Raw genomic sequence first — 72,089 nt, forward strand, 5'->3', positions numbered from 1 at the left:
AAATGCATAAGTGACCAGGACGGACGGTCCAGCGGAGGGCTATTTCTAAGTGTCATATGAAATATTATGACATAATTTTTGCCACAGACAGGTATATTGCCTTTTTATTGGAGTACTCGTGTTTTGGGGACATGTTTCTATGAATCATGACCTTGTGCTATCACACGGGCTGATCAACATGTGATAGTACGTCCGTCGGAGAATCATCCCAATCTAAATTATCATATCATTTTTGATATTCATAGAATAAATGATTTATCAACTGTTTCTGTTTTGGACTAAAGGTGAAATGCAGTTTTGATTCAGTTTGTGATTTATGCTGATACTTACTTTATTGTTAAATATCAAATGTGGTATTAGTATAGATGATTGATGTTGACTTCAGTGTGGGATGTTGTGAGCATCAAAGTTCGTATTGATATGTAATTTGATATGACAAAAAAAATAAGTATTAATATCAAGAGTTCGGTTTTGAATAAAGTTTATAATTCAGTTCATAATCATTGCTTCTTGTTATTATTGTTTACGATATTTCCATACACACGGTTTTACGAGTTTTAATCTCGTCAAGATTCAAATTATTGTTGAAGCATTTCGCTCAAAAATATCAAAATGGTTTTGAATACAATTAAGGAATCAATTCTGGGGTTCCGTAACTAAAATTTTATGATTCATCAATTATGATTTTAAATGTTCAGCTCTAATGCAGATGTCGGTTTTATATCAAAACGACCCTATATTCACTATAATGATCTTGATGAGCATTTCTTTCGCTCATACTTGCCTGTTTTCAAATTTGACCTCCAGTGAGGATTAGCTTGTGCTATTTAGCCGCGTAATTCGAGGAAACAAAGAAGAAGCTTTTGAAAGGTGGTTGGTCCAGGGTTTGCGAACTAGTGTAAGTTTTATTGTGTAAAGTTATTTATATTATATTATTTATAGTTTTATATTTTATTTGGGCCTAGTATACTTCATTTCGAAGTTATACTAGTGGGTTTAGTTTTGAGTTGGAATTTATTGAAAAGAGTTTTTAAAAGAAAGTGAAAAATTATTTATGGAATTTAGAATGAGGACCCACACACCTTTAATCTATGAATTAAATAAGCATAAACACCGATTAACTACTAACAGGATCAAACAGGATAAAGTTTGAGAGCAGATTACAACTACCAAACATAAAATAAAATTTACAACCCAAAATAAAACCAAATTTACATAGTCGATCCCGACTTGGAATCGACAGATAACCCATTGTATCTTAACAACCTTTCGGCTAATCGCTTGCTCACTTAAAACCTGTACTACCTACTCTGGCAACCGGAAGCCCTCAACACGGTAGGGACCACCAGGTACGCTCTTACGAGCAGTGCGCCTAAGGCTGGCCATCTTCTTGCTTAATTGCCATGGTTAGATTAAACAAAACATATGAGTATAAAACTCAGCAAGTAACTATAAAACAATTATACGATACAAAATCCATAATATACCATTTATGTTTTTAGGGCATTCTACTTTAACATTTCTAGGTTGCAGATTTCTATCTTTTGGGCTATGAAAGGGTTACAAAGAAAAGCTTTGGGCTTTCAAGGAACAATGCTCAAGATAGGGTGAAAGCCGACATTCATCACAAATCATTAACAGGATCACAAATGATCTTTCAAATGGAAAGCGATAATCTTTTCATCATTGGGAATCAGTTATATGATCAATAGAATCAAAATCAGGGTTCACAACCTGTAAGCTTCATCATATCACAATCAACTCTTTTCAAAACAACATAAGCCTTTTTTTCATTTTCAAAGAATCAATTACTGAATAGGAAATTCAATTCCTTTTTAAATAGTTATGGAACCCTTGATTGGACTTCTTTAACTTTCAATTCATAATAATACGGGTGATCAGCTCGTACTGACCTCCATCCGGTATTGAAGGTACCTATGGCATAATTTCAACCTTAAACTGGACTAGCCCCGCTAGCCTCTTAACATGACTGGACTAGTCCCACTAGTCTCTTACGTCTCAATCCAATCCATCAGGAATTCGTTTGGAAAACCTTGTGTTGGAAAAGAAAGGTTTTACTAAATTAATTTTATCATTACCAAGAATATGAAATCTTTCAGACTCTTTCAAGTCTAAACTCATTCTTAAGTTCAAATTTCAAGAATTCAAAGATAAGGAGATGAATCAAGGATAAGCAAAGTTCAATTCTAGGGATCTTGATCAAATGATAACAAGGTACTCAAGTTAGGGAATCAAAACCGTTTCAAGGATCAATAGGGTATAAGGTAAAAAAAGGTATGAAGGATCATTACACAAGGGGGTTCATAAAGGTTCTTATAGGGTTTACAATAGTTCATGGTATCAACAAGTAATAAGGATAAGAAAAGGTTACCAAAGGATTTGAACAATAATCTTATCAATAACAAGTTCACAAGAACAATGATAGGGTATCTCAAGATTCAATAATAGGGGAACATTACTATAAAAGTTCAATACTCTACATAGCACGAACAATATCCTCTTTATAACCATTTATACAATTAAATAGAGTTACTTTCCTGAATTCACTTTCCTGTTTCACAAAGGTTGAACTACTGCCACCTAGTATACTTTTCCCTTTCCTAGCCTGATGTCCTCACGCTCCGAATCTACAATCCAAAAACCAAAACCTTAATTAGATTCTCACTTGACGTTCCCAGAACGCTTTAACATTTCCCTTAATCGCAATATCCTAAGAGTATTTGTATACTCAATTATAATCACACAACATGTCTATACCATAACTCGTATACTTTAACCATATAGACTTTGATTCACGCATTACGATGCAACTACGACACACAGCATTTAATCCTTACATTTCCAACTCTATACTTGAGTTATCATATCAATTATATACCCTTATAACTAGATGACTTAATCCTTCCTTTTTAATACTTATTCGAACCCAAAACAATCAAACAAATCACATATTTCTTAGAAATTATACATGCATTCACTTAACATCAAATCGATTATACTCAAATCTTACATTCAATCATCAATTCACTTATTTTAAACCAATAACCATTCTAAATTCCCACTATTATTCTAAAACAATAATCCACAATCATTTTGTTCAACAAAAATCAATTTAATAACTTTAAAAATCAAAAACCCATTCAGTTTTAAGGCAATCACCACATGCAAATACCGAAATTAAGTTTTATGAATATTAGAGCTCAGTAATAACATCATCACTCACCACCGGTTCACCGGAGTTCATCACCGGTGGCGGTGGCTTCACGGTGGTGCCCTCATTCGAGGGTGTCCAACCACAAAACCCCCGATTTTCTATCAATTCCTCAAAATAACTAACATGCACAACTTAGATATCATTCATTTACAAGGAATCATGCTTAAACAAAGTAACAACAACAAGAACAACAAGAATCGAGAGGTTCTCGGTGAACACACATACATCGAACACACATAACACACATACACCTACATGCAAGTGTGTTCTTGCATCTTTAGAGTATAAGAAGCATAAATCTTGATTCAAGATTGAATTTTAATGGAGGTTATAGAGGGAACAAGAAGAGAGAGAGAGAGATTATACCGAGAGAGAGAGAGAGAGAGAGAGAGAGAGAGAGAGAGAAGAGAAGAGAAAGCTGAGAGAGAGATGAGAGAAAAAGAGAGTGAACCGGGTGAGAAAAAGAAAAAGGGGAGGGGAGTGAGGTTATATATAGTGAGTAGCCAAGGGTATAAAGGTCTTTTACCCACTAGTTTCTAGGATTTTCCCTTTATTCTTTAATTCCAATTTCTAAAAATAATTTTGATAAATGAATAACCCTCTCAGAAAAGATGGGGAAAGAAAAGAATAAAAATTTTAAAACGTAGATCTCGAAATTAGCTTTCCATCCATATTTTCAGAATAATTTTTGAGCGAACGGTTGATTAAATACGAATTTTACAAGATTGCGCTGAAAATAGCATTTTAACTCCATAAAATCATTTTAAAATGCGACGATCACGAAATAAATCCATCTATCAATTTTAAAAAGTCTCTAGGACTATTTTGAAGAGAACAAAACAAATTTCACGCCTTGACCATTCTCGAATAATTTTATAGATATATATAAAGGTTCAATAAACCTTATTTTAATTCAAATAAATCCCTTATATCCATTTAAAATAAATAGATCACGTAATCATGCATACAGGCAACCAAGCACATATATATCCATACACCACAACTCATATTTGACCATACAATTTCCCCTTTTTATTATTATTCTCCTTTTTCGCGTATCGGGTCACGTTCTGCCTGACGACCCAACGCTCAGCGTTTCATTTACGCTTCACAATCGGTTATCTTACCAATCGACACATTACTAGAACATAATCCTTACTTAAACATTCCATTTCACATATCAACACATATTTCGCTTTTAAATACTTTAATCCCTTTTTAAAACGGGTTTTGTTCTACCTGACGGCCCGACAACACAGCTTAACCCCTTAGCTGACTCTTTAAATTGGAACGCATCTATCTACGCTCCCAGATACTATTATACCATAAAGACAATTAAACATCACTTAGTCACATAATTTATAATCACACCACAGAAGTCATACTATATTCACTTAATTACGTCGTGAAATTCTCAGTCGTTACAGCCTTTGCATCGGCTAGCATAGTTGGCCAATAGAATCCCAACCTAGTTATCTTCTGAGCGAGGGCCCTGCCCCCCCAAGTGTTGTCCAAAAATTCCTTCATGGGCTTCTTTAAGTGCCTCCTCTGCTTCAAGAGGTCTTAAGCACTTCAAGTACGGAATAACAAAGGACCTTTTGTAAAGAAGGCCTTCAATCAATAAATATCTCAATCCTTTAACCGGAAGCTTGCGTGCCTCCTGGGCATGATCGGGGAGCCACCCAGTTTCTAAGTGGGTCTTGATCGGGTCTATCCGAAAGCTTGCCACACCAACCGATGCTATCATATTTATGACATGAACAATAGGGGTCTTCAAGACCTGGAAGTAAATAGTTCTCGGATAATTCTCGAATTGAGATGAGGCAAACTGAGACAAGGCATCCGCCGTAGTGTTCTCCTCTCTCGGAACATGTTCTGCGTACCATTCATCGAACTGAGTCAGTATTCCCTTTACGACTCTCAGTTACTTGGCCATAGTATCATCCTTGGCCTCAAACTCCCCATTAATTTGAGCAACTACAAGTCTTGAGTCTCCACAGACCTTCAGGTTTTTGGCCCTCACGGCTCTAGCCAAGCCTAAGCCAGCTATCAATGCTTCATATTCTGCTTCGTTGTTCGTAGTCGAGAAGTCCAACTTCAAAGCATATTCAATTATAAACCCATCAGGGCTTTGCAAGACTAGGCCTGCACCACTAGATTTTGTTTTGGATGCTCCGTCAAAATGGAGAACCTAATACTCTTTCAAGGTTATTTCTTCATCCTTCTCTTTCTCTCCTCCTTCCGGGGTTACTATCTCTTGCCCCCGACTGCTTGGTCATTAATGGTGCATTCGACCACGAAGTCTGCTAAGGCCGGAGCTTTGATGGCCGTTCGAGGCTTGTATTTGATATCAAATTCTCCTAACTCAATCGCCCACTTGATGAGCCTTCCACCGTCATTCGGGCTCCGAAGAATGTTCCTCAAAGGTTGGTCTGTCAGGACTTCGATCTTGTGAGCTTAGAAGTATGGTCTCAACTTCCTCGAGGCTGTGATGAGAGAAAGCGCGAACTTCTCCATGGTGGAGTAATTCAATTCTGCTCTATGGAACACCTTTCTTATATAATATACATGCTTTTGGAGCTTCTGCTCTTCCTTCACGAGGACTGCACTCATGGCTTGTTCAGATACCGCGAGGTACAAATAAAGAGTGTCCTCCGGACTTGGTTTAACCAAAAACGGGGCTTTAGTCATGTACTTCTTCAGCTGTTCAAAGGCCTCTTGGCTCTCAGCTGTCAATTTAAAGTTCTTCACCTTCTTAAGGGTTTTGAAAAAGAGCAGGCATTTGTCTCCTGACTTGGAGATGAACCTCCCTAGAGCTACAATTCTTCCGGTCAGCTTCTGAACGTCCTTGATGGAGCGTGGTGGCTCTATATCTAGGATGGCTTTGATCTTATTGGGGTTGGCCTCTATTCCTGTTAGGTCCAAAGGTATCTTAGAAGGGGGTTTTGAATACGATACCACCAATTAATTCTGATTCAAAACAAGTTCTTAGTTTATGCTGGGAAGTAAAATCACAACACAATTCAAGGAATATATTTCGATTGATATAAACCTTAATGTTGCTACAATCTAATCAATTGATTAGCTTCTACAGAAATTTCAACAGCATAACAGTACAGTTACAAAGCAATTAATATGAACTTGAATGCTCCGTAATGCTCTCCATAAAAGCTTTTCAGTTTTCTGGTGAAAAATCTTTTTGAATGAATGCTGAGATTTCTATTTTATTGTAGACTTAAAACCAAATTGAATACGTGGCTTCTTCTGGTCCAAGCATTCTAATTTGCTGCACTTCAAAATAACCCCAAGTCCCTAGTAGTCGATTCATATTTCCTTGGATATTCAACTAGAAGTCGACCAAACTCAAGAGTATAAGGATTTGCCTTAGAGAATTCAATCACTTAGCTTGAAAAGAACCTAAGTCGACTTGTATAATCATGAAATCGACTAGTAAGAAGCAAAGTCGATTTCTTAGAAGTCGATTTGCATTTAAAGGCCAATTCCTTGACTTAGTTTCTACACTAACTACATACTAGCATTTCATTCGACTAGTTGACCCTTCCATTCGACTAGTAGGTTTATAAAGCCCCTAAAAGTCGATTTAGGCAATGTTTTGATTCTACTAGTCGATTTTTATCTTAAGAATGTTTTCTTGCCTTAGACATTTTTCTTGCTTGCATAAAATCGACTAGTAAGACCTTGGATTCAACTAGTGGATACTAGAAGTAGATTTCTTATGATTTTGCCTTAGACAAATTACCAACATTCCATCCAATGCTTTTTGCTTGACTAATCATTTCTGGATTGTTGACTTGAATCCCTTTTTAACCTGATCTTGAAATCACTTAACAGTTCTTTTGTAGACTTGAATGATCAATCCTGGAATGCTGACGCTTAGTGCACTGGTCTGGTTCACAAACGACTAGCCCTGAATTGAATATCCTTATCCTTTATGATTGTTCCTTGTTAATGAATTTTGACTTGAGTTCTATAGATTATTTTCTACTGGAATCACTTGATTTCTATACTTGAATCCTCAACTGTATTAAAACAACAAGTCCTCTGATTGTTTATTCTTCACAGAGGCCTGATCACTGAATGATCTTCTTTCTATGACTTCAAATAGACTTGCACTTGTAATACTGTGTTCTGATTCTTGTATGTGTTTGATCATTCTTCTTATGTATTCCTTGTGTAGACGTATTATTATTAACCTGTCATGTTCTAGTGTTGTTATTGTGTTGAGTTATCTCGTAACTGTTCATACAGCTACGCAGTCTCACCAACAATCTCCCCTTATTTGATTGTTAAACTTAACAAACAAATTAAATAGAGAGGATAACTCAACTAACAACTAGAAAATGTAATGTACCAGGACTTGTAAATAATGCTACTAGTTTTCTGGATCAAATACCGCATTTCCAGATTTCTTAAGTAACTGAAATGAAATATGCTTGTTCCTCTAGCACGGAAGTGATCTTCAAGTAGTTTCATCTTCATTTCCTTGGTTCTTCAAATCTCTGCCAGATAATACTTCTCAGTCTTGAAGTAATCATCAGCAGTTTCTTTTGTACAACCACATTTTCTGTTGAGAAGCGCATATCTCTCTTGCTTCTCCCCCTATGAGAATCAACTGCTTAAAGGAGATCACCTTCGTCTACCACCTCTCCCGTACAATAGGATCCGCAGATAAAAACTAATGGTACTCCCCTTTTTGGAAAACAACTTCTCCCCTTATGAAGAATAGTGATGAACCAAACCACTTCTTCTGATCACTAGGAAATCACCTTGTGTTTACCAACTCTCCCGTATAATAGGATCCATAGTTACAAACAACAATGGTGTGGTGTAGTGTACATGTGCTTTACCTTTTTCCTCCTTCCTGCTATTTCTCCCCCTTAGTTGAGGAATCCTCCAAACTATTATATAAGCTTTTATCTCCCCCTTAGAGAAGGAATGTATGTTGTTGTCTGAAGGAGTTCTCATATGTTACTTGGTTGGAAAAGAAATAACAAGTAATAGTCTGATCAACCATGTCCCTTTAAATGCTGCAAGAATGACTTCACTGTTGATCATCATGTTCACCAATCTTCCCAACTCCTTATACCTCCCAAATGTGAGATCACCAAGTGTTACCAATTGTGAGCTCCCAAAGGTCCCGAAGTATTCTAATCTAATTTGTAAATATTAGGTCCCTAAGAGTTAGGTTCCAATCATAAACAGATTCGAGACCTGAGGTATCAAGAACCATGTTTAGGGATAGGGAATGGGATATGGTTTTTGTCTTTCTTACTCACCGTGAGTGTGTGATTCTGTTTCGTGTACCTCACAAGTGTTTCACTCTTCTCTCCACTCATGTTTACACTCATTCTCACAAGTGTATCACTCCTCTCATAGCTCCAAAATCCAGCTGTACCTGCAAGGAAAATCACCTTAGCCATCCTTAAGGAGGTCACAAGTGGTGCAATGGGAGTTCGCAAATCCTCATCCTTGTTAGACTCGTCAGATGAATCTGAGTCATAATCTACAAGTTGCTAGTTTCCCTTTTAGGGTTCCAGATTTGAACTTTGGGAAGGTAAACACTGATCCAAAGAATTTAGCATAAAGATCAAAGTTCCCTTCTAATGTCTGTGAAGACATTTCCTTGTGACTCATCAGGTAACATCTGAATCATTGTCAATAAGTTGCGGATCTGCACCTATGTCAGATCCACTATCCGCAGATGCATCCAGGTTTATTAGTCCTGGGCAGGTAGACACTGACCACTGACATATGGCCATTGGATCAGTATCCCCTCCTAACACCTGTAAAGGCAATTGGTCCGTTAAAGAAACTTGAACAATCGAATCTAACCGTAAAATGGTCGAAACTCTCATTTCCGTTAACTCATCCTTTGTGTGTGTAGCCTTTCCTTGTGCATCAAGAATTGTTTATGTTTGAGGTGGTGACACTACATTGGATACCCTGGCCGACAGGCGAATTTCAATAGACGCACCCTGTTGAGAGGATGAATCTAGTAACTGTTTTATGCCTTTTCAGCCATTACATCTTTTTGAGAAGATGTATGGGAGCTAGCAGTTGTCTCAGTTTTGATCTATTTCAACTTTGTAGGAGACAAAGTGTAATAACCCCAATTTTTGGAATTTTTAAAACCCTTATGAATAGTGTTTTTTCTGATTATGCTGAATAAGAAAACTTTTCATGCCACACTTTGTAGAGGTTCTTTTATTGTCATTCTGAGATCTTATTAGTACTCTATATGGTATATAAGTGCATGTAAGGATCGTCAGAATCCGAATTCGAACACTTTGATTTTTCCCGAAAATGCACCAGATACCGAAAGAATTGGGTATAAGGTAACAGGATAAAAAAGATTTAAATTCAAGGAGTATAAGAGAGGATCATAAAAGGAATATAATGTATTGAGAAAGGTTAAGGGAACCCAAGTAATAAGATCCCGGGTATGATCCCTCAAACGATAAAAGAGAACAAAAATTAAGCGAACCGTATAACAGATCAGCGATCATTAGCCAAGTGATTAGGAGTTAATCAAAGAGTTAGTGGAGGATGATTTCATCTCACCAACAAGAAGAGGACAAGTGTGGGAGGATGACATAAGCATGACCAAAAGGGAAGGAATTGTTGGATGATTGTGAGCCACACAATTTTTACCATGGTAACAACCTAATTAAAGAACAAATCATCACAAAAATACCTAGGCAACCAAACAAGAAGCATTTCTTCTCCCCCTCATTCTTGCTCTCGGCTTTTCCATGAAAAGCAAAGGAAAATTTTCAAAACTCAAGCTACACACCTTCAAAAATCAAGAGGTTTGTTTCTTTAGCTTCCATAATTCATAAACTTAGATGAGCCATAAGTTTAAGCTCAAGATTCCATGTTTAATATAGCTAATCAATTCATCAAAGTTCTTGGTGAATAGTGTTTTCAAGAAACTAACTTTGTGTTTTCTTATGTTTTCTTCAAGATCCAAGCTTAGTAGAGATAGTTAGTGGTTATTTAAGGCTTCCTAAGTGATTCTCCACTCTCCAAGGAAGGTATAACCCCTCCAAACCCTAACTTTACTTTGAGTATTAGGTTTGGTTTTGTTTGTTTTAGTTGATAAGAGCATGATTCTTGTATGTTTAGAGTTTGGTTGCAATTATAATGATTTTGGGTTATAAATCTTGGTTGTTGGTTGATGAACCTTAAGTATAGTTAGTAGCTCTTGTTTGAGATTGAATAAGTTGGAAAAATCATGAGGTTATGGACTGAGTTAGTAAGGTTTAGATGAAGTTTTGTGGTATTGGTGGTTATGGGTTGATTTGTGGTTAATTTATGGTTGATTGGAGTAGTTTAAACTTTGGTAATCGCGTAAATATAGCCGTCGTAAGGCCCGATTTACTTTAGACTATTTTTATTCTTAACATCAGGACCCGTGAACTCACCTTTAGGTTTTCACCATTGCCATTATTAGATAGTTCATGTTACGAGCTTCGTTTTGATATGTGGTTCGCTTGAATCCGATGTACGGTTTAGGAGAAATGACCGTTTTAAGTAACGACATTTCGCGAACGAACCATTACCCCTCGCCTTACTTTGAAACCTTGGTTAAGGCCCTTTTGGAGTATGAAACAATTATGTAAAGTGGATTAGGCAGTTGGTAGAGTACTCGCGAAAGAATCGCCTTAAAATTCTTAATGGTTAATTTATTAAAAATGGTTATATACTCGCGAAAGTATATCTTTGGTTATATATTATTCATTTCAAGTATAAGTTTTAAAACTTCTACTTTAATTATTTTTATAAGGATTATTCTTCATGGGAATATTATTTAAATAATAATATTCAGATATTTTCTAATATATCGGGACTGATGTATTTCATTAAATCAGCATTACTCCAAACATTCTTAAAAATGTTTTCGAGTCTTCAAAATGATTTTTAAAAGTTAGGGCGGATCCCAAAACTCATTTTTTATATTTAAGATCTTCCTTTCGAAGGGGATTTATATACTCGCTCAAAAACCTAAGGCATCCGGCTCTGTGGTGTATTTTACATTCCCAACGAGGTTGCTATTTTGAGAAAACAATTTGATTACTTGCCTAATGTTCGGGAAGTAACCCCATCTAATTGAGTCGGCATAAGCGACATGCCGGGGTACGGTCTATCAAAGTGTAAGTGGCTGGGTGGCAGTCAATCAATGCGTAAGAGGCCGGGTGGCGGTCCAGCACAAGGTCCTAATGCGGCCAGGGTGATGACCGGTGGAGGATTCATCCATCTACTAGTAGAAAAGGTTACTTATTGGTATCTTTTCCTGATCAGCAAGATATCGGGTTTATGCCAAAATTTCTTTTCATTCCAAATTCATTGGATATTGCAACTTTGTTCATACTTTACATGACAGAGGTTTTCAGGAAATGTATGAGACATATATATGGATATATATATATATCGGGACTTAATGAAGTATCTCTTAACTTCATTACATTCAATAATATTTCAAAGATTGAATCTATTCAAGTCTTATCTTGTAGTCTCATCTGTGTGATGAACTTTTGAAACTAATTATAACTTGAATAGTGGTAGTTCAAGTAGTATTCAGAAACGATATAAGTATATAGGAGTATCTTATAACTTCATCTTTTCAACTTATATCTAGTAAATGATTATCTTATGCATGACAAAGATTTTCAGAAAAACGTTGAGACAAGGTTAGATATATGAGATCACCTTGCAACGATATTTTATACATTTATAAACTGGAACTCTTTGTATATTATGTTTGGCAGAGTATTTCAAAGATTTTGAAAAGTATATATATATATACTGAATATTTTGCGACTTGGTCGCGTTAAGATATCAACTTGGTTCATTTCTTCTTGACCAAGACTTTCATGAGTACTATGAGAATGCTCATATATTGTTAATTATAATATATATTATTTCGGTGGGCTTGTTGCTCACCCTTACTTTCTTCTTTCATCATACAACAACAGATAGATAAGATGAACAGGATCAAGCTCCCAATTCGCGAGCGGATAGGAAATGTTCCGCAGTTTCCTGTAGGCGTTGATGTCGCTGTAGCTGAGGTAGAAATTACCAACAGGCTAGGCTTTCAACTTCTGATGTACCAGACTTATGTATCTATATGAATTGTAATAATGGCAAAGAAATGTAAATTTATTCAGAAACCCTTTTAAGGTGTAACGGTTTATAATTGTGGAATAAAATGACTTGTGTTATTTTTGGTATTCATCTCTGAGACTATAACTTGTGGTGTGTGTGTATATATTGTGGGGTCACAGTACGCAGTAGTTGGTTGTTTATTAAGGTTAAGTGTTATTAAGGGAAATGGAACTCGTGACAACCCGGATCCCCGACCCCGGATTTGGGGGTGTTACAGAAATGGTATCAGAGCCAAGCGTTATAAACCTTAGAGATGATGTGGCGTTAAGATAATAAGTTCACTAAGATAATAAGAACTCTTGCCAAGTTCATAGTCGGGCTACCTAACGTAGTACTGACAGTTAAAACCCTTATGGGAACCCTTATAAATATCGTGATAGTAACATAGTTCGTTATCATATGGGGCAGCGGGGCACCGAACCCTGAGGTTCAGGGGTATCAGCATGATGATGTTTTATTACATGTTGGAGATCAAATTGTGAATCCGATAGAGTACCCTAGCGAGGGACCGGATGAGAGTCATGTTGGGAATGTTGCAGTTGAGGATGTTATCCCAGAAGGGATTGTTATTGAGGAGGATCTCGTGGAGGGTCCTGACGAGAATAAAGAGAGGACTGCTGCGGAATTGATGAGCATAGTCAGGGCGACTACCAGAGCTAGAATGGCCGCGAGGGTGGCACTCGAGGATAAAGAGTTACCAAGGGCACAGAGGATAATGAGGGCAGAAGAAGTGAGGCCTTCCACGACACCAGTTATACCAGTAACAGACCCTCTTCCAAAGGTTCCTGTAGACATCCATGAGGTTCCACCAATTCATGTTCCCTCCCCTGTACAGAGCCCAGCACCTACTGAGGAAATGCCACATTTATCTCCTGCACCATTGTCACCTGATACCATGCTTGGTTATCAATTTGGATCTCCTGGGTCTGCACCACCTGCACCCCATGGACTGCTAGACGCTACCACTCAGGCTTCTCTTATTGTTGATTATCAGATGACCCTGGGTATTCTGTCTGAGGCCCGTAATGTTAGGAGTGATCTATTAGATCAACTCACTGCACCAAGGATTGAGGGCGGGGTACTTCCGGCAGGATTAGCGTATAGCATGGACAGGATTGAGGTTACCACCTGAATTACAGCTAGAGGCCATCTTGAGGGTCAGGTTGATCCAGCTTGACTTGCGACTATCTTAGACCTCATCACCTCTGTGATGGAGCAGGTTAGGGATGTCGTGCGTGCCCGTATTTCTTGATCTGTGGTAGTGTGCAGAGCCAGAGCGATCAAATAAGGGTTTCGTGTAGAACCGCTTTTGGAGGATTAGCCTAAGTTATGAATGATTAGTTTTAATGACTAGATGATTATCTATGGTAGTACATTTGGGATAGAATCGATCAGATCAAATGATGTAATTCTCTTTAATGTGTTCAGTTGTTGTACCCTCGAACAAATGATTATGTATATATTCGTTCCTTTTAGTTCAGATCAGTTTGTGGTGAATAAGTTCATATTGTTAATTGCACTATTAACACTTAAGAGTGTCATGAAGTTATGGAACTTGAGAATTCATAATTTACGATCATGTAAGGACTGAACGAGGGAAAGAATTAAGCAAAGTAAGTAAGACAAATATAAAGAGATTCTCAAAATTTTTCCAAACATTATGCCCCCACGAAGAATAAGATTTAGGGCAAACCCCGAATGTGATAGTCAGGGAGGTTGCCATTAAAAAAGAAGGAGCCCATAATATAATGAAGTGGAAAATAAGGATTTTAACGTATAAGATAACCCCAAGTATGGGAGAAGGATGAAACATTTCATACTAAGGAAACAGAAAGTCGAGTAAGGAAAGGAGACCTGAGACGGTACTCTTATATGGCAATTCATGGACCAGTCTAAAAAGAACTTAGACTATTATCCCCAACCACCACCCTGAGGAGACAGTGCGGTGGGAAATTCTTTCAGGACCTTTAAGTCGCTAAGCTCTCAGAGTTCCAAGGAACAAGCTGACCTAGCCGAGGCAAGAGCCTGGCCAAAGGAAATAGAGGACTGATTTTATATTCTAAATGATGGACGAATCACAAAAGACTATTTTTGTCACTTACCCTCCTAAGAGAGAGGCCACCCGCTGGTGTAAGACCAAGAAAGGCACGGAGCCAGAGGTTAGAATAAACTGATTAAAGTTCAGTCAATTGTTTTCGGGAAAGTAATTCCCAAGGTTATGGAGATAGTGTAAAAGCTTTAGAGCCAGAACAAAGGCGGACGAGTATGATGAATTATGAAGCTAAGTTGTAAAAGTTGTCAAGATTCGTTCTGATGACAAGAATCCCAGAATGATGTGATATTTGAAGTCAATGATTAGTGGGTACGTGAAATGATTATAATAGAAAAGAAAATAAAAAGAAACTGAAGTGGAAAGGAAAATAAAGACAATAGAGTTTGAGGAATGATAAGGGAGTTGGGTATGAGGAAACCCTAAAGACTCGTAGCAATAGAAATAGAAAAGTATGTAATCGTCAGGATGAGGGTGATTCACCATGAGTTAAAGTTGATGGTTGAAGGCATAAGAGATACATATAGTTTATCCCCTGTAAGTTGGGAGGATTCGAGGAAACCTTGAGATAGTTTGAAGGATAAATAATGAGACGCGGATAGACTGAGGAGACAAGACAGTAAGAAATTAGGAAAATTGAATGAAGGAAGTGACCTTCAAGTATGTGAAGTGTAAGACCGGGGGCATGATACCCACAAAGGGAGACGCCAGGTATGAAAGATATCCCAATATTGAGATGACTGTTGAGATAAATAACAAAAGTAAATGAGGAATTATTAAGAAGAAGTTCACGTTGAACACAACCAATATCTTCCATAACATCCCTGTTGTCATTACCAAATTAGGAAAGAAAAGCGGGTAACCATTGTTATCTTTTGAAGGCCATATGGGTTGACCTCAGTTTGAATAAGGATGCTATTGTGAAATTGGTATATACTATCGAGGTGGGAATGATTGAATAAGATAATCTATCAAGGATATATGACTTGATTTATCCATGGAAGGATGAAAGTACCTTTTTAAAGGTGGAATTAAGGATATAACTTTGATTCCTTAAGATGAACCCTAGGGGAATGCATAAAGGTTGGCATTTCAGCCTTAATAGGGACAGTATGAGTTTTGACAGTATGAATTGGAAAGGATTAAGGTAACAACAACCTTTAAGGATCAGTGGGGAAATTTTTCAGAAGTATATAGACAATGGTTCTAGTATTAGTAAATGGTATTTTGATATGCCCTGTATCTAGGGAATACAGGAGGAACGATTCAAGGATAACCTTAGAGGTCTTACAAGGAGAAAGGTAATATTCAAAGTTCTCAAGAATAGAAATTTTGATAAAGGAAATATGACATAATTATAATAATGCCAGGTGGGCACGTGTTGAACCATAAAAAAATATAGATCGACCCAATGAAGGTCGAGATTGGTGAAAACAAGGACCCAAGATAAGAGACGTCCTAAGTATGATCGAGAGTCAGTCGTGGCAATGTTCACATCTAAAGACTAAGGCAATGACTTATGGAAAAATGGTGATATTTTTTTTTCCAAAGCGTAAGGAAGAGCATCTTCACATAAGCAGTGATTGAAATGAGGTAGAAAAATTATTTGGAGGTGGTTAAAATGACATTGACTGTAAGGAAATTTTACTATCAGGAAAGGCCAAAGAGGTGGCCGACACTTTCAAGGTAAGAGGATAATTATAGGCGCTCGTGCCAGAGGAATATAGTGATGATGGTTAAAGCTGTGAAGGTTGTATTATGGTTTGGAAAATTGACATTCCAATTGATGACTGTGCACTACCCAATCGTAATAGTGGTTGGTAAAGGTTTAATTCGTGTAATCGCCATGAGCGGGCTATCTATCTCAGAAGGTACTATCTTGAGATAAGCCAGGACCATGTTTCAAAAAGGACTAAACGAACATTTGAGTTAAGTCTTCTATTTAAGGCATATGATTAAGAATGGTATTAACCTGCTATCGTTGCTTTGATTGAAACTCTTCTGCAATTTTATCTGCTTTATGTCATGAATGTACGTCAGGATCTGGAGTGTTCTTCATGAATCATGAATGGTGATTATGTTAACTCCTTAAAAGATTTTGATACGGCAGATATAGACTCCGTATGATTAGATATTAAGATTCCGAGGAAAGCGAATGACTACAGTAGGTCAGCGATGGACCATAGTAATGCAGCAATGATTCTGCGAGTAATGAGTTGATTTCAACCGTAAGAGTTGTATTAGAATGGATTTTGAGGTTGAGTACCACTAATCGGGTCGTGGTGATGTATAAGTTATCATTGATAGACTAATTAAGTTGATTATTTACCCATGAATATTTATTCCTTCTTATCGATAAAGAGTAGTATTACTATACGAAGAAGGTTGCGGTGTAGCAATTGATTCCAGTAACGATGATATCTAGAACGAAATCCCTTATTCGAGTTTCGATGTAGAGGGAGTTTAAAAATTGAGTGTTTATGAGCTCGAGCAAGAGCATGGGTCCATGGAATGATGGACGGAATAGTAAATATTCTGGCACGTGAAATGCGATGCTATAATACCTGATGTTGATATATATACATATATGTTTTGTTCTCCTATGATAAACCTCTATAGTTCAGAGGTAGATTCCAAGCCAGATATTTTGTGGCAGTATATTTTATATATATACAATTCTCTTCAATTCATTCTTTTCTCTCCTTTTCATTTTGTATAAGCTGAGAAGAACAACCCTTCCAGAAGGGGAGGTATTGCCGAATGACTATCTATCTGTGTGATAGAAGCCTAGTAGGATACCACATGTTGTTTAATTGCTTGTCAAGTACTAAAGGCTGGCCACCTTCTGTACTAACTATGTAATAGAACAAGTGTTCATGATCACAGTGATCTCTCAACAAATTCCTTTACCTATATATGATGGATCAAGCTTTCGAAGATAGAAGTAGTTAGAAAAGGAGTAGTATGAGTATGGTGGTATTCGGAATGGAAACATATTCGTGATACTAAGGTTGACGCGTGTATTAAAAGGTTATAGAATGCTAACGAGCAAAGGTGTAACTAGTATAGTATTATGTACGGAAGATAGTAACGATTACGAACTGGAAAAGAGTGGGTATTGAGAAGCAAAAGCTATAACACTAGAAACTATGATGAGAGTCTGTGCGATAGACTTGAAAGAATTTGGAATGATCACTTAGCACAGATTGAGATTTCTTACGACAATAGATCGTATGTCAGTATCGGGATATCGCCTTATAAGATCCTTGAGGGAAGACAATGTCAATCACCCTTATGTTAGGATGAAGATTGTAGAGCGCAAGATGCTCGGACCCGCAGTAGTCCAAAGGACCAAGGATATAATAGATCTAATCAGAGGAGGGCTTGTAGTAGCCCAAGATGGACATAAGAAGCATGTTGATTTGACACGAAAGGACAAAGAATAGGAAGTAGGGGACCTAGTGCTGTTATAGGTATTCCCTTGGAAAAGATGGATGTGGTTCGGAAAGAAAGGAAAGCTAAGCCCACGAATTGTTGGACCCTTGGATATATTAAGACGTATTGGGAAGTTAGCATATGAGCTAGCCCTATCCCCGAACATGTAGCAAATTCATAACGTGTTCCACGTATCAATGTTAAGGAAGTGTAATTCGGATGCCAGACAAATAGGGGCGTATGCGCGCATAGACATGCAACCAGACGTAACCTATATGGAGCAACCAGGAAGGGTTATAGATCAAAAAGGGACAAGTGCTTAGGAGAAGGGATTATCAAGCTAGTCAGAGTTGGTGGTAGAACCACAATGTGGGAAAATTTACTTGAGAGTTAGAAACTGCAATGCTAAGAAAGTATCCCTATTCATTTTTATCTGATTCCGGGACGGAATCCTTTTAAGGAGGGGAGACTGTAATAACCCCAATTTTTGGAATTTTTGAAACCCTTATGAATAGTGTTTTTGCTGATTACGCTGAATAAGAAAACTTTTCATGCCACACTTTGTAGAGGTTCTTTTATTGTCATTCTGAGACCTTATTAGTACTCTATATGGTATATAAGTGTATGTAAAGATCGTCAGAATCCGAATTCGAACACTTTGATTTTTCCCGAAAATCCACCAGATACCGAAAGAATTGAGTATAAGGTAACAGGATAAAAATGATTTAAATTCAAGGAGTATAAGAGAGGATCATAAAAGGAATATAATGTATTGAGAAAGGTTAAGGGAACCCAAATAATAAGATCCCGGGTATGATCCCTCAAACGATAAAAGAGAACGAAAGTTAAGCGAACCGTATAACAGATCAGCGATCATTAGCCAAGTGATTAGGAGTTAATCAAAGAGTTAGTGGAGGATGATGTCATCTCACCAACAAGAAGAGGACAAGTGTGGGAGGATGACATAAGCATGACCAAAAGGGAAGGAATTGTTGGATGATTGTGAGCGACACAATTTTTACCATGGTAACAACCTAATTAACAAGCAAATCATCACACAAATACCTAGGCAACCAAACAAGAAGCATTTCTTCTCCCCCTCATTCTTGCTCTTGGATTTTCCATGAAAAGCAAAGGAAAATTTTCAAAACTCAAGCTACACACCTTCAAAAATCAAGAGGTTTGTTTCTTTAGCTTCCATAATTCATAACTTAGATGAGCCATAAGTTTAAGCTCAAGATTCCATGTTTAACATAGCTAATCAATTCATCAAAGTTCTTGGTGAATAGTGTTTTCAAGAAACTAACTTTGTGTTTTCTTATGTTTTCTTCAATATCCAAGCTTAGTAAAGATAGTTAGTGGTTATTTAAGGCTTCCTAAGTGATTATCCACTCTCCAAGGAAGGTATAACCCCTCCAAACCCTAACTTTACTTTGAGTATTAGGTTTGGTTTTGTTTGTTATAGTTCATAAGAGCATGATTCTTGTATGTTTAGAGTTTGGTTGGAATTATAATGATTTTGGGTTATAAATCTTGGTTGTTGGTTGATGAACCTTAAGTATAGTTAGTAGCTCTTGTTTGAGATTGAATAAGTTGGAAAAATCATGAGGTTATGGACTGAGTTAGTAAGGTTTGGATGAAGTTTGGTGGTATTGGTGGTTATTGGTTGATTTGTGGTTGATTGGAGTAGTTTAAACTTTGGTAATCGCGTAAACATAGCCGTCGTAAGGCCCGATTTACTTTAGACTATTTTTGTTCTTAACATCAGGACCCGCGAACTCACTGTTAGGTTTTGACCATTTCCATGATTAGATAGTTGATGTTACGAGCTTCGTTTTGATATGTGGTTCGCTTGAATCCGATGTACGGTTTAGGAGAAACGACCGTTTTAAGTAACGTCATTTCGCGAACGAACCATTACCCCTCGCCTTACTTTGAAACCTTGGTTAAGGCCCTTAAATGACTAATTGGAGTATGAAACAATCATGTAAAGTGGATTAGGCAGTTGGTAGAGTACTCGCGAAAGAATCGCCTTAAAATTCTTAATGGTTAATTTATTAAAAATGGTGGAGCCAAGGGTACTCGAACGACTTGTGTGATTCGTTAAGCGTAGAAGTGACCATAAGCAAACATTAAGGTTCAATTGGTTAAAGTCTAGTTTCTTAAGCGACCGTGGTTTAATTTCGACTTATGTTGTTGTTCATAGGTTATCGGACCCACTCTAAGCTTAAGTCTAACCGGGAACACTCAGGCAAGTTTTCTACCCGTTATACTGTTGTTGTGATGTATATATATATGCATTATCTTGTGATAAGTGCATGATTATTATTAGCAAAGTCTTGCGATATATTGGAGCATGTGATATGATATTTATATGCATGCCTGTTTCATAATCTTGATATCTAATTGTTGATTCATTGCTTATAAACTGCATAATACCTATGCTAGATATAAGTAGTAGTTGCGTATACCCTTAGTATAGGGGACCCAAAGGTGGATATTTTCTTAACCGGGAGTCGATGTTCCCGAGTATATTATATATATATATTTATTTATATATATATATATAGATATAGTTTTCAAAAATATTAATCGAATAAGGTTTATTCGATAACTTTATTTTAAATAATGAATATTAGTTGAATATTCATTCGACGACTTATGACTCCGTTTATTTTATTTAATGAATATTATTAATTGAATATTTATTCGAGGACTTATGACTCCGTTTATTTTATTTAATAAATATTATTAGTTGAATATTCATTCGAGGACTTATGACTCCGTTTATTTTATTTAATGAATATTATTTAGAATATTCATTCGAGGACTTATGACTCCGCTTATTTTATTAAATAATACTCTTTATTTTGTTAAATAATAATGTTTCGATAATCAAACTTATTTTCGATTATTCAAATAAAGATCGTACTTTCATATAAGTATATCTTTGGTTATTTATTATTCATTTCAAGTATAAGTTTTAAAACTTCTACTTCAATTATTTTTATAAGGATTACTCTTCATGGGAATATTATTTAAATAATAATATTCAGATATTTTCTAATATATCGGGACTGATTTATTTCATTAAATCAGCATTACTCCAAACATTCTTAAAAATGTTTTCGAGTCTTCAAAATGATTTTTAAAAGTTAGGGCGGATCCCAAAACTCATTTTTTATTAGTAGAAAAGGTTACTTATTGGTATCTTTGCCTGATCAGAAAGATATCTTTGCCAAGGTCCTAATACGGCCAGCACATGGTCCTAATACGGCCAGGGTGATGACCGGTGGGGGATTCATCCATCTACTAGTAGAAAAGGTTACTTATTGGTATCTTTGCCTGATCAAAAAGATATCGGGTTTATGCCAAAATTTCTTTTCTTTCCAAATTCATTGGATATTGCAACTCTGTTCATACTTTACATGACAGAGGTTTTCAGGAAATGTATGAGAGATATATATGGATATATATATATATATATCGGGACTTAATGAAGTATCTCGTAACTTCATTTCATTCAATAATATTTCAAAGATTGAATCTATTCAAGTCTTATCTTGTAGTCTCATCTGTGTGATGAACTTTTGAAACTAATTATAACTTGAACGGTGGTAGTTCAAGTAGTATTCAGAAAAGATATAATTATATGGGAGTATCTTATAACTTCATCTTTTCAACTTATATCTAGTAAATGATTATCTTATGCATGACAAAGATTTTCAGAAAAACGTTAAGACAAGGTTAGATATATGAGATCACCTTACAACGATATTTTATACATTTATAAACTGGAACTCTGTGTATATTATGCCTGGAAAAGTATTTCAAAGATTTTGAAAAGTATATATATATATACTGAATATTTTGTGACTTGGTCGCGTTAAGATATCAACTTGGTTCATTTCTTCTTGACCAAGACTTTCATGAGTACTATGAGAATGCTCATATATTGTTAATTATAATACATATTATTTCGGTGGGCTTGTTGCTCACCCTTGCTTTCTTCTTTCATCACACAACAACAGATAGACAAGATGAACAGGATCAAGCTCCCAATTCGCGAGCGGATAGGAAACGTTCCGCAGTTTCCTGTAGGCGTAGATGCCGCTGTAGCTGAGGTAGAAATTACCAATAGGCTAGGCTTTCAACTTCTGATGTACCATACTTATGTATCTATATGAATTGTAATAATGGAAAAGAAATGTAAATTTATTCAGAAACCCTTTTAAGGTGCAACGGTTTATAATTGTGGAATAAAATGACTTGTGTTATTTTTGGTATTCATCTCCGAGACTATAACTTGTGGTGTGTGTGTGTGTGTGTATATTGTGGGGTCACAGTACGCAGTAGTTGGTTGTTTATTAAGGTTATGTGTTATTAAGGGAAATGGAACTCGTGACAACCCGGATCCCCGACCCCGGATTTGGGGGTGTTACACAAAGCTGCTGGGTTGACTTCAGAACCTTCCTTATATGGTGCTCTAAAGCACTTTCTCCCTCACGCTCATTCATACTTCATTTTAGTGGTAAGAGAGTGTTGGTTGGTTCTGTTTCTGTGTTTGTCTTTACAGTCTGGGATATAAGTTGTGGGTTTTCAACCTCATGACTATCAATGAAAGAATGCCATTGGAGGCTGAACCTTTATCACAGAGCATATGTCAATGTAGAGATAAAATGCACTTAAGATCTATAATGAATGAAAATTATGCATTTAATCTTTTGAGAAAAATGATGTACAATAGTGATTTCAATAGATTTTAATGAAATAAGCAATCACTAAAGTAGAAACAAGTTTGATTTTACTCTTAAAACTGTTCGAGAGCACAAGTATGTTTTTATGCATAAAGATAAATAATCATGTCTTTTAATATGAAAAAGACACAGACTCATGACCTAGCAGTATTAAGAAGTGAAAGAAAGATTTTTTCTTTCAACATGAATGAGTTTTTATAAAAGCATTGATCATTTAGGGTAAAGTCTAAGTAATTCTAATTCATATCAAAAGCTCCGTAATCTATCTTTATAAGATTATAATCAACAAAATTGTTTATTGATAAATATCCTTAATAAGACTGACTATGCTGCTGATTTCAAATTGTAGTGAATCTGTCAGATATAGCAACTCATATAATTCATTAGAACTTAAAATCTCACAATTATCTGCAACAAAATATTAACAATATATCATTGTCTGATACTTGTCAAGTACTTTTGATACCAATAATTATGTTGCATCCTATTTTAAATATTAAAATAAGATATCAATAAATTAAATACCAATTATCTATCAAAAAGACATCAGCATTCAATTTCATATATCGTACAATTATTAACTCCTAACAACTGTAATATCTCAAACAATATTGGTTCGATAAATAAAGCAACATTAACCAACATTGACTTGTTTCCAATCTTAGAAAAATTTTCTAAGTTCCATATACTTTGATCCATTGAGTATTGCATCTATTATCAAAGTGTTTAGGAATTTGCAAATAAGTATAAAATTTATTCTAGGTGAACAACATATGGTTACTTCTAATAAAACAACATCTTCATTGACCATAGTTGTACTTCAAGAGATATTTTTACACTTTTTATATTAGTATAAGTGACTGAGGATAAATATTGATTACTTAGAGGAGTTCTAAGTAATGTCACAAATACTAATACTTCACAATTAGTTCATAGTTAAACTCTTAACTAAGTATCATTGACTGATATGAGTCAAGAATTAGCACACAACTAATCATGCTACAATCATAATTCTGATTTCAGTGAATTCTTGAGATATAAGCATTGCTAAATTCACGAAAACCAAAATCTCATAATTAACTTATAATACATAAGTTACAATCAATATACTAGACATCAATTGTTGACAAATTTAGTTATAATTAATCATGCTGCTTATTTTATTTTAAGTTAGTTTAAATTATGGAGCAAATAAAATCATTGAATTGCTTCAATTTCCATAATCCAAACAACCCAAAATTACTAATTAATAAATACTAAATATCTATGAGTTAGATACTAGCACTTAAATATTTTCATAATTATCCTTGAACAATCACCAATAGGATATATGACTTATATACATGGCAATCACTCTCTGGATAATTAGTAACTTTAGAAATACTTTCTAAGCATATAAAATATTGATAGTTTTATACACATAACTTAGAAAATACTTCAACTTTCAATATCAGTGATTTTAGAAATAAGCATTGATTATTTAGAACAAAAATTCTAAATAATATCACTAATACTAAAAGTACCACAATTATTCGTACATGATACAAATAACTATGCTGCATATTATTTTAATATACTTCAAATTATGAGACTGATATGGAATGAAATTGTCTATAGTCATAATTTAAATCAATTAAAATAATATTCAAACTTAATGCTATAAAACTTAACTACCACAAATGTATATGACATTGTAATCATGATAATCAAGATAGTAGCACTAAGTACGAGGTACTGGATTACTGATAAATTCACAAGTCCTTTAACTATTGAAGATTTAATACTTGTGAACTTATGTTAAGAATTCCTTACAGATGGGATTTCCAAAAAATATGCAATGAATGATATCCCACACTTACAAACCAGTCTTGAAAATTTAACTTTATCAAGTGATTTAATAAATGTTTCTGTCAGTAACTCTTTAACTAAAAGATATGCTCTCAAATTAAATGATACCTGATGTCAAGGTTCCTTGTTTCTTATCATAACAAGAAATTAATCTTCTTCCACAAAGTTGACAGCTTCTCGAGATGCTTCTCCTGTCACTTAAGTTGACAGCCTCAGAGATGCTTCTCCTGTCTTTCTTACAACCTGCATAATCTGTATCTATATAGCCAAACATGTTAAGCATAATATCTTTTAGGGTAATTTACTCCAAGAGTTGATAGTCCCTTCAGATATGTAATAATCTTGTTAATAGCTATAAGATTGGATTATCTAGGATCCACTTGGAACCTTGCACTTTGGCATTTTGGGAACATTACATGTTGTCTATTAGCATTTGAGTAAAAGAGTGAGCTCATCATACCTCTATAACTTGTCATTATACATGAGTTGCACTGATCAAGCTTTAGTGGTTCTGTTGGTAAGTAGTCTTGGCATGTTCAGAATCTTCCAAATTTTGCATCTTCAAAAGATCCTTAACTTACTTATATTGCCATCATTCTTTCGGTTTACTTGTGCTCCTAAGAGAATTGTTCTTTTGGCTCGCTGGAGCTCCTAAAAGAATTATTCTAATGGCCTGCTTGAAGTAATTCCAAAAAGAATTGTAACCTTTCCAACATGCTCCTCCATACCTACTCTGGAATTACTTAGCAAATAATCTTGAACAAGTTTTGTTAGTAGACCAACATATAAAATTATCATTATATCAGAGCACATATATAACATTATGTGTGTGCCTAGTGATAAGAGAGTTATTAATATGACGACTCTACTAGTTCATATTAAACTGTAACTTCAGTTAGAGTGCCATACCATGTCCTTGATGATTTCTCAAGTAGTTCATACCAATCTGAAGTGAGCTTGTGAAGAAGAGATATACGTGGTCCAATAGGTCTGCAACTGCAAAGTCCATGAACTGTTGTGCATTGACTTCCTCTTTTGACTCACCAACCAGGAATGCACGTGTACACATCTACTAGAGTCTAATTCCAAGTGTAATATGCATCAGGTGCGTGATATGTCGCAATATCCTCAAGTCTCATCACTGGTGCTCTCTGTTAGATACTGCTTCCTGATAATAACCTAGCATCCACTTTGGCCTTGTCCCTTGTAACAATGCCATTGTCATCCAGTTTGATTTCTGGTTATCCTTGTACCAATTACAATATTGTCATTTGGTTTGGATACCAGCTTCCCTACAATCTGCTCGCTGACTGATTGAGCTCATCTTGCTTTGCAATCACCCAATCAATCCGGATCTATCAGAGCTTCTGTAACTTTCTTAGTTTCTTCTTCAGATAGAAAAATAGAGAAATAATCATTCGCACTCAGTAGCCCTGCTAATCATTACTCCACCATTTGGATCACTTAAGAACTAGACTCTGGGAATAATATTGACACCAAACCCTTTGTCTCAGCAGATATTTTCTTTAGTGTCCTCTAATATTCAATGTGGTGTTGTGTTTGACTAGTTGATCCTTCTTTTGCTCCTTCTTCTGATCCTCTAGCCTTTAATCTAGTATCAAAAACACCAAGTATCAAGTGCCAATGATGGTTTTTACACTATTCTTACGTCTTGGTAGACTAGCTCTTGATAACTCAGCATTTTCAAAATTATGTTAAGTCCGACCAGTGGATCTTTGTTCTTCTTCTTTTGCTCCCCCTGAGTTGTTGTCAGCATGATCTAGAATCTGAAGCTTGTGGATTGGTTCCAAAGATGATATAACTGTGCTTCTTCCAATTTCCACTATCATTACTGTCAAATAATCCTTCAGAATTTGAATCTTGAGAACTAGTTCCAGAAATAGATTGACTATCTTTGCTTGTCTCAAAACTAGGCCCGTCAGAGTTTGAATAAGAATTGTGATTATTGACAAGATCATTTGCATAGACATCTTCATTTGGAACAACCTCAGGTTTATCTTCATCATCAAAAAGATCTTCAACATCTAGATTGTCTAAGCTGTCTTCCCTCTGATTACTTAGGAGCTTGCTGTCATTAGATGTTAATAATGACAAAAATTGAACTTTATAATCAAACATGATTCACTATCCACTAAGTCTAGTACAAATTATGATATTCATTCAAGAACTCATTAATTGTTAGACTTCATAGAAATTAAAGTATGTTCAACTATGCTACACACATGATTTTGATCTTAGTGAGTTTTTCATAAAAAGTAATTTATAAAATCTCACTATCATCAAAATCTCACCACTAACTAGTGATAAAACTATCAACAAGATTTGTTACTAGATTTATCAAAGGTTTATAGTGCTACAAATATCACCACCAACTAATGATATGAATCATCAAGAGTTTATGATGTCACATATATCAACACTAACTAGTGATATGAATTATCAAAAGTTTATGATGCTACATATATCACTTTTAACTAATGATATGAATTATCAAGAGTTTATGGTGCTACGAAACTCATCCCTAACCACTGAAAAAGATTCTCAGAGGTGTAATGCTGCTGCTACTTTAACAATTTGACTTATGGAGCAAATAATTAAGTTGAATGGCTTCCAGTTCCATAAATTAAACTATTTAAGTAGAAACTCAACAAATAACTGCAACAGATATTCAACAAATATATGCATTTAAATATTGAGTGAGAGATGACATTCCTGATTTCATGTCATATCCCGTAGTGATTTCTTTATTGTCATCTCCAAAGGTTACTACTGGGCCAGCTTACTTGTCCACTTCTGATAGCAGGGCTCTATCCTCGAACTCTTGTGTATCAAACATCCAATGTTCACAATTCACATGGTCCGCTTCACTTTTTCTTGCCTTGTCTACATTATGGATCAAGTTTTCTTTAGTACACAAACTAAATTGGGTCCAGGGGACTTAGAGAGATTCACATTATGAATAATATCAGATGCAATTTTAACATGCTTTTGCTTCTCATCGACTGTCTCCTTCTTCTCTTTAGAAGCCTTAAGAATGCCTTTAGGCGTCCAAGTAGATGTTGCCTTCCTAACCTTAGAAGGACTAACAGTCTTTGCCCTATCATGCTTTCTACTCATGTTCTTATCATTATACTTACAAGAAGTGGATGGCAAATGTATCAAGTTAAGATAAGAAGACAAGTTATTAAAAGCACATGACATATATTTAGATTTATGACATGATGTATGAGAACTAGGCATGGTAGGCATGCTATGCTTATTATGAACTTTATCTTTATCTACTTTACTCACAGTGCATGCATATGCAAGATGCGAAGCAGAATTACATTTAAAGCATAACTTCCTAGAAGAATTAGATTTTAGCAGATCTTCATTTTTATTGCTGTAACACCCCCAGATCCGGGGTCGGGGATCCGGGTCGTCACGGTCTTTCTTTCCACAATATCACTTCACTTAATTAATAATAAATAACCTTATGCTGTGACCCCACACTAACACACACCACAACCCGTTATAGTCTCAGAGATGAAATTTAAATAAGTACAAGTCTTTGAATCCACAATTTAAAAGTTATTACAACCCAAAATGATTACTTGATAAATTTACAGTTAATTGCCATTATCTGCCACAAGTTATAATTATACATAATTGATTCTCAAAAGTAGATGGTCTGATCTACAATAGATCTACCTCTGCAGCTATAGCAGCTACAACATCAACGGGAAGACGCGGAACGCTTCCCATGCGCTTGCGCTGGGTCTGCTGGAGTCTGGCCATCTTTCCTAACTGTTGTTGTGTGATGAAGAAATAAAGCAAGGGTGAGCAGCAAGCCCACCAAAATAATATGTATAATGATTAACAATATATGAGCCTTCTCATAGTACTCATGAAAGTCTTGGTCAAAAGAAATGAACCAAGTTGATATCTTAATGCGATGAAGTCGCAAAATATTCAGTATATATATATACATATATACTTTTCAAAATATTGGAAGTCCTCTTCCATGCACAATATACACAAAGTCCCAGTGTATAATTGTATATATAAAAAAAAATATCGTTGCAAGGTGATCTCATATATCTAACCTTGTCTCAACGTTTTTCTGAAAATCTTTGTCATTCATAAGACAATTATTAATTAGATATAAGTTTAAAAGATGAGGTTACCAAATACCCCAATATACTTATATCTTTCCCAATACTACTTGAACTACCACCGTTCAAGTTATAATCAGTTTCAAAAGTTCATCACATAGATGAGACTACAAGACAAGATTTGAATAGATTCAATCTTTGAAATATTATTGAATGAAATAAAGTTACGAGATACTTTATTTAGTCCCGATATATATATATATATCCACATATATATATCTCTTAAACATTTCCTGGAACCTCTGTTATGTAAAGTATGAACAGAGTTTGAAACATCCAATGAACTTTGGAAAGGAAAAGAATTTTGGCATAAACCCGATATCTCGCTGATCAGGCAAAGATACCAATAAGTAACCTTTTCTACTAGTAGATGGACGAATTCCCCACTGGTCATCACCCTGGTCATAATTAAGACCTATGCTGGACTGCCACTCAGCCACTTATGCATTTGATGGACTCCCACTGAGCCACTTACACAATAATAGACCGTACCCCGGCCTGTCGCTTATGCCGACTCAATGAGAGGGGCTTACTTCCCGAACGTTGGGCAAGTAATCAATTCATTTACCAAATCTGCAACCTTGTTGCGAATATAAAATACACCACAGAGCCGGATTCCCCAGGTTTTGAACGAGTATTTAAATCCCCTTTAAAAAGGAAGATCTTAAATATAAAAATGAGTTTTGGGATCCGCTCTAACTTTTAAAAAAATCATTTTGAAGACTCGAAAACACTTTAAAGAGTGTTTGGAGTAAGGCTGATTTAATGAAGTAAATCAGTCCCCAGAATATTTAGAAAATGACTGAATATTATTATTTAAATAATATTCCCATAAAGAATAATCTTTATTTGAATAATCGAAAATAAGTTTGATTATTGAACATTATTCTTTAATAAAATAAAGAATATATCTCAGCAAATAATCGGAGTCATAGATCCTCAAATGAATATTCAAATAATATTCAATAAATAATATAAACTGAGTCATAAGCCCTCGAATGAATATTCAAATAATATTCAAATAATAAAATAAACTGAGTCATAAGCCTTCGAATGAATATTCAAATAATATTCAATAAATAATATAAAAGAGTCATAAGCCCTCGAATGAATATTCAAATAATATTCAAATAATAAAATAAACTGAGTCATAAGCCCTCGAATGAATATTCAAATAATATTCAAATAATAGAATAAAGGTATCGAATAAACCTTATTCGATCCATAGTTTTAAAAACTATATCCATATATATATATATATAAATATATATATATAATATACTCGGGAACATCGACTCCCGGTTTAGAAATATGTTCACCTTTTATCCCCTATACTAAGGGTATCCGCAACTACTTGCTTATTTCTAGCATAGGTATTATGCAACTATAAGCATTGAAATCAACAGATAGATAACCAGATTACGAAACAGACATGCATATATACCATATTAGCATGCTCCAATATATCGCAAAATTTGCTAATAACAATCATGCAATATCACAAGATAATGCATATACATATATTTACATCACAGCAACAGTATAACGGGTAGAAAACTTGCCTGAGCGACTTGGGGGTGAGAAAGGCTCGGGACGAGTCTGATAACCTATAAACAACAAGTAAGTTGGAATTAAACCAAAATCACTTGTAAACCTATACTTTAACTAACTTAGACTCTAACGCTTGTTTTGCGCTCCCCGATTCGCTTAAGTCACTCGGGTACCCTCGGCTCCGCCATTTTTAATAATTTAACCTTTACGAGTTTTAAAGCGATTCCTTCGCGAATGACTTACCAACTGCCTAACACACTTACCATAAATGTTTCATACATTAATTAACCCTTTTTGGTCTTTAACCTATGTTTCAAAGTAAGGCGAGGGAAAAAGTTTTGTTCGCGAAACGCCGTTACTTGAAACGGTCGTTTCTCCTAAACCGTGCATCGGAATCGAACGAACTACATATCAAAACGAAGCTCGTAACATGAGCTATCTAAACATGGCAGTGGTCATATTCTAGCAGGGGGTTCTCGGGTCCTAATGCTATGCACAAAAACAGTCCAAAGAAAATCGGACGTTACGACGGCTATGTTTACGCGATTACCAATGTTTAAACTACTCCAATTAACCACCAACCAACTCATAACCATCAATACAACAAAAATTCACCTAAACCATACCACATCAGTCCATAATCTCCAAGGTTTTCAACTCAAACAACCACAATCAAGACCTATGAACTATAATCAAGCTTCAATTACCAAAACACTTCCAAATCAAACCAAACTACTAATAATCACAATTCATGCTTCTCATTTCACAAAACCCACCATTAAACTTACTAACAAATAAAGTAAAGGCTAGGGTTTGAAGTTTATACCTTCCTTGGGAGGTGTTAAGTTGCTAGGAAGCCTTAGGGATCCTCCTACAAGCTTGATCTTTCCAAAGAAATCAAGAACACAAAGTTATGCTTTGAAGTTTCTAAAAGTCCGATTTAAAGAACTGTAAAAATGAGGGTCTTACCATGATTATTTTGACGAGACTTGTGAACAAGAGTTGTAGGCCATCTCAATACCTTTCCAATGAGCTATAGAACACAATATTTGAGTGAGAAATGAAGGAGATACAGCAGTTTTAGTGTTCTGGTTCTGTTTTGGCCGAGAGCAAAGATGAACAAGGCTTTGGTTTCTTTTTGATTTTGATGAGAAATGATTTTACTTGGCTTGGTTGCTTTGCTTTTGTGTTTGCTTTAGTCAATTACCTTCTTGCCCTTGAATTTGTGTGGTTACAAAGCCACCACACCTCCTTCCTTCCCATGTCATGCTTGTGTCACCTTGCATATGTCATAATGCTCCCACTTGTCCACACCTTGTGGTTTGATGATGTCACAACCCCTGGCTTCTTGTACAAGCTTGTCTCTTGGTCACTTATTTGTTTTACGGTTCGCTTATCTTTCGTTCTCGTTTATCGTTTGAGGGATCACACCCGGGATCTTATTACTTAGGTTCCCTTAACCTTTCTCAATATATTATATTCCTTTTATGATCCTCTCCTATAATCCTTTAATTTAAATCTTTTTTATCCTGTTACCTTTTTCTCAATTCTTTCCGTATCTAGCGGATTTCCGGGAAAAATCAAAGTGTTCGGAATTGGATTCTGACGATCTTTACATACACTTATATACTTCATAGAGTACTAATAATATCCCAGAATATCCATAACAGAACCCCTACATAGTGTGGCATGAAAAGTTTTCTCATTCAGCAAAAACACTATTCATAAGGGTTTCAAAATTTTCCAAAAATTGGGGTTATTACAGTCTCCCCTCCTTAAAAGGATTCCGTCCCGGAATCAGATAGAAAACAAATGGGGATACTTTCTTAGCATTACACTTTCTAACTCTCGAGTCAATTTTCCACATTGTGGTTCTACCATCAAACTCTGACTAGTTTGATAACCCTTCTCCTAAGCACTTGTCCCTTTTCACTCTATAACCCTTCCTGGTTGCTCCATATAGGTTACGTCGGGTTACATATCTATGCGCTCATATGCCCCTATTTGACTGGCATCTGAATTACACTTCCTTAACATTGATACATGAAACACGTTACGACCTGCTACATGTTCGGGGTTAGGGCTAGCTCATATGCTAACTTCCCAAACGTCTTAATATATCCAAGGGTCCAACAAATTGTAGACTTAGCTTTCCTTTCTTTCCGAACCTCATCAATCCTTTCCAAGGGATACCTATAACATTACTAGGTCCCCTATTTCATACTCTTTATCCTTGCGTGTCAAATCAACATACTTATCATGTCCATCTTGGGCTACTACCAGCCGTCCTCTGATTAGATCTATCATATCCTTGGTCCTTTGGACTACTGCGGGTCCGAGCATCTTGCGCTCTACAACTTCATCCTAACATAAGGGAGATCGATATTGTCTTCCCTCAAGGATCTCATAAGGCGACATCTCGATAATGACATATGATCTATTGTCGTAAGATAACTCAATCCGAATTTAGTGATCATTCCAAATTCTTTCAAGTCTATTGCACAGACTCTCACTATAGCTTTTAGCATTAGAACTTTTTCTTCTCAATACCCATTCTTTTCCAGTTCGTAATCGCTATCACCTTCCGTTCCTAATATTATACTGGTTATACTTTTGCTCGTTAGCGTTCTATAACCTTTTAATAACCACGTCAACCTTAGTATCACGAATGTGTTCCCATTCCGCATACTACCACCACTTTATTACTCCTTTTTCAGTTGTTTCTATTTTCCAAAATTTGATCAATCAAATAGAAGTAAAGGAATTTGTTGAGAGATCACTATGATCATGAACACTTGTTATATCGCATAGTTAGTACAGAAGGTGGCCAGCCTTTAGTACTTGACAAGCAATTAAACAATAGCTGGTATCCTACTCGGCTTCTATCACACAGATAGATAGTCATTCGGCAATACCTCCCCTTCTGGAAGGGTTGTTCTTCTCAGCTTACATGAAATGAAAAGAAGAGAAAAGAACGAACTGAAGAGAATTGTATATATATAAAAAAATATACTGCCACAAAATATCTGGCTTGGAACCTACCTCTGAACTATAGAGGGTTGTCATAGAAGAACAAAACATATATGCATTTATATCAACATTAAGTATTATAGCATCGCATTTCACGTGCCTAAATATTTTCGCTATCCCGTCCCTCATTCTATGGACCCATGATCTTCCTCGAGCTTATACACAATTACCTTTGAAACTCCCTAGACATCGAAAATCGAATCTGGGATCTCATTCTAGACATCATCGTTACTTGAATTCTATGCTTGCACCGCATCCTTCCTCGTATAATAATACGACTCTCTATTGATAAGAAAGAATAATTATTCACTAGGTAGATACTCTACTTAATTAGTCTATCAATGATAACTTATACACTACCACGACCCGATTAGTGGTACTCAATCTCAACACCCATTCCAATACAACTCTCACGGTTGTAATCAGCTCATTACTCGCAGAATCATTGCTGCCTTACTATGGTCCACCACTGACCCACTGTAGTCATTCATTTTCCATGAAGTCTTAATAGCTAACCATACGGAGTCTATCCATGTCGTATCAAATCCTTCTAAGGAGGTAACATAATCACCATTCCTGATTCATGAAGAACACTCCTGATCCTGACATACATACATGACATGAAGCATATAAAATTGCAGAAGAGTTTCAATCAAAGCACCGATAGCAGGTTAATACCATTCTTAATCATATGCCTTCAATAGAAGACTTAACTCAAAGGTTTGTTTGGTCCTTTTCGAAACATGGTCCTGGCTTATCTCAAGATAGGACCTTCTAAGATAGATAGCCCGTTCATGGCGATTACACAATTTAAACCTTTACCAACTACTATTATGGTTGGGTATTGCACAGTCATCAGAAGGAATGTCAATCTTCCAAACCATAATTCAACCTTCACATTTTTAACCATCATCACTGTATTCTTTTGGCACACGCGCCTATAATTTTTCCTTTTACCGTTAAAGTGTCGGCCACCTCTTTGGCCTTTCCTGATAGTAATAGTTCCTTACAGTCAATGTCATTTTAACCACCTCCAAATAAATTTTCTACCTTATTTCAATCACAGCTTATGTGAAAATGCTTTTCTTAAAATCTGATGAGAAAAAAAAAATCACCATTTTTCCATAAGTTATTGCCTCAGTCTTTAGAGGTTAATCACTGTCGCGACTGACTCTCGATCGTACTTAGAACATCTTTTGTCTTAGGTCCTAATTGCCTTAAACAATTTCGACCTTTACTGGTTCGATCCATACTTTCTCGTGGTTTAACACGTGCCCCGCTTGGCACCATTATAATTACGTCATATTTCCTTTATCAACATTTCTATTCTTGAGAATTTTGAATATTACCTTTTTCCTTGTAAAACCTCTAAGGTTATCCTTCAATCGTTCCTCCTGTATTCCCTAGATACAGGGCATATCACAATACCATTTACTAATACTAGAACCATTGTCTCTATACTTCTGAAAAAATTTCTCCACTGATTCTTAAAGGTTGTTGTTACCTTAACCCTTTCCCAATCATGCTGTCAAAACTCATACTGTCCCTATCAAGGGTGACATGCCAACCTTTATGCAGTCCCCTAGGATTCATTTTAAGTTACCAATGTTCTATCCTTAATTCCACCTTTAAAAGGTACCTGCGTCCTTCCATGGATAAATCAAGTCATATATCCTTGATAGATTATCTTATTCATCATTCCCACCTCGATAGTCTATACCTAACTTCATAGTAGCATCCTTATTCGAATTGAGGTCAATCCATATGGCCTCCAAAAGATAACAATGGTCATCCGCTTTTCTTTTCTGATTAGGTAATGATAACATGGATGTTCTGGAAGATATTGGTCATGTTCAACGTGAACTTCTTCTTAATAATTCCTTATTTACTTTTGTTGTTTATCTCAACAGTCACCTCAATGTTGGGATACCTCCCATATCTGGCGTCTCCCTTTCTGGGTATCGAGCCACCGGTCTTACATTTCACATTATTGAAGGTCACTTCCTTCATCCAATTTTTCCTGATTTCTTACTTTCTTGTCTCCTCAGTCTATCCGTGTCTCAATATTTATCCTTCGAACTATCTCAAGGTTTCCTCGAATCCTTCCAACTTAAATGGGGTACAATATATGTATCTCTTATGCCTTCAACCATCAATTTTAACTCATGGTGGACCATCATCCTGACGATTACATACTTTTCTATTTCTATTGCTATGAGTCTTTAGGGTTTCCTCATACCCAACTCCCTTATCATTCCTCAAACTCTATTGCCTTTATATTCCTTTCCACTTCAGTTTCTTTTTATTTTCCTTTCTCTTATCATTATTTCACAAATCAATCATAATATAAGCATTGATTTCAAACATCCCGTCATTCTGGATTCGTGTCTTCAGAACGAATCTTGATAACTTTTACAACTTAGATTCATAATTCATCATACTCGTCTGCCTTTGTTCTGGCTCTAAAGCTTTTACACTATTCCATAACCTTGGGAATTACTTTCCCGAAAACAATTGGCTGAACTTTAATCAGTTTATTATAATCTCTTGGTCCGTGCCTTCCTTGGCCTTTCACCAGCGGGTGGTCTCTCTCTTGGGAGGGTAAGTGACAAAACAGTCTTTTGTGGTTCGTCAATCATTTAGAATCTCAAATGATTCATCTATTTCCTTTAGCCAGGCTCTTGCCTCGACTGGGTCAGCTTGTCCCTTGGAACTCTGAGAGCTTAGCGACTTAAAGGTCATGAAAGAATTTCCCATCGCACTGTCTCCCCAGGGTGGTGGTTGGGGATAATAGTCTAAGTTCTTTTTAGACAGGTCCATGAATTGCCGTATAGGAGTACCGTCTCGGGTCTCCTTTCCTTACTCGACTTTCTGTTTCCTTGGTATGAAATGTTTCATCCTACTCCCCATAATTGGGGTCATCTTTTAATTTAAAATCCTCATTTTCCACTCCATTATGTCATGGGTTCCTTCTATCTTGATGGCGACCTCCCTGACTATCGCGTTCAGGGTTTGCTCTAAATCTTATTCCTCAACTATGGCTCTCATCTAAGTTCTCATCCTTACACTCTTGAACTTTCGGAACCCAAATTCTATAGGAATACCTCATTATTCCCTTATCATCTTTCTCGATATTAATCTTTTATCTAATTGTTGGCTCTCTGCCTTCATTCATAACTTTTTCTGGCACAATATGATCTTTTCCAATAATTCGGGCTGTATTGCAATCTCAAACAGCTTTTCGGTACCGGCTCCGGTTACCTTCACTTCTATTTCCATTTTCTCAAAATCTCTTATAAACTCTCCAAAAGGCATTATCATCTTGAGTCTCTCCTTTTTACTAAGGGCATCAGCCACCATATTGGCTTTCCCCGAATGATAAAGAATCTCCCAATCATTATTCTTGGTTAGCTCTAACTGCCTCTTCTGGCATATGTTGAGCTCTTTCTACGTGAAAATGTACTAGAGCACTTATGGCTTAGGTAATTCTCGCACTTCTCTCCATACAAGTAGTGCCTCCAATCTTTAGGGTAAAACTATTGCAACGAGCCTAAGCTCATGGGCGGGGATATCGAATTTCATAATACCTTAATTGTCTTGACGCAGACGCGATTATCTTGCTGCGCTAAGAAGCACCCTAATTCCTTATGCGAAGCGTCACTTACAAATCACAAAATCTCCTTTTTCCATCCGGCAACGCCAACATAGGGGCCGTCACCAACCTTTGCTTCAGTTCTTAAAAGCTGTTCTCGCATTTCTCTGTCTATTCGAACTTCTCAGTCTTATGAGTAAGCCGCGTTAAAGGGGGCTACTATCTTTACAAATTTCAACGAACCTCCGGTAGTGATCGACCAATCCTACCTCTGGTAGTTGACCTAACCATGGTCATCAATTCATCAGTGGTCCTTTATCCATTCTTGTCAGGATCCTCCATGGGATCCTCCTCAGCAACTATCCCTTCTAGGACAACATCCTTAATATCAACATCATCCGGTCCTGCATTAGGACACTCTATCGGATCCACAATCCGATCTCCAATTAGTAATAAAATATCATCGCGCTGTTGCTCCTCAACCTCAGGGTTCGGAGTCCCGCTACTCTATACGATAACGAACTACGCTTCTATCGCTACATTTATAAGGGTTCCCATAAGGGTTTTAACTGTCAGTACTACGTTAGGTAGTCCGACTATGAACTTGGCAAGAGTTCTTATTATCTTAGTGAACTTATTATCTTAACGTCCCATCATCTCTAAGGTTTATAACGCTTGGCTCTGATACCATTTCTGTAACACCCCCAGATCCGGGGTCGGGGATCCGGGTCGTCACGGTCTTTCTTTCCACAATATCACTTCACTTAATTAATAATAAATAACCTTATGCTGTGACCCCACACTAACACACACCACAACCCGTTATAGTCTCAGAGATGAAATTTAAATAAGTACAAGTCTTTGAATCCACAATTTAAAAGTTATTACAACCCAAAATGATTACTTGATAAATTTACAGTTAATTGCCATTATCTGCCACAAGTTATAATTATACATAATTGATTCTCAAAAGTAGATGGTCTGATCTACAATAGATCTACCTCTGCAGCTATAGCAGCTACAACATCAACGGGAAGACGCGGAACGCTTCCCACGCGCTTGCGCTGGGTCTGCTGGAGTCTGGCCATCTTTCCTAACTGTTGTTGTGTGATGAAGAAATAAAGCAAGGGTGAGCAGCAAGCCCACCAAAATAATATGTATAATGATTAACAATATATGAGCCTTCTCATAGTACTCATGAAAGTCTTGGTCAAAAGAAATGAACCAAGTTGATATCTTAATGCGATGAAGTCGCAAAATATTCAGTATATATATATATACATATATACTTTTCAAAATATTGGAAGTCCTCTTCCATGCACAATATACACAAAGTCCCAGTGTATAATTGTATATATAAAAAAAATATCGTTGCAAGGTGATCTCATATATCTAACCTTGTCTCAACGTTTTTCTGAAAATCTTTGTCATTCATAAGACAATTATTAATTAGATATAAGTTTAAAAGATGAGGTTACCAAATACCCCAATATACTTATATCTTTCCCAATACTACTTGAACTACCACCGTTCAAGTTATAATCAGTTTCAAAAGTTCATCACATAGATGAGACTACAAGACAAGATTTGAATAGATTCAATCTTTGAAATATTATTGAATGAAATAAAGTTACGAGATACTTTATTTAGTCCCGATATATATATATATCCACATATATATATCTCTTAAACATTTCCTGGAACCTCTGTTATGTAAAGTATGAACAGAGTTTGAAACATCCAATGAACTTTGGAAAGGAAAAGAATTTTGGCATAAACCCGATATCTCGCTGATCAGGCAAAGATACCAATAAGTAACCTTTTCTACTAGTAGATGGACGAATTCCCCACTGGTCATCACCCTGGTCATAATTAAGACCTATGCTGGACTGCCACTCAGCCACTTATGCATTTGATGGACTCCCACTGAGCCACTTACACAATAATAGACCGTACCCCGGCCTGTCGCTTATGCCGACTCAATGAGAGGGGCTTACTTCCCGAACGTTGGGCAAGTAATCAATTCATTTACCAAATCTGCAACCTTGTTGCGAATATAAAATACACCACAGAGCCGGATTCCCCAGGTTTTGAACGAGTATTTAAATCCCCTTTAAAAAGGAAGATCTTAAATATAAAAATGAGTTTTGGGATCCGCTCTAACTTTTAAAAAAATCATTTTGAAGACTCGAAAACACTTTAAAGAGTGTTTGGAGTAAGGCTGATTTAATGAAGTAAATCAGTCCCCAGAATATTTAGAAAATGACTGAATATTATTATTTAAATAATATTCCCATAAAGAATAATCTTTATTTGAATAATCGAAAATAAGTTTGATTATTGAACATTATTCTTTAATAAAATAAAGAATATATCTCAGCAAATAATCGGAGTCATAGATCCTCAAATGAATATTCAAATAATATTCAATAAATAATATAAACTGAGTCATAAGCCCTCGAATGAATATTCAAATAATATTCAAATAATAAAATAAACTGAGTCATAAGCCTTCGAATGAATATTCAAATAATATTCAATAAATAATATAAAAGAGTCATAAGCCCTCGAATGAATATTCAAATAATATTCAAATAATAAAATAAACTGAGTCATAAGCCCTCGAATGAATATTCAAATAATATTCAAATAATAGAATAAAGGTATCGAATAAACCTTATTCGATCCATAGTTTTAAAAACTATATCCATATATATATATATATAAATATATATATATAATATACTCGGGAACATCGACTCCCGGTTTAGAAATATGTTCACCTTTTATCCCCTATACTAAGGGTATCCGCAACTACTTGCTTATTTCTAGCATAGGTATTATGCAACTATAAGCATTGAAATCAACAGATAGATAACCAGATTACGAAACAGACATGCATATATACCATATTAGCATGCTCCAATATATCGCAAAATTTGCTAATAACAATCATGCAATATCACAAGATAATGCATATACATATATTTACATCACAGCAACAGTATAACGGGTAGAAAACTTGCCTGAGCGACTTGGGGGTGAGAAAGGCTCGGGACGAGTCTGATAACCTATAAACAACAAGTAAGTTGGAATTAAACCAAAATCACTTGTAAACCTATACTTTAACTAACTTAGACTCTAACGCTTGTTTTGCGCTCCCCGATTCGCTTAAGTCACTCGGGTACCCTCGGCTCCGCCATTTTTAATAATTTAACCTTTACGAGTTTTAAAGCGATTCCTTCGCGAATGTCTTACCAACTTCCTAACACACTTACCATAAATGTTTCATACATTAATTAACCCTTTTTGGTCTTTAACCTATGTTTCAAAGTAAGGCGAGGGAAAAAGTTTTGTTCGCGAAACGCCGTTACTTGAAACGGTCGTTTCTCCTAAACCATGCATCGGAATCGAACGAACTACATATCAAAACGAAGCTCGTAACATGAGCTATCTAAACATGGCAGTGGTCATATTCTAGAAGGGGGTTCTCGGGTCCTAATGCTATGCACAAAAACAGTCCAAAGAAAATCGGACGTTACGACGGCTATGTTTACGCGATTACCAATGTTTAAACTACTCCAATTAACCACCAACCAACTCATAACCATCAATACAACAAAAATTCACCTAAACCATACCACATCAGTCCATAATCTCCAAGGTTTTCAACTCAAACAACCACAATCAAGACCTATGAACTATAATCAAGCTTCAATTACCAAAACACTTCCAAATCAAACCAAACTACTAATAATCACAATTCATGCTTCTCATTTCACAAAACCCACCATTAAACTTACTAACAAATAAAGTAAAGGCTAGGGTTTGAAGTTTATACCTTCCTTGGGAGGTGTTAAGTTGCTAGGAAGCCTTAGGGATCCTCCTACAAGCTTGATCTTTCCAAAGAAATCAAGAACACAAAGTTATGCTTTGAAGTTTCTAAAAGTCCGATTTAAAGAACTGTAAAAATGAGGGTCTTACCATGATTATTTGGACGAGACTTGTGAACAAGAGTTGTAGGCCATCTCAATACCTTTCCAATGAGCTATAGAACACAATATTTGAGTGAGAAATGAAGGAGATACAGCAGTTTTAGTGTTCTGGTTCTGTTTTGGCCGAGAGCAAAGATGAACAAGGCTTTGGTTTCTTTTTGATTTTGATGAGAAATGATTTTACTTGGCTTGGTTGCTTTGCTTTTGTGTTTGCTTTAGTCAATTACCTTCTTGCCCTTGAATTTGTGTGGTTACAAAGCCACCACACCTCCTTCCTTCCCATGTCATGCTTGTGTCACCTTGCATATGTCATAATGCTCCCACTTGTCCACACCTTGTGGTTTGATGATGTCACAACCCCTGGCTTCTTGTACAAGCTTGTCTCTTGGTCACTTATTTGTTTTACGGTTCGCTTATCTTTCGTTCTCGTTTATCGTTTGAGGGATCACACCCGGGATCTTATTACTTAGGTTCCCTTAACCTTTCTCAATATATTATATTCCTTTTATGATCCTCTCCTATAATCCTTTAATTTAAATCTTTTTTATCCTGTTACCTTTTTCTCAATTCTTTCCGTATCTAGCGGATTTCCGGGAAAAATCAAAGTGTTCGGAATTGGATTCTGACGATCTTTACATACACTTATATACTTCATAGAGTACTAATAATATCCCAGAATATCCATAACAGAACCCCTACATAGTGTGGCATGAAAAGTTTTCTCATTCAGCAAAAACACTATTCATAAGGGTTTCAAAATTTTCCAAAAATTGGGGTTATTACAATTGCAAACACCTAACTTCCCATTTCTATTGCGTCTGTTTTTCTTTTTAGCCTTGTGAACATCTCTATCATCTAAGTGAGTTTTAGGTTCATCATTAGAAGTTGACTCCTCAGATGACTCTACAGTTGACTCCTCATCACTAGAGACATAATCCTCAACAAGCACCTCATCTTCATTGAAAGAATCAGGAGTGGCCTTTTTGCATAACAAATTATTGACCTTTTCAGAAGCTTGCGATGTATCTGAAGAGTTTGATTTAAAATTATCAACACTCTCTGATTTTATCACATGTTTCTGTCCAACATCACTGGATCCAATGTTAATTATGGCTCCACCGATTTGGTTGTCAATAATTTCTTTTGCACTAATAGAAGAGTCTTGATAAGCTTTCAACTTAGATTCTAACTCAGCTATCTGACTCCTACGGACAACATCTAAATCCTCACTAGCTTTGACCATGTTCTCTAGGCATTCATTACTTTTCTTAAGATTATCTAATTCAACAGTAATTAGGCCTAGTTCTTCTTTTCTAGTGAGCAGCAATCTATTTTTAGATTTTATTCTATCTATTTCCTCTTTAAAGCTTATCACACTAGCATAAAGTTGAAATAATTCTACTCTTCTATCCTTATCACAATATTTGCAATCATGCCAGGATATATTAGTAGTGGTCTCAGAAGATACCTGCGATGAAGAGGTTTCCATTAATGTTGGATCATTGCATTCTTCTTCCTCTACATCTGTACCATTCCAGTGCTTTTCATCACCGACTAATTCTTTGTCTTGATGCTTCTTTTGTCCATCTTCATTCCTTTTCAGACAAGCTTCTTTCTCATTTGCTTGTGTGGACTCTTCTAGTTCACTGTTAGAGTGTCCCTTTTCTTCACCATCACACAGTTCATGTGTGCTTCCTTCAATCAACTGTTCCTTGCAGCATTCACTGGATACTGACTCTGTAGATTCTTCATTTTCAAGATCTTGACTGTCTCCACTAGATGACTTAACCTTATATTTGGAATTTCTTCTGAATTTAATTGCACCACATTTAGAAGCCATCTTAAACATAGTTTGATCTTCTAATTTCTCAAGCTCTTCCAAAGTATAATAGTCATCTGTAGCTTCTTCATTTCCAGTCAGATTTGATCCACTTGTAGAAGCTTCCGAAGATAGTGATCCTTTAACCTTTTCTTCAGGAATTCTGTATTCCTCTACTACAGGACATGTTGATTCATTTATAGTCTTGTTCCTGTTGTTCACTGTCTCAGACCCATGTTTGATATTTCTCTGCTTTTCCTTAGCTTCATAGGTCTTCAACTTGTCATAAAGCTCATCCAATAACATTGTATTCAAATCCAATCCTTCTCTATTGGATGACACTTTATTCAAATAATTGGGCAAGGTAAGAATAAACTTTCTATTTATCTGTTTCTGTGAGTATTTCTTCCCAAGTGTACTCATTTCGTCCAGAAGTTGGGTGTACCTTCCAAGCAACTGTTTGATACTTTCATCGGAAAGAGATTTAAACTCCCTGTACTCAGACATTAGAGAATTCAATATGTTCTTGTGTTCAGTTCCCTCCACAATAGCTTCAATGGTTTCCCACATGTGTTTAGCACTAAATGTTGGAATCCATTGACTCAACTAAAATTGATCGAAGACTTGCATCCAAAGAGATTAATTCCTTATCCCTATCAGTGTATTCAGACGGATCCTTTGGGATAAACTCTTGAGGAACTCTACTGTCCAAATTTGTAGGTACAGAAATGTCCTTTCTTGGTACAAACGGACCATTCTCTAAAATTCCCTTGTAATCACAGTTTACTACTGAAATAAATAGAGTGATCTTTTTCTTCCACAATTTATAGTTATTTTCACTGGCGTTACTGAAGGAAGGAACCTTGATGCCACTAACTGTCCGAGTACTCATAATTTCAGATCTACAAAAATTCAGCAATATAAGGTCTCAAAATACGATAACCCAAACAGTCAAAATCCACCAATACCAATCAGTCAACCAATCCACAACAATCAAGAACACTATGACCATAAATTAATCCCAATAAGTTCTACACATCGAAAGAACTCCCAGACTCCGTCATAACCAAAACCAATACAGAACGTACTAATCTTACGGATCTGATCTGTATATCGATCAGTAGGCTCTGATACCAATTATTAGGTCCAAAGGTATCGTAGAAGGGGGGGTTGAATACGATACCACCAATTAATTCTGATTTAAAAAAAGTTCTTAGTTTATGCTGGGAAGTAAAAACACAACGCAATTCAAGGAATATATTTCGATTGATATAAACCTTAATGTTGATACAATCTAATCAATTGATTAGCTTCTACAGAAATTTCAACAGCATAACAGTACAGTTACAAAGCAATTAATATGAACTTGAATGCTCCGTAATGCTCTCCATAAAAGCTTCTCAGTTTGCTGGTGAAAAATCTTTTTGAATGAATGCTGAGATTTCTATTTTATTGTAGACTTAAAACCAAATTGAATATGTGGCTTCTTCTGGTCCAAGAATTCTAATTTGCTGCACTTCAAAATAACCCAAGTCCCTAGTAGTCGATTTATATTTCCTTAAAGATTCAACTAGAAGTCGACCAAACTCAAGAGTATAAAGATTTGCCTTAGAGAATTCAATCACTTAGCTTGAAAATAACCTAAGTCGACTTGTATAATTATGAAATCGAATAGTAAGAAGCAAAGTCGATTTCCTAGAAGTCGATTTGCATTTAAAGGCCAATTCCTTGACTTAGTTTCTACACCAACTCCATACTAGCATTTCATTCGACTAGTTGACCCATCCATTCGACTAGTAGGTTTATAAAGCCCCTAAAAGTCGATTTAGGCAATGTTTTGATTCTACTAGTCGATTTTTATCTTAAGAATGTTTTCTTGCCTTAGACATTTTTCTTTCTTGCATAAAATCGACTAGTAAGACCTTGGATTCAACTAGTGGATACTAGAAGTCGATTTCTTATGATTTTGCCTTAGACAAATTACCAACATTCCATCCAATGCTTTTTGCTTGATTAATCATTCCTGGAATGTTGACTTGAATCCCTTTTTAACTTGATCTTGAAATCACTTAACACTTCTTTTGTAGACTTGAATGATCAATCCTGGAATGTTGATGCTTAGTGCACTGGTCTGGTTCACAAACGACTAGCCCTGAATTGAATATCCTTATCCTTTCTGATTGTTCCTTGTTAATAAATTCTGACTTGAGTTCTATAGATTATTTTCTACTGGAATCACTTGATTTCAATACTTGAATCTTCAACTGTATTAAAACAACAAGTCCTTTGATTGTTTATTCTTCACAAGGGCCTGATCACTGAATGATCTTCTTTCTATGACTTCAAATAGACTTGCACTTATAATACTGTGTTCTAATTCTTGTATATGTCTGATCATTCTTCATCTGGATTCTTTGTGTAGACGTAGTATTATTAACCTGTCATGTTCTAGTGTTGTTATTGTGTTGAGTTATAACGTAACTGTTCTTACAGCTACGCAGTCTCACCAACAATTCCCCTCTTAGAGATATGACCCAAAAATTTTCCAGAGCCAATACCAAAAGCACACTTGCCTGGGTTTAATATCATCTTGTGGTGACTCAGCACTTCAAATGCCTCTCTAAGGTGACTAATATGATCGGACTTGCTTAGGCTTTTGACTAAAATTTCATCAACATAGACCTCCATGGTCTTCCCAATTAGATGGGCAAATATCTTGTTTACCAGTCTTTGGTAAGTAGCTCCTGCATTCTTAAGTCCAAAAGCCATAACAAGATAACAGAATACACCAAAGTCAGTTATGAAAGATGCCTTGGGGGTGTTATACTTATGCATTCTAACCACTGAAGCCATCCATGAAGCTTAGCATCTCATGTCCAGCAATGGAATCGATCAAGGTATCAATCCTTGGTAGGGGTAACAGTCCTTGGGATAAGCATCATTCAATTCAGTGAAGTCAATGCACATCCTCCATTTTCTATTGGCCTTCTTAACCATTACGGGGTTGGCCAACCATTCAGGGAATTGCACTTCCTCAATAAATCCATCTTCTAAAAGCTTCTCGACCTCCTACTTAATGGCTTCCATCCTATCAGGGTCATAAGTTCTCTTCTTTTGCTTTACAGCCTTCCAAGTTGGATCAACGTTCAACCTATGAGTTATAAGGTTTGGGTCAATCCCGGACATATCACCTGTTGTCCAAGCAAATACATCATTATTTTCTTGGAGGAAAGTTGTCATTCGGCCCTTCAAGGGCTTGCCCAGAGATATCCCAACGTATGTGACCTTCTCCGGGTCTAAGGGGTCTAAAGGAATTGGAATCAAGTCCTCGGATGGCTTCCCTCGCAGTTCCTCATTTTCTCGGACATCCATGTCAGTAAGAGATGAGGATATTCTGAATTACATGCGCTTTGCTTCGACCAGGGTGCTTTTAACTAATCCACCTACCAGCTCTTCAATAACTATTCTATTCTGTATGTGAGGCACAATGTCCATGGCAATGGCAGAGCTTGAGAAACGTCAGTTGAGTGACTTTCCACCAAAGGCTAAAGTAAAGTCTATGGAGAGGACCTGCCCCCTGTTCCATTGGGCCTAAGTGCTGCAACATAGCAAATATGGGTCATCTTATGATCTTTCCTTGCTTCTCCAACTCCATTTCTAGTTAAGAACTTTAGTACCATGTGGTAGGTTGAGGGCACAACCTTAAAAGCATGGATCCCTGTTCTACCCATGATAGCATTGTAAGTAGAGGCTTCCTTGACAACCTGAAAGTTCAACATCTGTGTGGCCTCCCTGGGCTCTTCCCCGATAGTTACGGGAAGTTGTATTGCTCCTTCGACTTTGCATTCCACATGGTTAAACCCGTAGATGGGTGCGGCAGACGGAGTTAGCTGAAAATCATTGTAGCCCATCCTTATGAATGTGTCATGAAATAGAATGTCCACGGAAGCTCCATTGTCCACTAGGAACCTCATAACAGGACAATTTCCAATTATCGGAGTGATAACCAGAGGATCATCCTGAGGAAATTTTAAACCTTCAAAGTCTGGGTCACCAAATTCAAGTGTCATCTCTGACTTAGGACACTTAGATGGCTCTCCAACTATACTCATCATTTTTCTTACATAAGCTTTTCGGGAGTTTCTTGTAGTACCAGCTGTTGTACGTCCTCCTGAGATCATATTGATTACTGGCCCTCGGGGCTGTGGATTATGATCTATATCGTTACCCCTTCAATCATCATCTCTTCGATCATTATCTCTCTTCTGGCCTCCGGCCTCTTCACCCTTGGTGAAATGTCCAAACTTTCTCCTTCGGATCAGATACTCAATCTCATCTTTGAGTTGTCTACAATTGTCAGTATCTTGACCGATATCTTTATGAAATCTGCAATACCGACTCTTGTCTCTTTTCTCGGGGTCTCCCCTTAGTGGCTTCGGCCGTTTGAAGTTTTTATCCTTTTCAATTTCCATAAGGATTTATCTCCTTGGAGCATTCAACCTTGCATATTCAGCAAACCTTGGTTGCTGATTCTTCTTAGAAGAGGAGAAGTTAGAGCTTTTACCAATTTATGGATACTTGTCCTTAGCATCGTATTCCTGATCCGTCTTCCTCTTCTTGTTTCCAGTAGGTTCATTGTTCACAGTTGTCTTCTTCATACTCTCCTCTACCTTGATATACTTTCCGGCTCTATCCTGGAGCTGCAGCATACTTTTGGGAGGGCGCTTAGCCAGGGACATCTTAATGAATCCGTCTCTAGTCCCTTGCTACAGGGTTATCATAGCTACTTTATCATCAAGATTAGGGACCTTCAAAGCCTCCTTCGTAAATCAATTCAGATATTCTCTCAGGGACTCCTTCGCCCCTTGGACTATGCCCATGAGAGATGTTGAACTCTTCTCGTGCACTCTGCCACTTATGAACTGCTTGATAAAAGCTTAACTCGGGTCCTTAAAGGATCCAATAGAGTTTGGGGGCAGACGGCTGTACCACCTTTAAGCCATGCCCAATAGCGTTTGAGGGAAGGCCTGACACTTAATAGCGTCGTTCATGGGCTGTAGCAAAAGGGCGTTAGAGAATGTCCTAACATGATTAGTAGGGTCGCCAGTACCATCGTATGCTTTGATGGTGGGCATCTTGAACTTCCTTGAGATTTGGGCATTTATTATCTCATCGGTGAATGGTGGGTTTAGATCATCAGGATCTCCTAGGGGCATAAGGTCAGTTGGATCAGCCCTTGGGGCAGCTACCCTTCTTGGTATTGGACCCTCCAGGTCTATGATTGGAGGAGGATTTCTCCTTCTTGGAGCGTGTGGGGGTTTTGCGACCAGATGTGTCTCCAAGTCACGCTTTAGCCTTTGGATCTCAGCTTCATGAGACCTGATCCTCTCTTGAACATCTTGGCGATTCATCCCTTGAATGCCTCTTGAGCGTTAATCAGTGTCAGCCATCGGCTCTTTGTCAACACGCCTTCTTCTTGGAGCAACATCATCATGCGATGACTCGGAGTCTCTTTCTGTATAAGGTCCAGATAATTCTTGATCCTCCGGAATAGGAGCCAAGCCACGTATGTATTGGGCCGTCCGCCCTTGTGCTTCACTCCTATTAGAGTGCCCACTCCCTCCGACTTTGGGGTATAGAGGCATCCCATAAGGGGGGTTGAGAGTTCGCAGGTGCATGTAGCTGCTGAAGTTGGGGATTCATCCCTTGAGGAGCCGGGGGATTCATCCCTTGTGGCTGAGCCTCAGTTTCCCCTACTAGGGTTCCTCCTTGGGTGGAGGCATAAGTTGAGTGCAGTGGTATATTCACCACTGATGCGATTGTTCACGATGGGACATGAGTGTCTGTCCCACTAGTGTTTCTGCTCCGTGTGTTCACCATGGTTGTTGTAAGTTTCCCACAGATGACGCCAAATGTTGTGGAATAAAAACCTGAGTACTTTAGTATTTAATGCTAGGGTTGGTGAGCTTCGAGCTTTAATGGTTGTTCTTGCGTTCGGGATTAATTATCCTTGCAAGATGCCTACGTATCTCTGTGTTGTAGAGAATCAAGCCAATAATATAGTTCTAGGTTGAGGGGTAGAGCCCTTTACATAGAGTTGAGTCTAGGGTTAGACTTTTGTTGGGAGACTTGGTGGACAAGTCTCCAACTTAGATGGTGATTAGGAGTCCTATTGAGGAAGGAGTTCCATAACCTTCTGTGTAGGACTTGAGTCCATTTAGAACATATGTCTCTTCTCTTCCAGCCGTATTGGGCCTAGTCTGTGACCAGCTCGTGTTCGTGGACATGAACGACCTTCGCTGGTAGGCCTTGACTATTTGGGCCCTCATGGGCCTGTTACGAAGCTTCAGACCAGACAAGCCTGCTATGAAGCTTGGACCAGACAGGTCTGTGTTGGACTTTTCGGACAAAAAGCTCAAGTGTAATTAATGCGACATTTAATGTGTCTTTAGGATGTATTTTCTATCCATATCAATAATAATCATAATATAAACTGTGATACTCTTTACATGTATAAATAGAGTGCCACAAACTACCACTATGAAAACAAGGATTTTATGGTTTATATCTAACTGTTCTATTCCTTTACTCTGATTCAGGAGGAATGGTATTTATCTCTTTATTCTTCCTGCAAGAATTAGCAAGATGATTAGTACTACCACCGTTCAAGCATGTCGTTTTAGGTGCATTGGAAGCAGTTACATAATTACCATTCTTGTTAACACCTACTTTATCATTTTTGTTTTTCCTAGGCTTTTTCTCCTTGTCTTTCATGTGTACTTCCTCAACTTTTGCTCAAGCTATTTCTGAGTCATTAAACCAATATTTACTGATCTTGTGTGAACCTGTTCACTCTTATTAGTATTTAAGTTTGATTTAGGTGCTGAGGTTGAACCTACCTCATGAACTGACTTAATGGGCTTTAACTGAACCTTACTTAGTTTAACCTTAGTATTAGTATTTACTTGTTTAGTTTTCTCAGTTTCTTTCCAATTTTCTTATCATAATTAGATCTATTTGCATATCCTAATCCTGATCCCCAACAGCCTTTCTCTAAAGCTTCCTAAGTTAGTCCAAAGCTTAAAAACTTCTCTTTCTTTAGCTAACTCTTTTTCTATATAAGAATGATTTTCTAATAGTTTTTCTTTAATATAAAATCATTATCTCTTACTGTTAGGAATATGTGTATTAGTTTGATGATAAGTTAAACAAAACACTTAAGTAGAAATCTAGTGTTTGTAGCCTCAACGGATATGACCATCTTGGCTATCCGTTGAAGGAGTAGCTTTACTTAGCAATAAGTTTAGTATTGTAGCACATTTCATTCTCTGGATTCAAGTTGTAATTCTTAGATGTTGTAGGAAATTATCAGTCATGTTGACTACTAGTGGATATGCAAATAGGAGGGCTAATTGTAAATATTTCATGCTTTGTAATTTTGTATAAGTGAAGAAGTATCAACTGATATTGAAGACCTTCAACGGATAAGAAACAAAGCTTCAACGGATGTCTCTAATGCTTCAACGGATAATATCCATCAACGGTTAAGTGCTTCAACGGATAAAGACTTCAACTGATAATGCATCAACGGATAAAGCTTCAACAGATAAAGCCTCAACGGATAAGGCATCAACGGATGAAAGCTTCAACGGATGCTTAGTTCATTAGCAGTTGATAGTGACAATTCACAAGCTGACAGAGGCACATGGGTTGACAGAGACAAACTGGAATGTGGAAGCCTCTAGGAGGAATCAAGAGAATGCAGCATTTCCATTCTGATGCAAACAAGGAAGTATTTAAAGATCTACAACCAAGCCTAAATTGCATTTGATAGATAAATGAAGAAGAAACATGTGAAGAATCTTTTTAATTATATTTTACAGTTTTGTCTTCACTTGTAAACTTGGTGATATATAAACCAAGTAGCAGCTAGTAATTAGCTGAGAATTTTCCAGAGCTGTTTAGAAAAATCCAGAGAGAAAATCATCTAGTTTGTACTAGGAAGCAGCTGTGATTTAATTCTTTGAATCACGGATTTTCTGAAATAACACATCTCTGGTGGAACAACAAATCCACCAGAAAAGTTTTTAAGTTCTTTGTGTTCTTTACATTTGTGTTTGAATATATATCTGTCTGTATTAGCTTCAAGCAATTCACACACTTGTTCTCAAAAACACTTAGCCTTAGACACTGCTCAAAACTTGAAAAAGTTTTGAGATTTACATTCAACCCCCCTTCTGTAAATCTCATTGTTAGTCCACTGGGAATAACAATTGGTATCAGAGCCTGCTCTTAACATACAAAGAGTTTAAAGATCTATTCTGCTAACATCATGAGTAAGAAGGATATTGGTGTAAAGATTCCAATCCTGGAAAGAGATAACTATCATCACTGGAAGGTGAAGATGCATTTACATTTTCTCTCTCAAGATGAAAGCTACATCAACTGCATTGAAAATGGTCCTCACATCCCACACAAGGTGGCCACAGCTGCTACTGCAACAGTTGCTGTTGGACAGTCTATTCCCAAGCCAAAGGTAGAATGGATTGTTGAAGATATTGAAGAGGTCCACAAGGACAAGAAAGCCATGAACATTCTGTTTAATGGCCTGGATCAAGATATGTTTGACAATGTCATCAACAGCCAAACTGCTAAGGAAATTTGGGATACTGTGCAGCTTATCTGTGAAGGCACTGAGCAAGTTAGAGAAAACAAAATGCAGCTTCTCATTCAACAGTATGAATATTTTCACTTTGAAGAAGGAGAATCATTGAATGATACCTTCAACAGATTTCAGAAACTGTTGAATGGATTAAAGCTGTATGGGAGAGTGTACCAAGTCAAGGACTCCAATTTAAAATTTCTAAGGTCTCTACCAAAGGAATGGAAGCCTATGACTATTTTTCTAAGAAATTCTCAAGATTATAAGGACTTCACACTTGAAATATTATATGGAATTTTGAAGACATATGAACTTGAGATGGAGCAAGATGAGCTGTTGGAAAAGGGAAAGAGAAAAGGAGGATCAGTTGCACTTGTAGCTGACAGTGAGAAGATTGAATCCAGGAATGAGGAAAAGACAATGCCAAGTCTCAAAATTGGCACAAGCAAATCAGAATCAAGCAAGGGTAAAGAGCAAGTAGCTGAGGATGAAGACAATTCCAGCCAGGATGACTCTGATGATATTGATGAACATCTGGCTTTTCTGTCCAGGAGGTTTGCAAAGATGAAGTTCAGGAAAAATACAAAATTCACTAAGCCAAACAAAAACATGGTGGACAAATCAAAGTTCAAATGTTACAACTGTGGCATTAGTGGACACTTTGCAAGTGAGTGTAGGAAGCCAACTTCTGATAAAAAGAAATTTGAGCAAGTTGATTACAAAAAGAAGTATTTTGATTTGCTCAAACAAAAGGAAAGAGCTTTTCGCACTCAAGATGATTGGGCAGCAGATGGGGTCAATGAAGATGATGATGTGGAATATGTCAACCTAGCCCTGATGGCTAATTCTGATGAAAATGAAACTAGTTCATCAAGCAACTAGGTAATTACTACTGATCTCTCTCAGCTTTCTAAACATGAATGCAATGAAGCCATAAATGATATGTCCAATGAATTATATCATTTACATGTTTCCCTTAAATCACTAGCTAAAGAAAACACTAGGATCAAAGAGAATAATGTGTTTTTAAGTGATAGGAATGCTGTGTTAGAGAATCAGGTAATTGAGCTTGAAAAGATTAAACTTAAATGTTTGACTGTTGAGAGTGAACTAGAAGAAGCTGTTAAGAAAGTAGAAATTCTTTCTAAACAGTTAGAAAGTGAGCAAGAGGTAATTAAGGCCTGGAAAACATCTAGGGATGTTAGCGTTCAGATTGCCAAGGTTCAGGGAATTGAATCATTCTGTGAGGATGTCTGGAAGAAAAACAAAAAGGAGTTAAAATTAATTGATGGATTGTCAACGGATGTGGAATCAACGGATGATGAAAGTTATCCGTTGAAGGAAGAAAAGGAGCATCCGTTGAAGGCTCATCGATTAAAACAGGCAAGTAATTTTAAAATAAAAACCTTAATAAAAAGAATGATTCAACTCTCAAGAACTTTGTCAAAGAAGGAGCTAGCACATCCAAAGATGCCAGTAAGGTGAATATAGGACACATGACTTTGGATCAGCTGAAAAATAGGCTTAAGTTGGTTGAGGATAAGAAGGAAATTAAAAGAAAATCTAAAAGAAATGGGAAGGTAGGGATTAATAAACATAACAATTACACACCTGATAGGTATGCTCCTAGAAAAAGTTGTGTGCATTGTAAAAGTGTTAATCACCTATCTAGTAATTGCAAATCTGTTAAAAATGCTCCCATGCCTTCAAATCCCTCCATGCCTAACATGTCTATGTCACATCTGCATGTTATGCCTGTTATGTCTCATCAGAATCCCCATGCACATTTTGCAAACATGCCATATATTAATAATCCTTATTTTATTGCATTTAGTATGCCTCAAATGCCATACAATATGCCTATATGGAATAACATGTTTGCACAATCCATGCCTTATCAAATTCAATCAAATGTGCTAAGTGATTCTGTGACTAACCCTACACTTCAACCAACCACATCTGAGATCAAGGTTGACCCAAAGTTACCTAAGTCAAAAGATACAGGAGGAATGAAGTCTAGGAAAAAGACTAACAAGGATGGACCCAGGGAAACTTGGGTACCAAAATCAACTTGATTAATTTTGTTGTGTGCAGGGAAAAAGAAGGAATCTATGGTACTTGGATAGTGGCTGTTCAAGACACATGACAGGAGATTTCACCCTGCTCATAGAGTTTAAGGAGAGAGCTGGCCCTAGCATAACCTTTGGAGATGACAGCAAAGGATTCACTATGGGATATGGCTTAATTTCAAAAGAAAATGTCATCATTGATGAAGTTGCATTGGTTGATGGTCTCAAACACAACTTATTGAGCATCAGTCAACTATGTGACAGAGGGAATACTGTTTCCTTCAATTCTGAAGCCTGTATTGTCACAAGTAAAAAGGACAATAAAGTGGTTCTAACTGGAGTTAGAAAAGGGAATGTGTACTTAGCTGACTTCAACTCTACAGATGCAGAATCCATTACTTGTCTTTTCAGCAAAGCAAGTGCAGTTGAAAGTTGGCTATGGCACAAGAAGCTGTCCCATTTGAATTTCAAGACAATGAATGATCTAGTAAAAAAGGACTTAGTTAGAGGAATGCCCCTAGTGGAATTCACAAGGGATGGACTGTGTGATGCTTGTCAGAAAGGAAAGCAAAAGAAAGTATCATTCAATAAGAAGCTTGAATCTGTAATTGATGAACCATTACAACTGCTACACATGGATCTTTTTGGACCAGTCAATGTATTGTCAATTTCAAGGAAAAGATATTGCCTAGTGATTGTTGATGATTTCTCTAAGTTTTCATGGGTCTATTTTCTTGGATCAAAGGATGAAGCTAGTGAAATCATTATCAATCATATCAAGCAAGTCAACAATCATCCTGATTTCAAAGTAAGGAATATTACGAGTGACAATGGAACTGAGTTCAAGAATTCAACCATGAAGTTGTCCTGTGAAGAAAATGGGATCATGCATGAGTTCTCAGCTCCAAGGACTCCACAACAAAATGGTGTGCTGGAAAGAAAGAACATATCACTAATTGAAGCTGCAAGGACAATGCTTGAAGAGTCAAAACTCCCAACTTACTTTTGGGCTGAGCCTGTTAACTGTGCATGTTACACTCAGAATATTTCTCTAATCAATCAGGAAAAAGGCATGACTCCCTATTAATTATTCAAGAAAAGAAAACCAACTTTAAACTTTCTGCATGTCTTTGGTTGCAAATGTTACATCTTAAGGAATCAATCTGATCACAAAGGAAAGTTTGATGCAAAGGCTGATGAAGGAATATTTGTTGGTTATTCTGCTGGAAAATCATATAGGGTCTACAATCTAAGAACCAACATTGTCATGGAATCTGTGCATGTTGTGTTTGATGATAAAAAGATTGATGGACTAACAGATGAGGGACATCATGAAGGACTCAAATTTGACAACATTGAGATATATTGTGATGATAGTGAAGATGAGAATGATGAAGAAGGCATCTCAAGAAGAATTCAAAATCTGCCTTTGTATTATGCACAGAATGCTGCATCCGTTGAAAGTCATAATTCAGCTTCCGTTGAAAGAAGCAATGCAACATCCGTTGAAAGACAAAGTGCATCATCCGTTGAAGTTCATAATGAAGCATCCGTTGATCACAGTCTGTCAACGGATAATCAATTCACTTCATCAGTTGATAGAGCTCCCAATTCCTTTCGAAGGATCAGCAACTCAGGGGAGTTTCAACCAATCAACATTCTATCTCACATCATGACAATACTGAGGCAACCTCATCTAGAGCTAATCTACCACCTCAAAGGAAATGGACCAAGAATCACCCTTTTGAACTGATCATTGGTGATGCTACATCTAAAGTCCAAACTAGAAGGGCTACTCAAGATGAATGTCTGTATAGTAGCTTTCTATCACAGGAGGAACCTAAGAGAGTGGAAGAAGCTCTATTGGATCCAGATTGGATTTTAGTAATGCAAGAGGAGCTAAACCAATTTGAAAGGAACAAAGTATGGAAGCTGGTACCCAAGCCAAAGAACAAGAGTTCTATTGACACAAAATGGGTATTCAGAAACAAGATGGATGAAAATGGCATAGTCATAAGGAATAAAGCCAGATTGGTTACTAAAGGCTATTCTCAACAAGAAGGAATAGATTTTGATGAAATATTTGCTCCAGTTGCCAGACTTGAGGCCGTCAGAATCTTTCTAGCCTATGCAGCCCATGCCAATTTCAAAGTCTATCAAATGGATGTCAAGAGTGCATTTCTAAATGGGGAATTGGAGGAAGAAGTTTATGTAAGCCAACCTCCAGGATTTGAAGATCCAAACTTTCCAGACTATTTGTATTATCTGTTGAAAGTACTCTATGGACTAAAGCAAGCACCTAGAGCCTGGTATGAGACTTTGTCAAAATTCCTTCTAGATAATCACTTCACAAGAGGTACTGTTGACAAAACTCTCTTCTTTAGAAATGTTAATGGCTCTAAAATACTTGTTCAAATTTATGTAGATGATATTATATTTGGATCTACAGATGATAAGCTTTGTAAAAAGTTTGCTAAATTAATGCAAAGTAAATATGAAATGAGCATGATGAGAGAGCTAACTTATTTTCTTGGTTTACAAGTTAAACAAGTTAGTGATGGAATTTTCATTAGTCAAACCAAATAAATTTATGATCTTTTAAAGAAGTTTGACTTAATGGATTGTTCATCTGCAAAAACTCCCATGGCCACTACCACCAAGCTTGAACTAAACAAGGCTGAAAAGTCTGTGGATATTTCAAGTTATAGAGGCATGGTTGGGTCACTTTTATATTTAACTGCTAGTAGACCTGATATAATGTTTTCTACATGTCTCTGTGCTAGATTTCAAGCTGACCCTAAAGAATCTCACTTAGTGGCTATTAAAAGAATCTTCAGATATCTCAAAGGGACTCCAAATCTAGGAATTTGGTACCCTGGACAGTCTGGTTTTGATCTAATTGGCTACTCAGATGCAGATTATGCAGGCTATAAAATAGACAGGAAAAGCACAACTGGCACCTGTCAATTTCTAGGGAACAAGCTTGTGTCATGGTTCAACAAGAAGCAAAATTCTGTTTCTACATCAACAGCTGAAGCTGAGTACATTGCTGCTGGTAGTTGCTATGCACAGATACTATAGATGAGGAATCAACTATTTGACTATGGTTTGACTGTTGACAAAATTCCAATATTCTGTGACAACACAAGTGCCATTGCCATTACTGAAAATCCAGTGCAGCACTCAAGAACCAAGCACATTGATATCAAGTACCACTTCATTAGGGAACATGTGATGAAAGGTACAGTGGAACTTCATTTTATTCCAAGTGAAAAGCAGATTGCAGACATATTTACCAAGCCACTTGATGAATCAACATTCATAAGATTAGTAAGTGAGCTAGGTATGCTTAATTGTTCATAAATTTATGTCCTCTATATAATCTGCATTGAAGTCTAAAATGAATTTGCTTCAAGACCAAAGTTGGCTTTAAGATAGACCTATCCTATCAACGGATATTCCCTTTCCAAAATTGTTCTATCAACGGATGTTCATTATCCGTTGAAAGACAAATACATTTCTGGTAATTTTATCCCTCAACGGATAAAATAGTGTTGGTCATCAACGGATAACTATTTACCTTATCCGTTGAAGTGTCACATCAGTTACTTTCAGTAAGTCACAGCCGTTGATTTCTTTACTTAACCGTTGATACAAATATACACCGTTGTATGTATTTTTTTTAAAGGCAGTTTAGAATTTCTACAGTTTTATTTATTCTTGAACGGCTGTAATTTACTTAAAATAATCATTTTATTTACATTTTAATTCAAGAAAGTATAAAAGCCCATTGAACTCTTATTTTCACTTTATGCTTTCTTGCAATTTTCATTCTCCTTCTCTCCCAAAATTCTCAAGTTTTTCTCTGCAACCTCTACTCACAACAATGGCACCAGTAGTCAAAATTATGTCTCAAATAGGATTTGTTTATGAAAAGAATAATTTCTTAGCCTTGGTTGAAAAGAATGAAGCCCATTCTGATTATCACAAGATGATGGACTTCATCAAAAACTGCAAACTGAGCTATGCAATGCTGGAAGCCCCAACCATCTACTGTGAGGTGATTGAGGAGATTTGGACAACTGCAGAGTTCAACTCCACAGATATGACTATTGTCTTCTCTCTCAAAGGTAAGGATTATTGCATTAACTGTGATGATATACAGTCTTGCTTTAAGTTGCCTGAGAATAATACCATAACACCACACACTGATAAAGATGTATCTGCTATGTTAGATTCCATAGGCTATGCTTTTGATTCTGCTAGTTTAGGTAGCATTAGAAGGAAAGGCCTTAGGAAAGAATGGAGTTTTCTTGGAGATGCCTTTATTAAGGTTTTCTCTGGAAAGATTAGCAATTTTGATGCCATAACTTCATCTCTTGTTAATATGCTTTATATGCTAGTTTCTGATAGGTACTTTAATTTTAGCAACTGTGTCATGTTAGAATTAGGTTCCAGATTAGGTAACAAAGCTAATAGACCACATAACATCTACTATGCTAGATTTTTTATGTTATTAGCTAACCATGTTGCTAAAGGATTGGTTATATCAAATGAGAATAATAAACTCAAATGCTGGGCACAAGAGAAAAGGGTCCTTGCAGACCTTTTGAGAATGAACCTCAACAGCCAGGTGCCATTGGTAGATTTGCCAATCATGAATGCACCACAGGTAAGTGAGGTAAACACTTCTATAACTCCTACTATTTCCAACCCCATTGTTTCTTTGCCTTCTAGTGTGGCCATGGAATCTGTGTCTTTGTCCAAACAGGTTCCTACCAAAGCCACCAAAACTAAAGTTTCAAAACTCAAGTCAAAGAAAACTACCTCTGTTGTTTCTCAAAAGACAATAGTTGTAACAACTACCATAATCCCTGAAGGGAGTGAACAGGGTGTGAGTGGTGAGGGGAGGGGTGAACATCAAGAAACCCCCCAGGATAAGGTGGGAGAGGTGAGTGGTACCCAAGCCAGCCAAGCCACAGTCTCTCAAAAGACTGTGGTGGTTCAAAAGGAGTCAAACACATCCCTAGTTGTATCCTCCCAAAAGGGTGCAACTATTGAAAATAGTCCCCAACCAGGGACACAGACCAAAAGAGGGAGGGACACTGAAGCCACACATTCACCAATTAAAGCCTTTTCAAGGAAGAAGAAGGCCAAGACCCTAGTTTCCACACAAGGGGAACACACAGCACAGATACATCCACCTGTATCTGAGCCTTCTCAAATTCAGCTTGATGTGATTCCAGCAAATGTGGAGTCACAGCCTCATTCTCTCATAATAGAAACACACCAATCATCAAACTCTCCATCACCCTCTCTGGATGTGGATATGATATTCACATCAATTCCCGATTCTCCCTCATTAAAACTCAGGGAGGAGCCCCACTCAAAACCTGATGATCATCATCTTTTAGATGATTTGTTGGATCATCAGCCAATTCTTTCAGATATGGTTGAAGAATCTGTGTCACCTCACTTAAAATCAATTCACACAGATTCAACAATTATGTCACTTTCTATATCTACATCTTTTCCTTCTTCAACGGATATCTCTCATCCGTTGACAAGTGGTTGTTCTTCAACGGATAAGCTTAACAGCAGTTATCCGTTGATACCATCAGTTTCCACTTCAACAGATACTCCCTATCCGTTGATGGTCTCTACACACTTAACATAAACAATTCCAACTGTAGAGGACATGGTTACTGTACAATCACTTTTAGGTTTGAGGGAAGGGAGTGATCTTTTGAGTGAGAGGCTGGGTTGCTCCCAGGCAAAAGGAGAGGTTGAGAGTCACCATATGCATGCTATTTCTTCCAGCATGGCAAAAGTGAGTGAGGGGAGTGCCACCTTAGAAGGTGAGGGTGAGGGTGTGAGGGTGTGTGTGAGCCAGGGGGAGCCCCTGATGCAAGAAAATAGAGAAAATGAGAGAAAGGCAGGTACATAAGCTATAAGGGTGGATCCAGCCATTGCTAGTGAGTCAATGAAAGTGGATGATGCAGAAAAGGAAAGACAATTTCAGCAACATTACAAAGCTGTAATTGATAACATTTCCTTGGATGCTGACACTTTTATTCATCCTGTTTCAGCCTATCAATTATTGGCTGCTCAGGGCAATGTGGAGGAAGAATAGACTTTAAACATTGTACACACTTCAGAATCTCTTCTCAGAGACAAAGTTGTTGTTAGCAGGCTGCCTTCTCAAGCTGGTGAGCCATCTGAAGAATTTGGAGTAAATTCTAATGATGATGACTCTGATTCTTTGAATGAGAGCATGAACTTAGGGGGAGTAGCAGGCCCAAGTTCTGTTCCAGATCTTCCTGAATGGGCATGGGCTAAAGCATCAACACCTGGAGAGTTTGGTCTCACTTTGGTCAGACAAGTCATGATAATTCAGAAGGCCCTTCAGGAGACTACAGATGCTGGTACCAAGGCAATACTTCAAGCTCATCTGGAATCTCTGCATCTCTTGCAGTTGCAGCATTTCAAACAGAATCTAAGTGTGGATGAGCTTAAGCAGGACATTGCTGATCTGAAATCCTACAATGCTGAGAAGTTGGATTCAGTTATACCTTATGGTACTATGCAAGATTTGTTGGGGAGACTGAGGAAAGAATCTGATGCTGACAAGAGGCTGGCCAGATTGGAAACCAGAGTTCAGATCATTGAAGACTCTATGGTCACTATTCTTCAGAATCAACAAACTCAAACAAATCTACTCATGCAGCTGGCAAAAGCACAAGGCTTGACCCCTACCCTTGATGATAACAAAAAGGGGGAGAATAAAGGGGAAGGGGAAGGAGAGCCATCAACAACAGTTCAAATTTCTCAAGTGCTAGTTCCTGCCATCACCACTTCTCCAATTGTTCAAATCAAAGGAAAGCTTGATGGAATTGATCTAATCCAGATAGCAGCAGCTGAATTACAAGTCAAAGAGCAAAGGAAGAAGATTGATGAAAAGATGCAACAAATTTTTGGTTCTACAACTTCTCAATCACAATCTGTGAAGCATAGCATAAAAGTGGAATCAATTATTATGGAGCTCAAGCCAGTAGGGAGGAATAAGGTTGGAGAGACTTCTTCCAAGGATCTGAAACCTATGGTTCTCAAGCCCAACAACAGATCCATTAAGGACTCTACAAAGAATCCTCTGAAAGAAGTGGATTTTCCTCTTCCAAAGGCTGATGAGGACAAGCTTTTGGGTAGAAGTATCACAAAGCTCAAAGAGATCATGGATGTGGTTGTAAGGAGGAACATGGCTATTATCTTCAGAGAGGGAAAGAGCATATGTGTGATGCAAGGACATCCCAAATTCTCAATAGCCAAGAGGGAAGAAACTAGAAGGTTGAAGGAAGAAGCCAAACTGCTAAAGGCTGATAAAATAGCACAAGCAAAGCTTGAAAAACAGCTAAAGTCAAGTCAGGCTGAAGAACAGAAAGAAATTGAAGACAAAAGTGAAGATGAAGCTATGGGGGACATGGTTGATACTGATATGGAAGAGAGAAGTATGGAAAGAGAAGAATGGAAGAAAGGGAACAGAAAGAAGGCCAATGCAAAGAGAAAGATGGTAGATAAGACTGAAGAAACCCAATCAATATCCAAACCACTACCCTCTATTCTTGAACCCATTGTGCCTGACCCCTTCATGAACATTCATGGTGAAACAATCATTCCCAAGGAGGAACCGATTGATTGGGACACCATCAAATTGCCCAGCTTCCTAACCTCTTCTCCACCATCAAAGAAGCAGAAAAGAAAAATCAAATCAACACCCTCTAAAGCCTCAATCAAATTCACACAGAAGCCTAAGCCTAAGCCTCAAGCCTCTAAGGATGATTATGTTCATATCTGTGACATAAAAGAATTTTCAGACATTGAACTCTATCTGGATGAGCTGGAGGAAGTAAGGGGAATAGCTGCCTACAGACAGCTACCAGAAAGACTAGTGTTCAAATATAAAGGAGATGGGGAAAGAACTTGGCCTCTTTACAGGATTCTGAATGAAGGCTACTCTACCTTGATTAGAGTCTACTCAGCCATACAAAGGGATTCTGGCTTTACCAGGACTGCCAAGACTGAGATTCTCAACAAGATTGCCAACATAAGGAAAACTTGGAGGGAGCCCAATGCCTTGCCTAGAACATTACTCATTCAAGAAAGAGGAATTACAATTCACAAATCACCTCATTGGTTGATGGAGTTCAGAGACAACAAAGGAGTCAGAAGATTTTTCAGAATTAAAGATCAGCTCAAGATTGCCCGTAATGAAACTCTCAAGGATATGCAATCTAAGTTAGACATCAATGAAGAAGATGAAGCTGAATTCTACAGACAACTTCAACTTCAATTAGAGGAGAATGACAGGAGGCTAGGAAAGAAAACAAGGAATCAAAGGAAAAGAAACTAATCTGCTCAGGCTAAAGGAGCACCCTTGGAAACAATGTAATTCTTCAATTCCATCTCAGCATACATATTTTTGCAGCACTTTTGAATTTCTGCTTTATTACAGTTTATATATTTGTCTAGTGTTTTGTTATCATCAAGCTAAACTCAAATTTATGCCTACAGTTCTAGTAGACATAAATAGGGGGAGATTGTTAGGAATATGTGTATTAGTTTGATGATAAGTTAAACAAAACACTTAAGTAGAAATCTAGTGTTTGTAGCCTCAACGGATAAGACCATCTTGGCTATCCGTTGAAGGAGTAGCTTTACTTAGCAATAAGTTTAGATTTCATTCTCTGGATTCAAGTTGTAATTCTTAGATGTTGTAGGAAATTATCAGTCATGTTGACTACTAGTGGATATGCAAATAGGAGGGCTAATTGTAAATATTTCATGCCTTGTAATTTTGTATAAGTGAAGAAGTATCAACTGATATTGAAGACCTTCAACGGATAAGAAACAAAGCTTCAACGGATGTCTCTAATGCTTCAACGGATAATATCCATCAACGGATAAGTGCTTCAACAGATAAAGACTTCAACTGATAATGCATCAACGGATAAAGCTTCAACGGATAAAGCCTCAACGGATAAGGCATCAACGGATGAAAGCTTCAACGGATGCTTAGTTCATTAGCAGTTGATAGTGACAATTCACAAGCTGACAGAGGCACACGGGTTGACAGAGACAAACTGGAATGTGGAAGCCTCTAGGAGGAATCAAGAAAATGCAGCATTTCCATTCTGATGCAAACAAGGAAGTATTCAAAGATCTACAGCCAAGCCTAAATTGCATTTGATAGAGAAATGAAGAAGAAACATGTGAAGAATCTTTTTAATTATATTTTACAGTTTTGTCTTCACTTGTAAACTTGGTGATATATGAACCAAGTAGCAGCTAGTAATTAGATGAGAATTTTCCAGAGCTGTTTAGAAAAATCCAGAGAGAAAATCATCTAGTTTGTACTAGGAAGCAGCTGTAATTTAATTCTTTGAATCACAGATTTTCTGAAATAACACATCTCTGGTGGAACAACAAATCCACCAGAAAAGTTTTTAAGTTCTTTGTGTTCTTTACATTTGTGTTTGAATATATATATCTGTCTGTATTAGCTTCAAGCAATTCACACAGTTGTTCTCAAAAACACTTAGCCTTAGAAACTGCTCAAAACTTGAAAAAGTTTTGAGATTTACATTCAACCCCCCTTCTGTAAATCTCATTGTTAGTCCACTGGGAATAACACTTACTTTTTGAATTTCTAGCATGGAAAGCAACTCAATTTCTAGGTGATCATGCCTTTTCTTTAACTCAGAGTTTTCACTCTTAAATCTATTATTCTCTAAGGTTTGATCCCTATAACTAATATGCAGAGATCTAAGAAACAATCTTAATCCATAGATATCATCAGTCTCAAAAGCAATGGTGGTTTGAGGAACCTTTAATTGAGAATTATCAGCCTCGTCATTTTCTATGAGAGCATAGTTAACACCATCATCTGACTCTGATGAATCATCCCAGTTTTTCTTCATTGTGATGAAGGCTTGTTTTTTCTCAGCTTTTGGGTTTCTGGAGTCAGCTACAAAGTGTCCAATTCCATCACAGTTATAACATCTTTCCTTTCACTTGCCAAATTTTCTAGACTTTGATTCCTTCCAATCAATATTTCTTCTGTCATTCCTCTTATCAGAGTTTGAGGAATTGGAACCCTTTCTGGAAAACATTTTCCCTTTCTTGAAGTTCTTGTAGACCAACTTCTTGAAGCTTTTAACCAATAAAGCAGCCATTTTTTCCATGTCTTTATTGTTGTCATGATCACTATCAGTATCTGATTCACTATCTGTATTTGAGTCATCATCAGAGTTTGATGACTCAGTATCAGACTTTGTAATCATAGATTTTCCTTTGCAGTGACTTTTACTCCTAGCTTTCTCCTTTGGCTTCTCTTCAACTCTAAGTGCAATTGGTCTTGACTTTGATCCTTTTCTCTTGCTTCTTTGCTCCATCTCTAGTTCATAAGTCTTCAATATTTCATAGATCTCATCTAGAGATGTTTCATCAAGTTCATAATTATCCCTTATTGATGTGACCTTAAAGTCCCACTTTTCAGATTGGATATTCATGTATCTTTAGGATTGGAACCTTGAGAGCTTCATACCTACTCATATTATTTCTAATATGCGGTGTGACTGAGGTGGTGGAGGTGGATTCTGTGGAGCTTCTTTGTCTTCCATTAAAGATTGATTTTCATACCTTAAACTGTTTGTATATCAAAAACAAGATCTGATACCAATTGTTAGGTCTTTAATCAACTGTAGAGATTGGTAAATACAGTTTATGCAAACAGTTCGATAAAGTTTTAACAGAATCAATAGTTGTTATATTAATCTGATAAAAATTGTTACACACATACTTTTTCAAAGGATGAACAATTATCCTTGAGAGCTTCTAGGTTATCTAAAAGATATTACAATTCGCTAACGCAACTCTTAAAGACTAAACCTAATATATGCTTATATAGTGCACAATTACACAATCAATAAGTAATCATATTCTATTATAATAAGGAAACCTAATACACATCCATGTATGATTGCTTCTGATATAAATTCCTTCACCGCCTTGAATTCTGCAATCCTTTTCCTTCTTGAATATCTACTGAAGTGACTAAGTCCTGATGACATCAAATGCTGATCATCAAGTACTGATAGACAAGTACTGATGACGTCACCTTTAGTAAATAACGATATTAAGTCCTGATAGTTTATATCCTGATATCGTCAATTATATCTGACACTATCCTCTACAGAAACTAAGTCAGAGTGATCACTACCTTGTAGTAGGAGTCACCATGGCCAATTTATTGATTATCAGAAGCAATAACCTTGAAGTAAAATTCAATATCTCAGTACAGGAATTGGTCTTGACTTAGTAGGAGTATCTGAGAAGAAACCAGAGCAGAAACTCTCTCCAAATGTGCTTGTATATTCTCTTGGAAAAACTTAGAATTATTTCCATGTTAAAAAATTCTAAGGCATTAAGTTTCTAATACTAGTAATCCTAGAGCTACAAGGAGTCACCACTTAGATACTTTTCAAGACAAAAATAATTCTAAGGCACTAAGTTATGCACACAAGGAAGACTAAGTCCAAAAAGTTTCTAAGGCATGAGTGGTTATTACAAGGAACACTCCTAGCTATATGTGGTCGCAACTTAGCATTATAAATCAAGAGAGAAGCTTCCTCTAGCTAGTCGGGTCGCAAGTAAGAATTCCTACAAGCTACAAGTCGCAACTTATAATGTTTTGAAAGGAAATGTGTCTCCATGTGACTATAGCCCACAAGTTAGCATTCCAAGAACTCTAAGGGAGGTTTACAATCACAACTTAGCCTTCAAGAAGGCCCTTGGAGTCACAACTTACCATGACTAATAGAATGAGTCGCGACTTAGCATCCCTGTACTTGCCACTTACTTGATTTGCCTAAGGTAAGCTTCTATGGCCTCTTCTACTCGTAAGCTAGGACTCCCAGAAGCCCTCTGGTCGACACTTAAATGGAACTTCATATTAAACCAAGGAAAATTCACTTATAGTCCCATGTTAAAGAAGAATAAGGCTCCATGGATGCAAGTAACATCAGATTGCTAGTTGTAATATTCAAAATACTTGGTTCTAAGGCAGCCACATGTTCTATCTCTCTCTCCTACCTACTAGCTATATAATCAATTAAGAAGCAGATTGAAAAAATAACTTCTCAGCAATATTACAAGCGAATCTCTGCAGAATTTAATTATCGGATATAGTTCAATTTTATTTATTGAAATTAAGGAGAGAATTGATGCCCAATTGTTTTCACACTATTAAAGACTTACATCTTGATACACTCATCATTTATAGCTACTTTATGTCTATTGATTATCTTTTGATAAGAGTTATAGATCTTTAGAGTGATAAAAAGAACTATAGAGTGATAGCCTATTGTATTGGTTCTTTTTATACTTGTTGCTTTGAATCATTTGTATTTGGAGTTATAAGTAAACTCTCTAGGTATTTATACTTTGAATAAAAGAATATTTACCCATAAATCTTTGTATTTGTTTATTTCATTTTATAATTATGATATATGTTGCATTTAAAGAGTAAAAACGAATGTCACACACCCAACTTAACAAACAAAATAAATATAACTATTACAATATTTAAAAGAAAGTAATCATAACAGAATCCAAGATCTTACAGTTTAGGGTTTGGAACAGCCCAACACTACCATCTATTACAACTGATTTTAATATCGAGTCCTCACACAAAACTATCTATTATTCTAACTGAGCTCGGACATACGCATCGGCGTCACAGGTCTTACGTGCTGTCTACTTGAATCTAACCATAGCTGCTAGCTGTAATATTAGGGTGAAGCAAGGAGTGAGCCAAATGCTCAACAAGTGCTAAACAATACGGTACAAGCATAAATTGAGATATATATAAAAGAATGACAATGTGAAGACATAACCAATACTAACAAGAGATAAAACTTTGGGTGATGGCATCATTTACTTGAATCAAAACATTTTCAAAATCATAACTTAAACAAAATCATTTTATGACGCTACGGATTACAGTCGGTCATCAGCCGCGAAGTAATCCCGAACCTCGTTGGATTCTAAAACATTAATGGGATCCCTAGGCAACTTTTAAGCCTACAATATAAATGTGGAAAGGACTCGTGTCTCAGTCCAGATCCACTATTAAAGAAAACATTTATCCCCCTTTGGGATTGAAAATCCACATTTTAATCATTTCAAAAACTGATGCCGATTGATAATAAAATCTCTTAAACAGTAAACATTTTATCAAGGGTTTATAGATCAAATTTGAACACTGGAAATATGTCACAAAACGCCAGGGCCATGATCCACTAGACTTTACTTTATTAGGGTAATTGAAAAGTTTCCATATACAAGAACTTTGACAAGGTGTTCTAGCAAGGATATTGGATAATATGAAAGAATAATGCCGAACTAGGCTTAAAGCAAGGATTGTAGACAAGGTATAGGTATTATAACATCAAGAAGATAAGCATCAAGGGTTAAGGTATAAAGAAAGTGATCATTAGCTTAAGGTATATCAGGATGTCAAACTTTAGGGTAAGGACAGGGTTATCAAACAATCATGAACAACTCCAAAGAATATCTGGTTTTTAAGTATCAGGGTAAGGTTTCTATTGGGGTTCAAGCATTAAGGTGAGATGTCAAGATTTTAGGAATCAATAGTATGTTGATCAAGAGGATCAAACAAGAATTATAAAAAATCTTTATTTTTATCATGGCACTCCAATTACTTTGATGTACTAGCATGATCCGACCCTCGATCTACTTGCAATATGAAATTGAGGGTTCATGGCATTTTTATATAATACGAAAATAGACTTAAGAATCACTTGGTTCTAGTATATCAAGATTATTCAGGATACTCGCATCAATATATGAACTAATTAACATACATTTGCAGTGTAAACGAAAAACAGGTTGAATCACTTGCCTTGAGAAAGGCTGGTCTGGTCTGGCTGGTAGGAGAAACTGGAAGCTTTACTCGACCTTTATGGAAAGTTTACCCTCGTCTCGAGATCCTACATAAATAATAATATCCTCATTATAATATATTCTCACCAACTCATTACTATTTACAACACAAAGGGCACTTAGGCCTATATGCACGCTGTAACACCCCCAGATCCGGGGTCGGGGATCCGGGTCGTCACGGTCTTTCTTTCCACAATATCACTTCACTTAATTAATAATAATAACCTTATGCTGTGACCCCACACTAACACACACACCACAACCCGTTATAGTCTCAGAGATGAAAATAAGTACAAGCCTTTGAATCCACAATTTAAAAGTTATTACAACCCAAAATGATTACTTGATAAATTTACAGTTAATTGCCATTATCTGCCACAAGTTATAATTATACATAATTGATTCTCAAAAGTAGATGGTCTGATCCACAATAGATCTACCTCTGCAGCTATAGCAGTTACAACATCATCGGGAAGACACGGGACGCTTCCCACGCGCTTGCGCTGGGTCTGCTGGAGTCTGGCCATCTTTCCTAACTGTTGTTGTGTGATGAAGAAATAAAGCAAGAGTGAGCCTTACAGCTCGCAAGATAATATATAGTGATAACAATAATACAAGTATCTAAATGGATACTTACTAGAATTCCTTATCATGAGTAAGGTAATTACTTACTGGATATAAGTTTTAAAAGAAGATGAAGTTACCAATTACTTCACTATACTTATACCATTTTTTTTTTAGAAATCTACTTGAACTACTACTGTTCGAAGTATAATAAGATTCACGAGGTCATCCCATAGATGAGACCACAAATAAAACTCGAAAATATTTGATCTTTGAAATATTTTGAAAAGAAATGAAGTTACGAGATACTTCATTCAATGGATACACCAATAAAAATGTTTGACCCTGTCAATGCTTCAGCAACCACCCATTAGTAGCCTTTCGATCAAAATGCTATGGGTAGTGTTGCAGAATTATCCAAATGGATGATGAACTCATTACGGGAGTTTGCCGCGCCAGGAAGACCACTTATGATGATCAGTCATAGTAGTGCAACCCCACCATTTTCTACATGTAGAGGAGAACCTGTCGGATTTACTTGTCAACCGAACACTGAACTCCTAAGGAATGGACCGCCTTAGCGGAACTTCCAGGCCATTTGGGCCAATATAATAAGGCTGGGCCGGCGCCACTCGACCACTTACGCCACTCCTAGTTCAGATGAAATCCATGACTCTGAAACGTAAAGCTCGTTCCCCCTTTCCCCAAGTAGAAACTTGTTGATACGGCTCCACCAAGAAGTCGTATCTAGTTGGAAAGGAGAACTCACCGATATTTCCCAGGCGATGCCTGTTAATGGATTAACTTGTTCCAAGAATTTTACTTCCCGAGTGTTGGGTAAGTAATCAATTCATTTATCAAAACAACAACCTTGTTGCGAATATAAAACACACCACAGAGCCGGATCCCTCAGGTTTTGAGCGAGTATTTAAATCCCCTTCGAAAGGAGGATCTTAAATATAAAAATGAGTTTTGGGATCCGCTCTAACTTTTAAAAATCATTTTGAAGACTCGCAAAACATTTTTTAAGAATGTTTGGAGTGATGCTGATTTAACAAAATAAATCAGTCCCAATATATTAGAAAATATCTGAATATTATTATTTAAATAATATTCCCATAAAGAATAATCTTTATAAAAATAATTGAAGTAGAAGTTTTAAAACTTATACTTGAAATGAATATTAAATAACCAAAGATATACTTATATGAAAGTACTATCTTTATTTGAATAATCGAAAATAAGTTTGATTATCGAAACGTTATTCTTTAATAAAATAAAGAATATTATTAAATAATAAGCGGAGTCATAATACCTCGAATGAATATTATAAATAATATTCATTAAATAAAATAACGGATTCATACATCCTCAAATGAATATTCAATTAATAATCATTAATAATATAACTGAGTCATAAGCCCTCGAATGAATATTCGAAATAATATTCAATGATAAAATAAAGGAGTCATAAGTCTTCGGATGAATATTCGAAATAATATTCAATAATAAAATAAAGTTATCGAATAAACCTTATTCGATTAATAGTTTTGAAAACTATAACCATATATATATAAAATATATATAATATTCTCGGGAACATCGACTCCCGGTTTAGAAATATGTTCACCTTTTTATCCCCTATACTAAGGGTAAACTCAAATACCGCTTATCTCTAGCATAGGTATTATGAAACTATAAGCATTTGAACCAACAGATATATAAATCAAGAATATGAAACAGGCATGCATATATACCATATCACATGCTACAATATATCGCAAGAATTTGCTAATAACAAATATGCATTTATCACAAGATCATGCATATACAGATATACATCACAACAACAGTATAACGGGTAGAAAACTTGCCTGAGCGACTTGGGGTGATAAAAGGCTCGGGACGAGTCTGGTAACCTATAAACAACAAGTAAGTTGGAATTAAACCAAAGTCACTTGTAAATCTATTCTTTAACTAACTTAGACTCTAACGCTTGTTTTGCGCTTACTGATTTGCTTAAGTCACCCGGGTACCCTCGGCTCCACCATTTTTAATAATTTAACCTTTACGAGTTTTAAGGCGATTCCTTCGCGAGTGTCTTACCAACTGCCTAACACACTTACCATAAATGTTTCATGCATTAATTAACCCTTTTTGGTCTTTAACCTATGTTTCAAAGTAAGGCGAGGGGAAAAGTTTCGTTCACGAAACGCCGTTACTTGAAACGGTCGTTTCTCCTAAACCGTGCATCGGAATCGAACGAACTACATATCAAAACGAAGCTCGTAACATGAGCTATCTAAACATGGCAGTGGTCATAATCTAGCAGGGGGATCTCAGGTCCTAATTCTATGCACAAAAACAGTCCAAAGAAAATCGGACGTTACGATGGCTATGTTTACGCGATTGCCAATATTTTAAACCATTCAAAACCCTCCCAATTCAACCTCAAATCCAACATACAACCAACATCCATCCTTATCACATCATAACAACCCCAACCAATTCAATTTTAACATTCATACTTATGCCTAAGCTTAACTTTAACCATACTTAAGTTCTTTTAATCAAAACCACAACATTTACCATTCCATTTCACTACCATTTCAATTCCCAAACTCTAATCACAACAACAAGCTACAATATCATCCTACTAATCAAAATCATCTTATAATACATAGGAATCTAGAGTTTGGAGATGGTATACCTTCCTTGAAGTGGTGGGAGGAGCTAGGAAGCCTTAAGAAGCTTTGAGAAGTCTTAGTAATGCTTGGATCTTCAAGGAAAACAAGAAAAACTTCAAGTTAAAAACTTGAAAACACTATTCATTGTCTTCTTCTTTGATTAAATAAAGAAGATGGAGAAGGAATTGATGGCTTAAACTCATGATATAGCCCTAACTAAGCATGAAGATGATTAGGGAATTAACTCACCAATTTAGGAAGCTTGGATCTTTGATTTTGAATTTCTTGCTCTTTTGAATAGTAAAAAGCCGAGAGCTCTTCAAGAACAAGCCTTGGTTCTTTTTGATTTTGATGAAAAAATGATTTTGCTTGGCTTGGTTGATTTGTTTTTGTGTTTGATTTAGTCAATTACCTTGTTGCCCTTGAATTTGTGTGGTTAAAAAGCCACCACACCTCCTTCTTTCCCATGTCATGCTTGTGTCATCCTCATGATGTCATCCTCCCCTCCTTGTCCTCTTTCTATTTGTTGGATGACATCATCCCCACTAATCCCTTTGATTAACTTCCTAATTGTTTGCCTAATGACAGCTGATCTGTTATACGGTTCGCTTAACTTTCGTTTTCGTTTATCGTTTGAAGGATCATACCCGGGATCTTATTACTTAGGTTCCCTTAACCTTTCTCAATACATTATATTCCTTTTTATGATCCTCTATTATAATCCTTTAATTTAAATCCTTTTTATCCTGTTACCTTATACTCAATTCTCTCCGTATCTAGTGGATTTCCGGGAAAAATCCAAGTGTTCGGAAATTGGATTCCGACGATCTTTACATACACTTATATACCACATAGAGTACTAATAATATCCCAGAATATCCATAACAGAACCCCTACATAGTGTGGCATGAAAAGTTTTCTCATTCAGCTAAAACACTATTCACCAGGGTTACAAAAAGTTGAAAATTTTGGGGGTTATTACAGTCTCCCCTCCTCAAAAGGATTCCATCCCGGAATCAAACAGAAAACAAATGGGGGTACTTTTCTAGCATTGCGCTCTCTAGTTCCCAAGTTGATTCTTCCACATTATGATTCTGCCATAGTACTCTGACTAGCTTGATCACTTTGTTCCGAATCACCTGCTCCTTCTTATCTATAATCCTTACTGGCTTCTCCACGTAAGTTAGATCTGGCAACATATCCACCTGCTCGTACTCCACTATGTGTCTGGCATCCCGATGATACCTCCTTAGCATTGACACATGGAACACATTATGAACTTATTGCAAGTTAGGGGGTAAGGCTAGCTCGTAAGCTAACTTTCCAATCCGTCTTAATATCTCAAAAGGTCCAATGTATCTTGGGCTTAGTTTTCCTTTCTTTCCGAACCTCATTAATCCCTTCCAAGGGGATAC

At 36.6% G+C, this 72,089-nt stretch overlaps 1 protein-coding gene across 1 annotated transcript; it reads right to left on the reverse strand.

The window, feature by feature from the left end:
* Window positions 1–46,230: 46,230 nt before the first annotated feature.
* Window positions 46,231–46,788, reverse strand: LOC141680068 (uncharacterized). Its single transcript, XM_074486394.1, has one exon. The coding sequence runs from the start codon at window positions 46,786–46,788 to the stop codon at window positions 46,231–46,233; it is 558 nt and encodes a 185-aa protein (XP_074342495.1).
* Window positions 46,789–72,089: the final 25,301 nt, after the last annotated feature.

Source organism: Apium graveolens, chromosome 8 (genome assembly GCF_009905375.1).
Source record: "Apium graveolens cultivar Ventura chromosome 8, ASM990537v1, whole genome shotgun sequence".
Taxonomy (NCBI): domain Eukaryota; kingdom Viridiplantae; phylum Streptophyta; class Magnoliopsida; order Apiales; family Apiaceae; genus Apium; species Apium graveolens.

Excerpts from the sequence above, each read along its gene's own strand:
- LOC141680068 (XM_074486394.1), bottom strand. The coding sequence starts at position 46,788 with ATGATGAGTATAGTTGGAGAGCCATCTAAGTGTCCTAAGTCAGAGATG.